The sequence below is a fragment of the Tursiops truncatus genome, chromosome 8 (assembly GCF_011762595.2).
Source record: "Tursiops truncatus isolate mTurTru1 chromosome 8, mTurTru1.mat.Y, whole genome shotgun sequence".
Lineage (NCBI taxonomy): Eukaryota > Metazoa > Chordata > Mammalia > Artiodactyla > Delphinidae > Tursiops > Tursiops truncatus.
In genome coordinates, this window is record NC_047041.1 from 37961036 (window position 1) to 38033124 (window position 72089).

Here is a 72089-nt window from a genome sequence, read left to right on the forward strand (position 1 = left end):
CTGAGGACTTCGGCAGATTGGCAACTGAAAGGAAAAAACCAACAGTAGATTAGGAGTCTCTGGGGTATTTGACTTTCCAATATCTTTCTTTATGCAATAATCCTTCCTTCTGGAAACTTTGAGCTTGTTTACTCCCATAACCAGTGAGGCAACTGGGGTGAGACTGGTGAGAAGACTGACCCAAGGTGACGCTGATGGTTGGGAGAAGCCAGGCAACCAGGATTCTAGCCTTCAAGTTGGGAGAGTCTTTCTGTACCACAGAGGTGTGGAACTCCCAGTACATGAAATGGTTATATATTCTACTCTACTTCTCATAAATAAACAAACAAAACAAAATAAAAACACACTACCAAAATGCCATGGGCAAAGACTCCCTGCACTGCTCCTTGCTGGGTGCCTGAGAAGCTGGTGGTGTCTCTAAGCTGCACTATAGCCCTCTTCTCTCTCCCTCGCAAGATCTCTTGGGAACCTGTCTTATAATTTCCCACTTCTCTTTATCCGAGCTGAACTTATTTGCCACCTACTGTAGGAGTCTGTCTTTTGTCCTAATTCCCACAGCAATGAGCTCAGTGTACCCACTCCCCCCACCCTGTACTCTCCCTCACACCTGTCAGAAATCTAAGATACTTATATTTACTGGCTGTCTGTGGCCTTTTCCCATTTTAACATTTCTGTCTCTAATAAAGAAAACCATCTTTTATCTACACACTTAAAAGTTTTCAAAATCAAAATAAGGTCACAGATGATTTCACTGGGTCTTGCATAAGTAGGACACTGCCAACCTCTCTGCCCTCTTCTCCCACAATTCTGCCCTGATATCACCATGTTCCTGCCTCACTGGTCTCTGTTCAGTTCTTTAGAAAACGCCAAGTTCTCTCTTGCCCTGTGCTCTTTGACATACCATTTCCTCTCACAGAATCTCACCCACGACCCGTTCTCCCCCTACCTGCTAGTGGCAAACTTCTACATACATGTCAAGACTCAGTTTATATGTCACTTCCTCCAGGAAACCTTTCCTGACACCTGTCATCAATTTAGGTCCCCTATTCTACTTTTCTTTTATATCTTTTATCATAAATGTGATTGTACAATTATATTTTTAATATAAATCTTTATTATTATATCTTTAATATAAATCTTTATTGGAGTATAATTGCTTTACAATGGTGTGTTAGTTTCTACTTTATAACAAAGTGAATCAGCTATACATATACATATATCCCCATATCTCTTCCCTCTTGCATCTCCCTCCCACCCTCCCTATCCCACCCCTCTAGGTGGTCACAAAACACCGACCTGATCTCCCTGTGCTACGCAACTGGTTCCCACTATCTATCTATTTTACATTTGGTAGTGTACATATGTCCATGCCGTGTACAATTATTTATTATAATTTTAACTTATTATCTGTGTCCTCCAGCAGACCATAGGTAAGTTCCGTGAGCAAATGACTAGAAAGGACTGATACTGTGCACACACACATTTTAAATATTACTCTCAGGAAACTTAGCTGACATGCCTTGTCATCTAATTACTTACATATACATGGAAGCACCTGGAAGGAGTATGAAACCTATTGTGACAGAAACCCCTACAGTGTTGGATACATAACAAATGTTTATTGAATGAATGAATAGATGGATGGATGTTGATAAATACTTGAAGGGGGGAGGTGTGCTAGTTTGATAGCAAACTTGGCAGCAGATAAAAAACATTGCCAGTGTAGAAGTATAATGCTATCTGTTGTTTTTATTTGTCACATGTGCTTTTGGTTTTCCTTCTTTCTAGGAGCCTCTGTATTAACTTCCTATCCTATGGAACCAAAATATAGTGGCTTAAATAAAACAACACATGCTTACTGCAAAGTTTCTGTGCAGTAGTCCAGTGGTCCAGGAACTGTTTAGTTGGATCCTACACTTAGGGTTTCATAAGACTACAATTAAGGTGATATTCAGGGCTGGATTCTCATCAGAGGCTCAACTGGGGAAGGACTTGCTTCCAAGACCCCTCTGGTTGAGGCAGAATTTATTTCCTTGTGACAATCGGATTCATGACAGCTTGCTTCTTCAAAGCCAGTAACAGCATAAGAAAGAAGTTCTAGCAAGACGAGTGCTGTATTTTTATTTAATTACCTTCATGTAATCACATTTCTCCCATCACCTTTGCCACATTTCATTGGTTAGAATCAAGTTACAGGTCCCTCCCACAATCAAGGATGCAAGGGGATTACACAACATTGTGAATTCTAGAAGGCAGGAACCGGGGCTTATACTACAGTCTGTCTGACAATCTGAACTCTGGACCTTAATGATTCACATCTCTCCTACACTCAAAATACATTCGCTCCCTCACAAGATTCCCAAGAGTTTCATCCCATTATAGCATTAGCTTCACAATTTCATTGTCTAAATCAGATCCAGGTGAGGATGAAGTGCTCAGGTATAGTCTGCTAAGTATAACTCCTGTGGCACAATTCCTCTCCATCTGTGGAACTATGAACCTAATGAGACAAGTTATCTATTTCAAAATACTCAACATACAACGATGGGACAGGCATTGGATAATAGTACAAATGTTCCAGCTCAAGGCTAAAATGAAAGATTAAAAATGTCCATAGCAGTTTTAAAATCCAGCTGATCAAGTGCTCAAAGATCCTTGATAATATTTCAGGATGTAGGGGATAATTCTCTGTGGCTCTTGGCTGTGATCTCTCAGCCAGCCGTTGATTCTACTTTCTGTGTCATTCTTTTTTCATAAAAGGTAACACATGTTTGCAGCTGAGTAGTTTATCAGCCTGCTTCTTGCCAGAAAAACTGGGTCAGTGGGGGGCTTGTTTCAGCAGCCTTCTTTCATTTTGCACTCTCTCTGTCCCATTCAGTTCCTGCTGGCAGTGTTTCTACTGAAATAATTTTCTCAATAACTTTGTGGGTCTCCCATGGGTTTCATTGGAGTTCACTCTATGAGACAAAAGCCACACCCACCTATCTTTTCAAGATAATCTTTTCTCTATCTTTAGCTCCTGAAGAGATTGCTGAGACACAACACCACTTATGTTTCTAGAAGCCCTATACTTCAAGATCTCGGAGGGGCATCCTTAATATCTTGAAAGGGCCGTTTGGGTGATTGAATAGTATGACCGTTGGATTTTTTGAAGTTTTAGCAAAAGATTGTATAATTGCACACTCAGCTTTTTCTCTACACTTTAGACAGCCATTTCTCACTTTTAACACTTTTTTACCATGTGGAGAGGCTGACAATTTTTGAAATCAAGTTCTAGCTCCTTTTTGTTTAACAGCTCTTTCCTCAATTTATCCCTTCTCTCACATTTTACTCTAAGAAGCAAGAAGAAACCAGGCAGCATCTTCAACACTTTGCTTGGAAACTCCTTAGCTAAATTACCACATTCATCAATTACAATCTGTGCTTTCTACATAACTGCAGTAGACAATTTTGCTACGTTTTCTGCCTACCGCAAAGCAAGGATCCCACTTCCTTCACTTTTCAATAACTTATTCTTCATTTTCTATTGAGTCTTTCTTGACATCACACTCAAAGCCCAGATTTATACTAACAGTTCAAAGAAATTTATGGCTTTCTCTACCTTGCTCCTCAAAATCCTTCTAGTTATCACCTACTATCTGGTTCCAAGGCTATTCCCATATTTGTGGCTATTTGTACAGCAACACCCCACTTTTCAGGTACCAAAATCCATGTTAGTTGTCTACTGCTATGTAATAAAATACCATAAAACGTAGGAGCCTAGAACAATATGCATTTATTATCTCACAGTTTCTGTGGGTCAGGAGTCCTGGCACAGCTTACCTAGGTCTTCTGCTTAGGGTACTGCAAGCCTTCAATCAAGGTGTCACCCAGGGCTGGGTTTTTATCAGAAGCTTGACTGGGGAAGTGTGATATTGTGATTTGTAATAAGAAATATATATTTGATCTTTGTCCCTGTTTCTGAAAGAGCTCCTAAAACCCTTGGAATTTCATAAATGAGAAGAGCAATACGGTGTCTTTTGCTATTCATAACAAGCCCCTTTCAACCACACATGAGTTTATGTTAATGAGGTGACTTTTGGAAAACCCCTAAGCATGGGGCTGGTTGCCAGGGGAACCAACAACTTTCAGTCCCACCCACAGACCTTCCAGGTGGGGAGAGGGGCTGGAGGTTGAATCAGTCACCAATGGCCAATGATTTAGTCAATTATGCCTATGTAATAAAGCTTCCATTATAACCCACAAGGACAGTATTTGAAGAGCTTCTGGACTGTCGAACACATGGAGGTGCTAGGAGAGTGGTGCACCTGGCAAGGGCATGAAAGTGCCATGCCTCTTCCCCTTTACCTTGCCCTGTACATCTCTTCATCTGTTTGTTCATCTGTATCCTTTACCATATCCTTTATTATATAATACACTGGTAAACGTGTTTTCCTGATTTCTGTGAATCATTCTAGTAAATTGTCAAACCCAAGGAGTGGGTTGTGGGAACCCCTATTTATAGACGGTCCATCAGAAGTATAGGTGACAACCTGGGACTTGTGATTGGCATCTGCAGTTGGGGGGTGGGCGTCTTGTGTGACTGAGTCCTTAACCTATGGGATCTGATGCTATTTCCAGGTGAAGAGTGTCAGAATTGAGTTCAATTGTAGGACACCCAGCTGGTGTCACAGAGAACTGCTTGATGCATAGAAAGCCCACACATCTGGTGTCAGAAGTGAAGTGAGGTGTGGTAGTAAAGGAGAAACACAGGAGATTTTTTTCTTTTACAGGAAGGATCTGCTTCCAAGCTTCTTCATGTTGTTGGCAGAATTTATTTCCTCGTAGCTATAGGTTTCATGGCAGCTTGCTTCTTTAAAGTCAGACAGGGTGAAAGAGAGAAAGAGGCTCTAGAAAGATGGACACTACACTCTTATGTAATTACCTGCACAAAATCACGTCAAAATCCATCACCTTTGCCACATTCTACTGTTTAGAAACAAGTCACAGGTCCTGCCAACATTTGAGGGGAGGGGATTACACAAAGGCATGAATACCATATCACTGGCTACACAAGTCCTCCTGCCACAGCCCTCTAAGACAGGGGGTGATATATACATATATGTATATAACCCTGGAGGGGACCATGTCTCATAACTTTTCCACAGAGGTTTGTAAGTCAGCACCACTCTCCAAAACCAAACTGTAGACTAAGAATCATTCGATAAGAAGAATTACATATACATATGTTTACATTTGTATGTGTTTTTGTTATGAGGAGGCTCAGGGTGTATGTGATGGGAGACAGGATAGTCATTTCATTTGTATGAAAGGGAAGAAGTAAAAGGAGCCAGAGATCGCTGAGAGCAGGAGAGGGCCCCCGCTGGAAGGAGGAAGGAAGAAGCAGCTTCCAATAGAGAGAAGCCAAGTCAGCACTCTTGACACAGTTAGGCCACCATGCCACAGCACACTCTGATGCTGCTCAGGGTCTCCCCCAGTCCTGAGCTCTGGCACTACCCCCATCCACAAAGACACTAAAATTAATATCTCCCTAAGCTGGCTCTAAAAACACTCATTCAGCCAGCTTTGCACTCCCTAAAACTATCCCCCATCCTCCAGATCTCCTTAGAGTCTCATCCCCACTTTGACCCCAGCCCGTGTAGCCTACTCAGACCTATGCCTCCAGTGCCACAAAGCACATCTCCTACACCACAGGAGGTCTCTCCTCCCTGACTATCTGCTCAGGGTGCCATAATAAAAACACATGGACTAGAGGGCTTCAGCAAATTTATTTTCTCACAGTTCTGGAGGCTAGAACTATCTAAGATTAGGGTGCTGGCAAATTTGGTTCTGGTGACATCTCTCTTCCTGGCTTGTAGATGGCCATCTTCTCACTGTGTCCTCACATGGCCCTTCCTCTGTGTGCATGGAGAGTGAGAGTGGAGTGAGATCTCTGGTGTTTCTTCCTGTAAAGATATTAATCCTATGGGATCAAGGTCCCACCTTTATGATCTCATTTAACCTTAGTTACTTCCTTAGAGGCCCCATCTTGAAATCCAGCCATACTGGCAGTTAGGGCAACAACATATGAATTAGGTGGGGGACACAAACATGCATTACATAACTCAGACCGAGCAGGCTGTATTGCCACCCCATCCAGAACCACCTGCTGTGGCCTTAAGAGAATGAATCACTGAGTGAAACAGCAAAACAGGGCATCCAGCAGAAGGAGGCCCAGAATTCTCCTTCAGACCTGGGAATATCTGTATTTGTTGTTCTTAAGGCAGGAGGCCTCTAGATAATTTAGGAAATTTACCTCAAGCCAGATAGATAAAACCAAAGGCCAGATATAGCCTGAACTAGAGCTTCCTCACCAGAGTCTTAATTCATTTCTGCAAGGTTTTTATGTTTCAAAACATCACTCTTTTAGTACTAAGTCAAGATTGATGACCATTGCCAAGGGCAAACTTTGAATTACTGCTATCACCCATATTATGTCTTTTATTATATTATTGTTATTAATTTTGTTATACACAGATTAGTGTACATGTCTAAACCTCTGTGCTAGATGGTACAGTTCTTGAGGACAGGCCTTCCTTTTTAATTAATCTATCTCTCTCCCAAAGTTGCCCAACACAGTGAAATGCACAGAGAGAAAATTCACTCTCTCTTTTTTGTTGTTGTTGTACAAATAATAAATGTACCATTTGATCAAATAATCTATGCCCTAATAAGACATTTAAACTTTACTTCCCTCAGTTTCCCTATTATCTTTAAAATGGAAAAATAAATAAATGAAATGAATTTATAAATTCATGCTTTGCTGTAGACCCTATACTCTAGGAAGAAGGAGGTCTTCCTAAGTAAATGATAAGTGTAAAGGAAAGGGAAGAATGTTTTTTAACCTGTCTTAAGAGAACAAAATATTTTCAAGTGCTTTAGAGGTAGTATCTATTGTTATGCACATGGGATCATTGAAATATCAGGGGAGCCAGCCGCCACCAGGGAAGTGCTTCCTTGGATGTTCTCCTTGCAAACCCTTCTTTCCCACTACATTTAGCCCCTTCTCTGGCCAAGGGAGATTCCCCATGGAGTAGGTAACTTCAAAGAGGCAGCACGTGATGCACAGGCATCTCTAATCTCTTATGTGAAAAACCAGTATATGAATCTGATGACACTCAGAAAGTCTAAAAAACAGTAGAAGCACCTCCCACTTAATTGGCCTTTATCGAATATTCTCTTTGATCTCCAAGGAACATTGCAGTTATATCTGTTGTGATGGGAAGCATCAGGATGAAGAGCCAGCAGGTCTGGGTTAAAGTGTTCCTTTCCTTTATCATTTCTTAGCTGTCTGACTTGCAGTAATTAACCTGCTCTCTCTGACCTTCAGTTTCCATCTAGATCTGTCCTTCCATCCTGACAAGCATTGCAAAAATCAAAGGAGGAAATGAGGCAATGGGTAAGTGAGGTCTTTGCGAGTTGTAAAGAGATATACAAATGTTAGTTCTATATTTTAAAGTATCCCATCAATCATATGAGTTAATTAGCATAGGCCATTTCCCACAAGCTAGTACAAGTCACAGGAATTTGGCTGAATTGTGTTAGCACATCAAATACATAACTGATTACTGGGTCCTTGTGCAGACACTCTGTGAAGCCATCTGCTGTAATAGTTAGTAGTATGCCATTAGAAGCCACTAGACCTGGATTTGAATTACACTTACATAAGCTAGGATTTGGGGAAACACATTTTACTTTCCTAGTCTCAGTTTCTAAATCTGCAGAATTAAAGCAGAATTAAATATAAAAAATAATAGTACTGTGTAGTGGTGTGAATGCTGTATCCTCCCAAATTTATATGTTGAAGTCCTAACCCCCCAGTGTGATGGTATTTGGAGATGGTGCCCTTGGGTTAAATAAGGTCATTGAGGGTGAGGCCCTCATGGGATTAGTGCCCCCATAAGAAGAGACACTGGTGGACTCCACCACTATGCCAGTCCTTGGACAGATTGCCCTCAAACCCAGTCCTCATGCCCCTGCTCTGCTGTGTACCTCAGGGTGTCATCATCAGGGGTCTGTATTTCCCAGGTTCCAGTGTCCCCTGAACTGGCTGGATTCAGCCAAGGAGAGGCACTGGAAGGAGGCTGAAGGGAAGAGAAGGGGAGAAGTAAGGGTGTTCCTCTTTGTTTCTTTGTTCTCAGAAGCAGCTGCATCTCCTCTAAGTTCCTCTTCCCCCAGACAGCCCACTACAGTTTCAGTTTCCAATGGGCAACCTGCCCCCTGGGGTCTCCTAAGGCCACCTCTTCCTTTTGCCCTTGCAATCTTGGGGGAGCAGCAACTTCTGCTGTCATTAATCTCTGAGTTGCCTTACTGTCCCCTGCAGGCTTTTCAGTTTTTCTAACACTTGTGTAGTTAATTTCTTGGTTTAAATCTCTCTGGTTTCAATACTCAAAGTGTATTCCATCTTCCATCATTCTGTTAGTTTCCATCTTTCTCTAGCAGGTTGTCTTAGTCTTCTCAGGCTGCCATAACGAATACCATAGACTAGGTGGCTTAAACAATAGAAATTTATTTTCTCACAGTTCTGGTGATTGGGTAGTCCAAGATCAGGGTGCTAACATGGTCCAGTTCTGTGGAGACCTTCTTCCTGGTTTGCAGATGCTTGCATTTTTGCTGTGTAGTCCTGTGGCAGAGAGAAGGAGAGAGGGAGAGAGAGGGAGAGAGGGAGTTAGAGAGAGAGAGCTCTCCAATGGGATTAATGTTAATTAATTGAGGATTAATTTCAGTTATATGATAGGTCCTGGTTAATTAAATACTTTATACAAAATAGTTTAAGTTAATGCTGAGTTATGGTTGTTAGTGGCAGATCTTACTCATTGTAAGACATCCTGAGTGTCATCACCTGTCTAATGTACATGTCACATATGTATTCTCATTTCATTCCAAATAACTTATACTGCTTTCCACTTTTTCCTGTCTACTTAATGACCTTTGCCCCTAACAACTGAAGGTGTCGGGATATTGGGTTCAGAACATCCTAATCTAGTTCCACCTACCTGTCCAGGGGAGTGACCTGCCATCTCGCCACTGTAAACCGTTTGCTGCAAACACAGAGAACAACTTACCAGTTCCCAAAGTACCCACTCTCTCATACTTCCCTGAGATTATTCATACTGTCCCTTGCAGGGAATGTCCTTCATTTCAGGACCAGCTCATTGTCACCTCTTCTGCGAGGCCTGGAGCCCAGCTCACTAACAGAACTAATCACTTCCTCCTCTGTGCCCCTAACATCCCCTTTGTTCCTAAGATTATTGTAGGGATTATGTGGCCACATACTTGTCCACAGGGTGTACATCCTCTTTCCCTGCTAGCCATGGTTCATGGCTCAGGAGCACAAAATCTGGAGGCTGAATCCTAGGGGAAGAGGCTCCCTGCAGTGCAGGGTGAGGGTTTAGAGCCTGAGAGACCTAAATCCCAGTCTGAGCTCTGCCACTTCCCAGCTTTGAATTTAGACAAGCAAACTCATCTTTGAGTCTCATTTTTCCCTCTGGCTAAAATGGGGACAGTAAGCACAAGCCATGTCTTACAGTCGCTTTCAGTTAAATTAGATCATCCATGTCACATGCTGGTGGCAATAGGAGATTTTTACCAAAGGTTGGTCTCCCTTCTCTTTCCTTCTCTTCTATGGCTGACCTCAGGCTAGTGAGTCCCAGGAGTCATATCAGGCCCAGCACAGGGGTAAAGGGCCAGAGAGTAAATATTTTAGGCTTTATGGGCGTATTTGGTTTTTTCCACATGTTCTTATTTATTTATTTAACAACTCTTTGATGATGTTAAAAATCATCGGGCAATTCAAAAACATGTCTTTGGGCCAGGTTTGACCTACTGGCCACAGTTTTCTGGTGCCATTCTAGCAAACTGCTATACTCAGCCTTAGCCTGAAGCTGCCCCTTACTGCTTCTTTTCCTGTTTACTTTCCTTCTTTTTTCTTTTCTTTTATTTTATCCACATGCCTAGGAGTTAAGGACCAAAAGTGTGCAATCATACAGGCCTGGATCCAAATCCTGGCCCCACTGCCAACTAGTGACTAGGAGCAAGTTACTTAATGCATCTGAGCCTCAGTTCCTGCACCTTTCACACAGCCCTGTGAAAACCTCCTGCCTGAGCTGGTGGGAGAGTGACCATGGCCGTGCAGGGGATTGCTGGAGCTGCTCAAAATCAACCACAGTGAGCAAACACTACAGATCCACCTCCCCACTCTTCCACAGTGGTTATTAAGCGTCTGCCAGCACACCACTGCACTAAGTGCTTCTGTTCCCTCATTCTCATCGCTTCCTTAGCTCTCCCTGTTTCTAGTTTCACACTGTAAGGAATTCATGATGTACCAGGAGGAATCCTGAGAAAGGAAACATGCTCTCCCAGGAAAATCTCAACAGTAAGATCTGCATAATTCACACACCAACTTAGCCACTGTTATGTTTTCAGACTCCACTCCAGTTATGTTGAAAAGCATTTGCTTTTCACAAGGAGAAATTGAGGCTTTCCTATGAGAGCTAACAGAGGAAAGGTAGATTGCTCTGGGATTACCAAAATGCTAAGAGCACCAGGAGGCCTCCAGCCAGATGAGAGCAGATAGAGTTTCTGAAGATCCCGGGTAAAACTGACAGGTTCTGTTAATCAACCCAAAAGGAAGAAAGATTTGGTGAGGGGGAAATAGCTAAGCTGGATGGACATTGCAGAATGGAAATTTCCTGGAAAAACTGTTTCTTCCAAATAGTGGGACATTAAAGTTTTAATTATGTATTTGGGGGTGGGGGGAGAGGGAAGTAGAAAAAAATATTCTTTTTTTCTTGATTTATAATCTTTTGGGTTCACTATTTGATCCAGAAGATTAAGATGCAAGACTTAAATGATTTTTGGAAAATCATTCGCTTTGTTTTATTTTATTTGTTTTCATTTAATTTAACAAACTATTGGGGGAGAGACCTTCAAGATGGCAGAAGAGTAAGACATGGAGATCACCTTCCTCCCCACAAATACATCAGAAATACATCTACATATGGAACAACTCATAAAGAACACCTACTGAACGCTAGCAGAAGACCTCAGACTTCCCAAAAGGCAAGAAACTCCCCATGTACCTGGGTAGGGCAAAAGAAAAAACAGAGACAAAAGTATAGGGACAGGACCTTCACCACTGGGAGGGATCTATGAAGGAGGAAAAGTTTCCACACGCTAGGAAGCCCCTTCACTGGTGGAGACGGGGATTGGCGGGGGAAAGCTTCTGCACCGCGGAGGAGAGCACAGCAACAGGGGTGCGGAGGGCAAAGCGAAGATTCCCACACAGAGGATCAGTGCCGACCAGCACTCACCAGCCCTAGAGGCTTGTGTGCTCACCCGCCGGGGCGGGCGGGGGCTGGGAGGTGAGGGTCGGATTTCGGAGGTCAGATCCCAGGGAGAGGACTGGGGTTGGCGGCGTGAACACAGCTTGAAGGGGGGTACTGCACCACAGCTAGCCGGGAGGGAGTCGGGGAAAAAGTCTGGAGCTGCCAAAGAGGCAAGAGACTTTTTTTGACTCTTTGTTTCCTAGCGCGCAAGGAGAGGGGATTCAGAACGCCACTTAAACAAGCTCCAGAGATGGGCGCGAGCCGCGGCTATCAGCTCGGACCCCAGAGACGGGCATGAGACGCTAAGGTTGCTGCTGCCGCCACCAAGAAGCCTGTGTGCAAGCACAGGTCACTCTCCACACGGTCCCTCCCGGGAGCCTGTGCAGCCCACCACTGCCAGGGTCCCGTGATCGAGGGACAACTTCCCCGGGAGAACGCACGGCGCGCCTCAGGTTGGTGCAACGTCACATCGGCCTCTGCCACCGCAGGCTCACCCCACATCCGTACCCCTCCCTCCCCCTGGCCTGAGTGAGCCAGAGCCCCCGAATCAGCTGCTCCTTTAACCCCGTCCTGTCTGAGTGAAGAACAGACGCCCTCAGACGACCTACACACAGAGGCAGGTCCAAATCCAAAGCTGAACCCCGGGAGCTCTGAGAACAAAGAAGAGAAAGGGAAATTTCTCTCAGCAACGTCAAGAGCAGGAGATTAAATCTCCACAATTAACTTGATGTACTCTGCATCTGTGTAATACCTGAATACACAACGAATCATCCCAAAATTGAAGTGGTGGACTTTGGGAACAACAATATATACATTTTTTCCCTTTTTTTCTTTTTGTGAGTGTGTATGTGTATGCTTCTTTGTGTGATTTTGTAGGTATAGATTTGCTTTTATCATTTGTCCCAGGGTTCTGTCTGTCCATTTTGTTTTTTGGTCTTATCTTTCATATAGTTTTTAGCACTTGTTCTCATTGGTGGATTTGTTTTTTGGTTTGGTTGCTCTCTTCTTTCTTTCTTTTCTTTTTTTTAAATTACTTATTAATTTTTTGTGTTTAATAATTATTTTTTATTTTAATAACTTTATTTTATTTCTTTGTTCTTTCTTTCTTTTTTCTCCCTTTTCTTCTGAGCTATGTGGCTGACAGGGTCTTGGTGCTCTGGCCGGGTGTCAGGCCTGTGTCTCTGAGGTGGGAAAGACGAGTTCAGGACTTTGGTCCAACAGAGACATCCCAGCTCCATGTAATATCAAATGGCAAAAGCTCTCCCAGAGATCTCCATCTCAACACTAAGACCCAGCTCCACTTAACAATCAGCAAGCTACAGTGCTGGATACCCTATGCCAAATGACTAGCAAGACAGGAACACAAAACCACCCATTAGTAAAGACGTTACCTAAAATCATAATAAGGTCACAGATACCCTAAAACACACCACCAGACATGGTCCTGTGTACCAGAAAGACAAGATCCAGCCTCATCCACCAGAACACAGGCACTAGTACCCTCCACCAGGAAGCCTACACAACCCACTGAACCAACCTTAGCCACTGGGGGCAGACACCAAAAACAACGGGAACTACGAACCTGCAGTCTGCAAAAAGGAGACTCCAAACACAGTAAGTTAAGCAAAATGAGAAGACAGAGAAACACAGAGCAGATGAAGGAGGAAGGTAAAAACCCACCAGACCAAACAAATGAAGAGGAAATAGGCAGTCTACCTGAAAAAGAATTCAGAGTAATGATAGTAAAGATGATCCAAAATCTTGGAAATAGAATGGAGAGAACACAAAAAATGTTTAACAAGGACATAGAAGAACTAAAGAGAAGACAAACAATGATGAACAGCATAATAAATGAAATTTAAAATTCTCTAGAAGGAATCAATAGCAGAATAGCTGAGGCAGAAGAACGGATAAGTGACCTGGAAGATAAAATAGTGGAAATAACTACTGCAGAGCAGAATAAAGAAAGAGAATGAAAAGAATTGAGGACAATCTCAGAGACCTCTGGGACAACATTAAATGCACCAACATTTGAATTATAGAGGTCCCAGAAGGAGAAGAGAAAACGAAAGGGACTGAGAAAATATTTGAAGAGATTATAGTTGAAAACTTCCCTAATATGGGGAAAGAAATAGTTAATCAAGTCCAGGAAGTGCAGAAAGTCCCATGCAGGATAAATCCAAGGAGAAACATGCCAAGACACATATTAATCAAATGATCAAAAATTAAACACAAAGAAAAAACATTAAAAGCAGCAAGGGAAAAATAACAAATAACATACGAGGGAATCCCCATAAGGTTAACAGCTGATCTTGCAGCAAAAACTCCACAAGCCAGAAGGGAGTGGCAGGACATATTTAAAGTGATGAAAGGGAAAAAGCTACAGCCAAGATTACTCTACCGAGCAAGGATCTCATTCAGATTCGACAGAGAAATTAAAACCTTTACAGACAAGCAAAAGCTAAGAGAATCCAGCACCACCAAACCAGCTTTACAGCAAATGCTAAAGGAACTTCTCTATGCAGGAAACACAAGAGAAGGAAAAGACCTACAATAACAAACCCAAAACAATTAAGAAAATGGTAATAGGAACATACATATCAATAATTATGATAAATGTAAATGGATTAAATGGTCCAACCAAAAGACATAGACTGGCTGAATGGACACAAAAACAAGACCTGTATACATGCTGTCTACAAGAGACCCACTTCAGACCTAGGGACACATACAGACTGAAAGTGAGGGGATGGAGAAAGATATTCCATGCAAATGGAAATCAAAAGAAAGCTGGAATATCAATTTTCATATCAGACAAAATAGACTTTAAAATAAAGACTATTACAAGAGACAAAGAAGGACACTACATAATGATCAAGGGATCAATCCAGAAGAAGACATAACAATTGAAAATATTTGTGCACCCAACATAGGAGCACCTCAATACATAAGGCAAATGCTAGCAGCCATAAAAGGGGAAATCGACAGTAACACATTCATAGTAGGGGACTTTAACACCCCACTTTCACCAATGGACAGATCATCCAAAATGAAAATAAACAAGGAAAGACAAACTTTAAATGACACATTAAACAAGATGGACTTAACTGATATTTATAAGACATTCCACCCAAAAACAACAGAATACACTTTCTTCTCAAGTGCTCATGGAACATTCTCCAGGATAGATCATATCTTGGCTCAAAATCAAGCCTTGGTGCATACAGCCTGAGAAAACCATAATTCAAAAAGAGTCATGTACCAAAATGTTTATTGCAGCTCTATTTACAATAGCCCAGAGATGGAAACAACCTAGGTGTCCATCATCGGATGAATGGACACAGAAGATGTGGCACATATGTACAATGGAATATTACTCAGTCATAAAAAGAAACAAAATTGAGCTATTTGTAATGAGGTGGATGGACCTAGAGTCTGTCCTACAGAGTGAAGCAAGTCAGAAAGAGAAAGACAAATACCGTATGCTAACACATATATATGGAATTTAAGAAAAAAAAATGTCATGAAGAACCTAAGGGTAAGACAGGAATAAAGACACAGACCTACTAGAGAACGGACTTGAGGATATGGAGAGGGGGAAGGGTAAGCTGTGACAAAGCAAGAGAGTGGCATGGACATATATACACTACCAAACGTAAAATAGATAACTAGTGGGAAGTAGCCGCATAGCACAGGGAGATCAGCTCGGTGCTTTGTGACCACCTAGAGGGGTGGGATAGGGAGGGTGGGAGGGAGGAAGACACAAGAGGGAAGAAATATGGAAACATATGTATATGTATAACTGATTCACTTTGTTATAAAGCAGAAATTAACACACCATTGTAAAGCAATTATACTCCAATAAAGATGTAAAAAAAAAAAAAATCAAGCCTTGGTAAATTTAAGAAAATTGAAATCAGATCAAGTATCTTTTCCAACCACAAAGTTATGGGACTAGATATCAATTACAGGAAAAAAAATCTGTAAAAAATGGAGACTAAACAATACACTACATAATAAGCAAGAGATAACTGAAGATATCAAAGAGTATCTCAAAAAATACCTAGAAACAAATGACAATGAAAACACAATGACTTAACACCTATGGATGCAGCAAAAGCAGTTCTATGAGGGAAGTTTATAGAAATACAATCCTACCTCAAGAAACAAGAAGAAAAGTTCAAATAAACAACTTAAACTTACACCTAAAGAAATTAGACAAAGAAGAACAAAAAACCCAAAGTTAGCAGAAGGAAATAAATCATAAAGATCAGATCAGAAATAAATGAAAAAGAAATGAAGGAAACAATAGCAAGATCAATAAAACTAAAGCTGGTTCTTTCAGAAGATAAAATAAATTGATAAACCATTAGCCAGACTCATCAAAAACAAAAAGGGAGAAGACTCAAATCAACTGAATTAGAAATGAAAAAGGAGAAGTAACAACTGACACTGCAGAAATACAAAGGATCATGAGAGATTACTACAAGCAACTCTATGCCAGTAAAATAGACAACCTTGAAGAAATGGACACATTCTTAGAAAAGCGCAACCTTCCAAGACTGAACCAGGAAGAAATAGAAGATATAAACAGACCAATCACAAGCACTGATATTGAAACTGTGATTAAAATTCTTCCAACAAGCAAAAGCACAGGACCAGATGGCTTCACAGGCGAATTTTATCAAACATTTAGAGAAGAGCTAACACCTATCCTTCTCAAACTCTTCCAAGATATAGCAGACGGAGGAACACTCCCAAATTCATTCTACAAGGCCACCATCACCTTGATACCAAAACCAGACAAGGATGTCACAAAGAAAGAAAACTACAGGCCAATACCACTGATGAACATAGATGCAAAAATCTTCAATAAAGCACTGGCAAACAGAATCCAAGAGGACATTAAAAGGATCATACACCATGATCAAGTGGGGTTTATCCCAGGAATGCAAGGGTTCTTCAATATATGCAAATCAATCAATGTGATATACCATATTAACAAACTGAAGGAGAAAAACCATATGATCATCTCAATAGATGCAGAAAAAGCTTTTTTTTTAAACATCTTTTTTGGAGTATAATTGCTTTACAATGGTGTGTTAATTTCTGCTTTATAACAAAGTGAATCAGTTATACATATACATATGTTCCCATATCTCTTCCCTCTTGCATCTCCCTCCCTCCTACCCTCCCTATCCCACCCCTCCAGGCAGTCACAAAGCACCGAGCCAATATCCCTGTGCCATGCGGCTGCTTCCCACTAGCTATCTACCCTACGTTTGGTAGTGTATATACGTCCATGTCACTCTCTCGCTTTGTCACAGCTTACCCTTCCCCCTCTCCATATCCTCAAGTCCATTCTCTAGTAGGTCTGTGTCTTTATTCCTGTCTTACCCCTAGGTTCTTCATGACATTTATTTTTTTCTTAAATTCCATATATATGTGTTAGCATACGGTATTTGTCTTTCTCTTTCTGACTTACTTCACTCTGTAGGACAGACTCTAGGTCCATCCACCTCATTACAAATAGCTCAATTTTGTTTCTTTTTATGACTGAGTAATATTCCATTGTACATATGTGCCACATCTTCTGTATCCATTCATCCGATGATGGACACCTAGGTTGTTTCCATCTCTGGGCTATTGTAAATAGAGCTGCAATGAACATTTTGGTACATGACTCTTTTGGAATTATGGTTTTCTCAGGGTATATGCCCAGTAGTGGGATTGCTGGGTCATATGGTAGTTCTATTTGTAGTTTTTTAAGGAACCTCCATACTGTTCTCCATAGTGGCTGTACCAATTCACATTCCCACCAGCAGTGCAAGAGTGTTCCCTTTTCTCCACACCCTTTCCAGCATTTATTGTTTCTTGATTTTTTGATGATGGCCATTCTGACTGGTGTGAGATGATATCTCATTGTAGTTTTGATTTGCATTTCTCTAATGATTAATGATGTTGAGCATTCTTTCATGTGTTTGTTGGCAGTCTGTATATCTTCTTTGGAGAAATGTCTATTTAGGTCTCCTGCCCATTTTTGGATTGGGTTGTTTGTTTTTTTGATATTGAGCTGCATGAGCTGTTTATAAATTTTGGAGATTAATCCTTTGTCAGTTGCTTCATTTGCAAATATTTTCTCCCATTCTGAGGGTTGTTTTTGGTCTTGTTTATGGTTTCCTTTGCTGTGCAAAAGAAAAAAGCTTTTGACGAAATTCAACACCCATTTTTGACAAAAACCCTCAGAAAGTACGCATAGAGGGAACTTACCTCAACATAATAAAGGCCATATGTGACAAACCCACAGCCAACGTCGTTCTCAACGGTGAAAAACTGAAACCATTTCCACTAAGATTAGGAACAAGACAAGGTTACCCACTCTCACCACTATTATTGAACATAGTTTTGGAAGTTTAACCACAGCAATGAAAGAAGGAAAATAAATAAAAGGTATCCAAATCAGAAAAGAAGAAGAAAAGCTGTCACTGTTTGCAGATGACATGATACTGTACATAGAGAATCCTACAGACGCTACCAGAAAACTACTAGAGCTAATCAATGAATGTAGTAAAGTAGCAGGATACAAAATTAATGCACAGAAATCTCTTGCATTCCTATACACTAATGATGAAAATATGAAAGAGAAATTAAGGAAACACTCCCAAAAAGAATAATATACCTAGGAATAAACCTTCCTAAGGAGACAAAAGACCTGTATGCAGAAAACTATAAGACACTGATGAAAGAAATTAAAGATGATACAAAGAGATGGAGAGATATACCATGTTCTTGGACTGGAACAATCAACATGAAAATGACTATACTACCCAAAGTAATCTACAGATTCAATGCAATTGCTATCAAACTACCAATGGGCATTTTCAAAGAATTAGAATAAAAAATTTCAAAATTTCTATGGAAACACAAAGGACCCCGAATAGCCAAAGCAATCTTGAGAAAGAAAAACTGAGCTGGAGGAGTCAGACTCCCTGACTTCAGTCTATACTACCAAGTTACAGTAATCAAGACAGTATGGTACTGGCACAAAAACAGAAATATAGGTTAGTGGAACAGGATAGAAAGCCCAGAGATAAACCCACGTACATACAGTCACCTTATTTTTGATAAATGACACAAGAATATGCAATGGAGAGAAGACAGCCTCTTCAATAGGTGGTGCTGGGAATTCTGGACAGCTACATGCAAATAATGATATTAGAACACTTCCTAATGCCATACACAAAAATAAACTCAAAATGGATTAAAGACCTAAATGTAAGGCCAGACACTATAAAACTCTTAGAGGAAAACATAGGCAGAACACTCTATGACATAAATCACAGCAAGATTCTTTTTGACACCCTCCTAGAGAAATGGAAATAAAAACAAAAATAAACAAACGGGACCTAAAGAAACTTATCAGCTTTTGCACAGCAAAAGAAATCATAAAGAAGATGAAAAGACAGCTCTCAGAATTGGAGAAAATATTTGCAAACCAAGCAACTGACAAAGGATTAATCTCCAAAATAAACATGCAGCTCAATATCAAAATAACAACAACCCAATCCAAAAATGGGCATAAGACCTAAATAGATATTTCTCCAAAGAAGATACAAAGATGGCCAACAAAGACACGAAAGGATGCTCAACATCACTAATCATTAGAGAAATGCAAATCAAAACTACAGTGAGGTATCACCTCACACTGGTGAGAATGGCCATCATCAAAAAATCTACATACAATATATGCTGGAGATGATGTGGAGAAAAGGGAACCCTCTTGCACTGTTGTTGGGAATGTACATTGATACAGTCACTATGGACAACAGTATGGATGTTCCTTAAAAAACTGCAAATAGAGCTACCATACTACCCAGCAATCTCACTAGTGGGCATATACCCTGAGAAAACCATACTTCAGAAAGAGTCATGTACTACAATGTTCATTGCAGCTCTATTCACAATAGCCAGGACACAGAAGCAGCCAAAGTGTCCATCGACAGAGGAATGGATAAAGAAGATGTAGCACATATATACAATGGAATATTATTCAGACATAAAAAGAAATGAAATTGAGTTATTTGTAGTGAGGTGGTTAGACCTAGATTCTGTCATACAGAGTGACGTTAAGTCAGAAAGAGAAAACAAATACTGTGTGCTAACACATATATATATATGGAATCTGAAAAAAAAAGTTTATGAAGAACCTAGGGGCAGGACAGGAATAAAGACGTAGACATAGAGAATGGACTTGAGGACACTGGGAGGGTGAAGGGTAAGCTGGAATGAAGTGAGAGAATGGCATGGACTTATGTACACTACCAAATGGAAAATAGCTACTGGGAAGCAGCCACATAGCACAGGGAGATCAGCTTGGTGCTTTGTGACCACCTAGAGGGGTGGGATAGGGAGGGTGGGAGGGAGATGCAAGAGGGAGGAGATATGGGGCTATATGTATATGTATAGCTGATTCACTTTGTTGTACAGCAGAAACTAGCACACCATTGTAAAGCAATTATACTCCAATAAACATGTTAACATTTTTTTAAAGGAGAGAAAAAAAAAAAGTCAATCATTGGGAGTTTGCTCCATCCCTGTCATGGGATTAAATAACTCTAAACTCTGTCTCATTTAGTCATCCCAATAGCTGTATGAAATAGGTAATACTATTATCACCATTTTGCAAGCAACAAAAATGAGACTCAGAAAGTGTGAGTCATCTGCCCAAGTTCATAGTAGTGAAATACTAGGGTGAAGATTTGAACCCAGGATAGGATTTCTTTCACTGACTGCAGCCTGAATGTCACTACTAACAGGTCTTCTTTGAGTGGACAGAATGTGCATGGGGAACTTGCTAGCTGTGATCTTTTTTTTCCTTTTTAAAACTTTATTTCAACATAACTATGCTTACAGAAATACACGCATTTGGGTTAATAGAATGCAATTTAAGTTTAATTTATCCTATACAACTTAGACCAAAAACCTTGTAGATGGTTTGTTTCAAAAAAAAAAAAAAAACAGATTTGCAATCTGGTTTATTTTTTCATCTATTACAAATGTATATAAAAAATCCTCCATCGAATGCTGTTAAAGCAAAAGCAAGAACCTTGAGAAATTAACCTTTGGTCTGCCTCTGAAAAATAACACGTATTGCACTGTAAAAGTTTATAAAAGCGGTGCAACAAAACATTGTTGTAATGCTTTAATGCCAGTTTACAAAGTTCAAAAGCTAATGGAAGATGAGGAGGGTGGGGAGAGCCTGTGTATACATGTGAACATATAAAAGCTATCTGACCTAGTTAATATTGCACGTAGATCCCAAATCTAGTCAAACCAAGATTCAGATAATTTCTTAAATCTGAATTGACACTAGCAGTCCAGTTCATCTGCTGAAGTCAACAAGGAAAGTCTGCACAGTAGCTGTTTTTCTGATTTGTGCAAAAAAAGAAAATTAAGTTTCTTCCCCAGCTTTATAGTCCAGAACTGCAGCAAAATATTTCTTCCATTGTCAACATTCATGGGGTGAGAGGTGATGAGGTTACTTAGGCTTAAATCTGAATTAGCACTCAGATGCAAGAGTTCCCAAAGTTAAAGACCACATGATTTTAGAAGTGATTCTAAAAAAGAAAATCGACCTTCTTGGAAGACTAGAGCAAAACATCTAGCAGCGAGGTGTGATCTTAATTCTCAGACAAAGGCAGTGGAGAGTGGTTCAGCGCCCAGGGAACCCTTGAGTGAGGCCGACCTGGATGGCAGCTAGGAGGCAAGAGAGAGTGGGAGAAGCCTCGGAGTGGGCAACAGCGTAGGCAGGGGGAGTGCAGACATTCACTTATTGCTGTAATTGACAAGTGTTATCCACAAAAGTCTCACGTGTTGGGGATAGTAATGAGTGGGTGGGGAAGGCATGGTCTCTGCCATCAGGAAGCTTACAGTCCAGTGTTCAGAGACCCGTATCATTTACAGAAACTTACAAATAATTGTGGAATTACAACTGTGAAAAGTAAGTGCTTCCAAGGGGGAGGCACATGGGACCATGAGATCCAGATAATGAAGAACTTTGGATACTGGGCTTTATATCTTATCAATCAACAACACCTACCTCATTTGCAAGGGTTTCCAAAGCAGGCAAATGTCATTTATCAGGACTCTAATGATTCAAAAAAACTCCAGGCAAACAAAACCAGTCACTGCCTCTGGAAAGAAAGGAAAGGCACTACTCTACTTACTGGGGTCACAGACTGTGTGAGTTCTTCTCATGGACACAGGCTCAGAATGGGCTCACATGGAAAGACCCAGGGACTGGTAACAGGAGAAATAGTCAAGAAAACAATGTTGGGGACAACTGTGCCCATCACGGGCAGCTGGGCATTTATCCAAGTTATCTGATCTTCTCTTACACACTTCTAGAGGCAGGTGGAAGAGCAGCAATGGCCAGAAATCACACAAATTTGCCTGACGTGGCTGTTGTGGAGAGATTGCCTGCCTCCAAAACACCTGTGCTCCAATTATTTCAGGCTGTTTCTGACTGAAGATAGAGTTCTGGAGATAAAGTGTCTCCAATCCCATGGTTTTAAATTCTATCAACAAAGAGGCCTGGGAAAATTACACTGAACAGCACAAGTGGTTTAAGAATCTAGGTCAATCTGTGAATGAAGTATTTACGAAGCAGGGGGAGCTCAAGCCTCCCAGTCCATCCATAACCCACTGAGCCCTCTCTTCCTCCTGGCATATTTGTATATCCATGGATCTGACCCCCTCACTCCTTCCACTGGGCCCTCTGACACTCATACTGTGTCATTGGACAATGACCCTGTACCCTCAACTTCTCTAAATTTTCCCTTTGAACCATGGCTGTGTCACACAACTCAGAAAAGTACCATTCACATCATCTCCTGGGTCAATGGTGCCTCTGAAGTTGGACGATGCGGGCAGCCCTGTCTCCACCTATTGTCTTACTGAATCCTGGCTCTCATTAGTGAAGGCTGTGTTTTTTTTTCCCTCTCACTCACATCTAATCCTTGCTTCCCATTGTTACTTCAAGATCATTTTCTCCCCACCTTCAAAAATCCCCAGGTCCTTTAAGCATCCCCTTACTCCTCTTTTTTATTATTAACTAGCAACTCCTGGGTGTGCCCTTCTTCAGTGATGACTTTAGCACTGTCTTCCGTTCCACTACCACTCTTGCCCTCATATTTTGCAACTTCAATAGCCATGTGGATAATCCATCCATCACTCTTGCCTTTTCATTCCTCACTTCCAATGATCTATTCCTTTATCCTACCTCATTTATCCACCCCATAATCATGCCCTTGAGCTTGTGGTTTTCTCTGACCTCGCAATTTCAAGTGCCCTGTTTTCTGATTACCAGGGCTTGTATGTGTAGCTCACTTCCCCTAAATACTCTTACTCAAAAAATTCTATAACCTCATCAAGATGATCAATCCACTGGAGCTACAATTTGTCAACGTATTCATGCTCTTCTTCCCTCCTTACCTAGTGAAGAGCTCGTGATCTATGATTATAATCATTCCTTTGTAAACACTCTTAAATCACCAGCCCTTCCTTCCTTCCTTCTATAGCACCAACCAGGCTAAGTCCCAACCTCAATAAACCCTGCTCTCGCTTTTTCTGGGCTTGCACTTCTCACAGCTGAATGTTTCTAGACTAAAGAAACATATACCATATGACCACAGATCTCAAATAGGCACTCAAATAGACGCTCTATACAATTTTCCACTCTTCAAAACTGTTTCTTATTTTTGCTCTCTCCTCCAATTTCATGCACCTGTGCCCTTCCACCCTTGACCTTATCTTATATTTCACTAAGAAAATAGAAGCAGACACTAAACAAAGAACTCCCTTTTCTTCCCATATCTAAACTCCCAACCTGCCTGCACTTCAGATATTGTTTCCTGTCAGGTTAGTTTGGCTAAAGGGTCCCCGTTTATAGCAAAGGTGATAACTCTGCTTTTGCCCTGCATCTCAACTTTCTCATGCTCTAGAATCTACTCCTGTAAGTTTCCCTTCCCTTTTCTGCATTATGGGTCTTTCTCTATTGATTCAACCCAATCATCACCCAAGCATGCTTTAATATCTCTGTCTTAAAACAAAGAATGGAAAAGCTCAATCTCATATTCCTTCCAACTCCTGCCAAATGTCCACACTCCCCTGTGGAGCAAACTTCTTGGAAGAGTTGATTATAGTCACTGCCCCTATGCTTCTCCTTACACTGTCTCCTCCGTTCACTGCACTAGGGCTTTTATCCCTGCCAGGCTACCAAACCTGCTCTTGTTGAGGTTAACAATGACTCCATCTCCCCAAACCCAGACATGACTTGTCTATTCTTATCTTACTTCTCCATGTCAGAAATATTTGACATAGTGGCCACTGTTTTCTCCTTGAAACACTTTCTTCTTTTGGCTTCTGTGATTCCACCCTCACAAAATAGCACTACTGGTAGCTCAAGTTAATAATCTAGGCACTATCCTTGATTCTTTCCTCTCTCCCTACCTCAAAGGCATCAGCAAATCCTATTGATTCTACCTTCAAAACATATCCTGAATCCATCCTTATCTCCCCCTCTCCATGACTATGATCTAATACAAGCCCTCTGCATCTCTCCCTAAGCTTGGGACTCATTTCTCTGCCTCTCCTTTTGTGCCATTCCATTTTGCACATGTTAGAGCAATATTTTGTAAACGTACATCACGTGTCTCCCTGCTTAAAGCTCTTCAGAGGCTTTCCATTCCATTCAGAGACTAGCATCAAGCTGCTCACCCCGCCTTCCAGAACCCTGGGTGATCTGAACCTACCTCCCTCTCTGACTTGATTTCATTCTTCCCTCCCCCTCACCCACACCCACTAAGTTTCTACACTTGACCTTCTTTCAGTTCCTTTAATAGGCCAAGTTTGCTCCTGCCTCAAGGCCTTTGCACTAGATGGCTCCTCACCTGCCCTGGGCCTCCCCTACTGCACCCCCCTTATTTGCATAACTGGTTCCTCTTATTCTTCCCAGCTTAAATACCAGTTCTTTAGAGAAGCTTTCCTTAACCACTCAAACTAAAATAGTTGTTGCTTTATCCCTCTACTTCTCTAAGCAGTACTTTCTACTCCCTGATATTTTCCTTGTAATTTCATTTATTTCCACATTGTCTGTCTTCTCCTACTAGAATACAAGCAACAGGAGTGCAGAAGCTTATTTTGTACTGTTCATCCCTATATGCCTAGGACCTAGAACTGTGCCTGGCACTTAATAGGCCTCATCATTAAATGTGTGTCAACTGAATGAGCCTAATGACCACGGGGCACTGGGATTAGGTATTAAGTGAAGAAGATATAAAAGAAGTCCCTTTAGAAGCTTAAACTCAGTCTCAAACCCTCCTCTGAAATTCTATCGTCTTCTCAACCACTAGTACAGTTTTCCTGAAAGGATAGACCCTGCCTTTCTTTTTTCTGTTACACATAACCTCTACCATGCTACAAAGCTTACAGCTGGTGCTCAGTATATAACATGTTGATTGTGCAGCCTGAAATAATTACCAAACAATGCAAGGCAGTGCTGGTACACTTGTCCTATTTGGAACTGTGTATCTGACAAATGTATTTAGTGGTTACATAGCCAGGAACCAGAGTAGCTATCGATAAGAGGACAAAAAGCACCTAGAAAATTTGAAATAGATGTCACAAATTCAATGTTAATTACAAAGAGCAAAGCTTTTTACTCAGAGCCCTCTGATCCTTCCTTTATGGACAGTCTAAGAAGATGAGTTGATTTCCAGGTCTGTCTAAAACTATTCAACAAGTATTTATTGATTTGGTTCTATGTACTAAGTACTTGTGTTAGGCACTGGGTGAAAATCCAATGATGAAAAAAACTATAATCTTTGCCTTCATGAAGGTTGTAATCTAGGGGGGGAAGATAGACATAAATATTTTAAAACATGTAAACTAATATGTAATTATAAAACAGTATAAATGCCATAACAGGGTAGAAATTGTATTAATCTTTGCCTCCTTTATTACATGTTTCTCATTGTAAAAATATATGCTTTTGTGAGAAGTTATAAACAAAAAAAGTTCAAGAAAAATGTTTATAATCTGCCCAACTGCCTTCCAGGGTAGATTTTACAATCTAAGACAGATATTATAACAAGTGACAGCTGACATTCTAATGGATGATTTTTTTAAAACAGATACAGAAAGTAAAACAAAACAAACAGGCAAAACAAAACACTTCGGTCTCAGGTTACTTTTAAGTAAATAGTTTCATCATACCTGTTAGGTTTCAAGGACAATATCATACTGGAGGCCAATACCATATTTAAGGTCTACAGTGAGGACGCTGAACCATCTCAAAGAGTAAAATATAATCTAGATTCTGTTTAAAAAAGAAATAGTAATATATATTAGAAAGATACTCACCTAAAAGTTTTAAAATTGTGCATTGTGTGTGCTCTTTAAAACATCTGTAATTACATAAATGTAGTAAAGATATTATAGTCTTTCTTTTAAATTTAGGTTTACAATCAATCTCAAATTACTTTTGTAAATGGAATGAGGTAGTGGTTGAGCTTCTTTTCATTCCAGTTAGATATCCAGTTGCTGCAAAAATATTTGTTTTAAAAAGGCCTTCCCTTTTCCCTCATTGAATTGTCTTGGCATCCTTACTGCTCACATTTATTGGTGAGACATTTAAAAAGTGGACATGAAGTTCCCTGTGCATTGACATGGCTTTTTGACCAGCAGGCTTAACTGGAGAGTAATTGGGTCTTAAGTCAGCATTTTAATTGGTGAATGTCATAAATGTCAAATCCATAGGTCTTAATCCTGCGGTCTTCTAGTTTCTCTAGAGAAAGATCCAACATCCTATTGACTATTAGACAAGCCTGGTTTTAGGCATCCTAGGAGCTAGTTGGGGAAAGGAATATTGAGAGTTTCACCATTTAATATGAGCTCTCTTTTTAGTCTGCAATCTTTTCTCTTCTCTGTGCCTGATGAGTTCGATTTGGTTCAATTTCACCAATGAATAATTGTCCATCCCTCTTGGGGTTGGTGGAAGGAAAGAGTGACACCCAACTATGAGGTGGCAAGTATTGTTCTATATCTTTGACAGATTTTTAGCCATTACTCCTGTTTTTAATCCACATTATTATTTCCACCTAATTCTTCAGCCTTTCTGAGGAGCCTAAGGACCACAGAGTCTGCTTATCTTTTGTGTTTCCCTTTGCAGTCATGGCTTACTCCACTCTGCAAAGTTCTTGCCATTCTACTGTGTTTTCAGATATTACGTATTTGTGTTACCCAAGTCTCCCAATTTCCTTGAAGATGAAATTTCTATTTTTATTTCTTATTGTCTTTGTTATGTTTGTGTGATGTCTGTGAGGGAAGTGGAAAATGGTCTTTAGTTCACCACTTAAAGCAAAAAAATCATAATTTCACATTTATAAAGGTTATTGGGTTTGTAGGGTGATGAATAGGAAGATCCAGTTGTAATTCAGGTGAGTGTGAAGACATTCAAAACAAACAATATGTTTTTGATCCATATAAGAAGTCCAATTCACTTTAAGTATGCCCTTTAAACTTAAAAGAATGTCACACTGCTGCCAGTTGGGTCAATCCTCATTCCCTGCATGAACTTTCTGAGCTCCTGTCCTTAACCATCCTTTAAGGAATTATCTCTTACCTTTCATTCAGTGTGTATTTTTTGAGCACATATCATATGCTGGTCATGGTACTGGAAAATAGATGCAATGATGAACATAATAGACATGTTTCCAGCACTTGAATGGCTTGGTGTAGTAATGGATAGGAATAGTAATCAGGCAATCACCATATGCTGAGGTAAGTGCTATGATAAAGGCATTACCAAATCCTACGGGAACACCTGGGAGGTACACTTAACTCCAGACTTGAGTGCTTGAGTTTCAAGGAAGTCACCCAGGGAGAGTGACATTAGTCAGATTAGAAGAGCCAAGTGTGGGTAGAGAACTGGTCAGGAGAATGATTTAGCCTGAGGCAACCACATGGGCAAAGATCCAGAGACAGCAACAGGATCAGTTCACAAGCACATCATGAGAGTAAATACATAAGCTCCAGTGCTTTGTTTTCTACAGATAATTTCTTTTTTTTTTTTAAGGATTATATCATATAGACTATATTTTCTGTTCAAAATGCAGTTAAACTAGAAATCAATAACAAATATACAATATATATTTGGAAATTATGAAACATGATTCTAAGTAACTCATAAGTCAAAGAATAAGAAATAATGGAAATTAGAAAATATTTAAATCTTAATGATAATGAAAAATACTGCCTATCCAAATTTGTGGGATTTAGTTAAAACAATGTGTAGAGGGAAATTTATAGCATTTAAATGCTTATGTCAGGGTAGAAGGGCTGGTGATTAATTAATATATTATAATAGTTTCTACTGTTGCAAGACGAATTACACCAAAAGATAATGGTGTAGAACAATAATAAGTATCTATCCTCTCCCATAGTTTTTGTGGGTCAGGATTTCAAAAGTACGGCTACGTGGTTCTGGCTTGAGGTAACACGTGAGGTTGCAGTCACATCATCTGAAGGCTTGAATGAAACAGAAGCATCCACTTCCACGGTTGTTAGCTGGCAAGCTGGTGCTGGCTGTTGGCAGGGAGGCCTCAGTTTCTCTCCACGTGGCCTTTCACAGAGGGCTGTTTGTGTGTTCTCACTAGATGGTGGCTAGGTTCTCCCAAGTGGGTGATCCAAAAGAGAAAAAGCCAGGCAGAAGCTGTTCTTTTTGTGACCTATTCTTGGAAGCCACATACCATCATTTTTGCCACATTCTATTTGTGAGAAGTGAGTCACTAAGTCTTGTTCACAAGAGGAGGAAAATCAGGTCCCATTTTTTTTTTTTAAGGAAAGTTTGTCAAAGCATTTTAAAACAATCACAATAAGCTGAGCACATGTTCATTGTAGAGGTGAGAAAAAAACTGTAGCAAAATAAGCCCAAGGAAACAGAAGAAAGGCAATTTTAAATGACATCAGAAATTAACAAAATAGAAAACAGATACACAATAATCTGCAAAGTCCGAATTTGGTTTTTTGAAAAAGTTGACAAAATTGACAAACTTGTAGTGAGACTGAACAAGAAAAAAGAGAGGAGGTACAAATAAACATGAGAAATAAGGAAGGAACAAGTACAGATGCTACAGAGAATAACAGGGGCACCGTGAGTATATTCTTTAAAAACAAGAGGAGGGGCTTCCCTAGTGGCGCAGTGGTTGAGAGTCCGCCTGCCAATGCAGGGGACACGGGTTCGTGCCCCGGTCCGGGAAGACCCCACATGCCGCGGAGCGGCTGGGCCGGTGAGCCATGGCCGCTGAGGCTGCGCATCTGGAGCCTGTGCTCTGCAACGGGGGAGGCCACAACAGTGAGAGGCCTGCGTACCGCAAAAAAAATACAAAAACAGAAACAAGAGGATATTATACATAACTTTATGCCATTAATTTTTTAAAATCATAAACAAAATGGATACATTTCTAGAAAACTGTAACCTACTAAAACAGACTTAAGAAACAGAAAAACTGAATAATCCTATAACAATTTGAAAATCCTACAGATAATTTCTCAAGACGTGGTCCATGGAATCCTGCTTTAGAATCTCCAGAGGACACTGATTAAAATGCAAATTCCTGGTTGAATCCTAATCTTGAGGAAGAAGTTCTGAATCTTAATCTTGAGGAAGAGGCCTGGGAATCTAACAAACTCTCCAGGTTCTTCTTTTATAAACTAAAAGGTGAGCATCTGTGGGAGTTGGGGCTGGAAATGATAAAAAAGGTCTAGACAGAAGAGGAGTTGGAGCATCATTATAGAAGCACAAAGTCATTAGAAATATCTCCTGATTAGTTATTAGACATGTGACCACCGCACATTTTTTCCTTGGATGTGCACCAAGTAACATAAAACCTTTAATTAATTTAGGTTGCTTCATAACACAAAAATATCAGTATGCTTAAAAAAGAAATCAAGTGTTATTCAGAAAGAGAAAAAGTGAGGTCTGTAAAAAAAAAAGGAGAGGGAGAGGGAGAAATATTAATAAAAATCCTAGTTTCTGTCCATCTTTCCTTTTGCCCTACTGGAAATCATTGCCTCACAGCAGTTTCCCAGAAACACTTCCCACTGTGATTGAGCATCTGTCGTAAAGATTTCTAATGCTCTCATCTTGTCTTCCTCTCCTCCAGGGCACACTGGACATTTACATTTCCCGGCACTCCATCCTGCCCCCACAGTTGGGCAAGGCCATGTGACTGCTCTGGCCAATGGGCGTGGAGAAGGGCACTGAATTAACAGTCTGTCTCGCTCTCTTCCCTGTTGTGTTGGTCATGAAGAAATCCTCGTGTAAAAATCATGAAACCCACAATCAAAACAGACTGGAATGCTGAGCCCACATGTGGGGGATTGCTCCCTTGAAGAGTCTCCTGAAACCTTAATGGACTATGCATGTGTGAGAAGTAAACTTTTGTTGCTTCATGAAACTGAAAGTTGAGAACAAGTGTTACTATAACATAGCCCGGCCTATCTGAATGGTATAACATCTACCCTTTGTTATGTACCTTTGTTAACAACAGTTCTCTTCTGACTGTCACCACCCACCCACACCCACGAACCCCAACTGAAATTCAGTCGTGCTAAGTGAGGGTGGGGAAATGTTCGATTTCCATTTATCCAATATTTCTTGATTATTCTCTAAGCTTTCCCATCATACCAATTCCATGTCAAGCCCAACTATTTCATTTCAGTGAAATGGCTAATTAATTGTATCAGAGTCACTTGATAAGATATATGAAATAGAAAATTGTTATCTGATGATAAATATTATTAAACATGTTTGGAAAAGAGGAAGTAGAGGCAAGCACACACAACCTGAAATCCTGGGGAAACCATGGCATACTTATTCAATCAGCTGCATTGCGTTGGACTCATCCAAAGTCCTTTTGCTCTTCCTTCAGGAGGGTGATTCCCAAATTTCAGTACCTGTAAGAATCACCTGGAGAGTTCGTTAAACACTTAGATGCCCAGGCCCCATCCCAAGAGGTTGGGATTCAGTACATTTTAATAAGTGGCCTCAGGCAGTTCTAAAGCACAGGTCTACAGAAAATGCTCTACAGAATATGAAGCACTGAAGCCTAGCTATTTACTCTGAATGTGTTCTTAAGTAGCAAACACAAATGGGCTCAATATTCTTATAGATTTTAACTCAATAATCTGTGAAGCTCAGCTAAACAAAATGACTCAACCTCTGAGGGTTCCAGAGAGTCAGTGTTTGCGTAATCACTAAATCGTGTGGTTCCAACCCTATGTCCAAGAGAAGTTCAGAGAAGGGAGATTAAAGTTGGAGGCTGGAACTAGTCAGAGAAAAATGTACCATGAAGACTCTGGGTATGAAACATCTTTAATAACATTTAAAAACTAAGGGGATTTTCATCAAGAGGGGTCAGAGAATTGAGCGGCCAGAGAATCCATTTGGATGAGCCAAGGAGTTTGGCCAGGACATGAAAAGTGATCAAAGGAGAAATACAAGATGACAACTACAAAAGAAATGTGTCTATTTGTTTCCCTAATCTCCTCTTCCTTACGCAAAAGCTATTATCCCTCTGCCATGTGGGCCTTGGATGGGAAGCAGGCTGCAAATCAGGCTAGTGACTTCACGGAAGATGCATAGTGAAAGGATCTCAGTACCGCACAAGTCATGGATCAGATCCAGCATCAGTAGAGAGAAGAAGGATGGTTCGAAGGGAGATGGGTAGGAAAAGAATACCAAGAGTCAACACCTACAGCAGATTCGCAAGCATTCTGGGAGAAAGTGTGTTCCAAGACCTCACTTGCATGCCCATTTGCTTAAAATAGAAAGAATCAGTGGTTGCAGATGAAATTAGTACCAAAGTGGTCTCTGGTGATAAAAGCCTCCTAGAAATTCTCATTGTATAAAGCACTGTTCCCACTTAATATTTGATATTGATAAACTTCTTAATATTATTTGTCATGAGAATACTTGTTTAGTGTGCCAGCTATGCCCAGGAAAGCTTAGTGCTGATTAGCTTCTTTTAAGACAGAAACATTTCCACTGGTGAAGAGTACCTTCTATAATGCTCAATTTTTTAAACTTACATACTTTAATAATATACATATATGCATATATACATATAATAAATGAAGAAACCTCTTTTCTTAAAAACGTTACAGTGATTACAAACTTAAATTCCTTTGAAGTGTTTCAACAACAGATGAAAATTTAATATGACTGATATTTTCTCTTTTTTATTGAATGAATGATTCTTTAAATTCTATAGTGCTTTACAGTTTTCAAAAGTTTCACACCCATGATTTTGTATAATCCTGTGATAACCCTCTTTTACCCCTACCTCTAAATTGCCCTCCCCCTTCCCTCTTCCCACTGGTATCCACTAGTTTGTTCTCTATATATGTGAGTCTGCTTCTTTTTTGTTTTATTCACTAGTTTGTTGTATTTTTTATATTTCACATATTAGTGATGTCATACAGTACTTGTTTTTCTCTGTCTGACTTATTTCACTTAGCATAATGTCCTCCAAGTCTAGCCATGTTGCTGCAAATGGCAAAGTTTCATTCTTTTTATGGCTGAGTAGTATTCCATTGTGTGTGTGTATGTGTACATATAGATATAGATATATAGATATAGATAGATAGATATAGTGTGTGTGTGTGTGTGTGTGTGTGTGTGTGTGTGTGTGTGTGTATCTCACATCTTCTTTATCCATCTATCTGTCGATGGACACTTAGGATGCTTTCATACCTGGGCAATTATAAATAATCCTGCTATGAACATTAGGGTACATGTCTCTTTTCAAATTAGTGCTTTGTTTTTTTCAGATATATACCCAGGAGTGGAATTGCTGGGTCGTATGGTAGTTCTATTTTTAGTTTTTTGAGAAACCTCCATACAGTTTTCCATTGTGGCTGCACCAATTTGTATTCCCATCAACAGTGTACCACCACATCCTAGCCAACATTTGTTATTTGTGTTCTTTTTGAAGACAGCCATTCTGACCTGTGTGATGTGATATATCATTATGGTTTTGATTTGCATTTCCCTGATGATTAGTGTTGTTGAGTGTAGTTTCATGTGCCTATTGGCCATCTGCATTTCTTCTTTGGAAAAACATCTATTCAGTTCTGCCCATGTTTTTTTTGTGTGTGTGTGGTACGCGGGCCTCTCACTGTTGTGGCCTCTCCCATTGCAGAGCACATGCTCCGGACGCACAGGCTCAGTGGCCGTGGCTCATGGGCCCAGCTGCTCCACAGCATGTAGAATCTTCCCAGACCGGGACATGAACCTGTGTCCCCTGCATCGGCAGGCAGACTCTCAACCACTGCGCCACCAGGGAAGCCCTGTCCATGTTTTAATCAGGTTGTTTTTTTGATGTTGAGTTGTATAAGCTGTTTATATATGTTGGATATTACCCCCTTATTTGTCATATCATTTGCAAATATCATCTCCCATTCAGTAGGTTGTCTTTTTGTTTTGTCAATGGTTTCCTTTGCTGTGCAAAAGCTTTTAAGTTTAATTAGGTACCATTTGTTTATAGTGATAAAGATTTTGATAAAATTCAATATCTATTTATAATAAAAATTATCCAGGGGCTTCCCTGGTGGCTCAGTGGTTGAGAGCCCGCCTGCCGATGCAGGGGACACGGGTTCGTGCCCCAGTCCGGGAGGATCCCACATGCCACGGAGCGGCTGGGCCCGTGAGCCATGACCGCTGAGCCTGTGCATCTGGAGCCTGTGCTCCGCAATGGGAGAGGCCACAACAGTGAGAGGCCCGTGTACCGCAAAAAAAAAAAAAAAAAAAAAAAATTATCCAGAAAGTGGGTATAGAAGGAACATACTGCAACATAATAAAGACCATATATGACAAACCCATACCTAACATCATACTCAATGGTGAAAAGCTGAAAACATTTCCTCTAAGATCAGGAACAAGCAAGCATGCCCACTCTTGCCAGTTTTATTTAACATAGTTTTGGAAGTCCTAGCCACAGCAATCAGAGAAGAAAGAAATAAAAGGAATCCAAATTGGAAAGGAAGAAGTAAAACTATCACTGTTTGCAGATGACATGATACTATACATAGAAAATCCTAAAGACGCCACCAGAAAGTTACTAGAGTTCATCAATGAATTCAGTAAAGTTGCAGGATACAAAATTAATGTACAGAAATCTGTTGCACTTCTATATATTGATACTAAGAACAAATGATCAGAAAGAGAAATTAAGGAAACAATCCCATTCACCATTGCAACAAAAAGAATAAAACACCTAAATATAAACCTACCTAAGAAGGTAAAAGACCTGTACTCAGAAAACTGTAAGACACTGATGAAAGAAATTAAAGATGAACAAACAGATGGAAAGATGTACCATGTTCTTGGATTGGAAGAATCAATATTGTTAAAATGATCATACTACCCAAGGCAATCTACAGATCCAATGTAATCCCTATCAAAAGACCAATGGCATTTTTCACAGAACTATAACAAATAATTTTAAAATTTGTATGGAAACACTAAAGCCCCTGAATAACCAAAATAATCTCAAGAAAGAACAGAGCAGGAGGAATTAGGCTCCCTGACTTCAGACTATACTACAAAGCTACAGTAATCAAAAGAGATTGTGCTGGCACAAAAACAGACACAGATCAATGGAACAGGATAGAAAGCTCAGAAATAAACCCACACACTTATGATCAATTAATCTATGACAAAGGAGGCAAGAATATACAATAGAGAAAAGAAAGTCTCTTCAATAAGTGGTGCTGGGAAAACTGGACAGCTACTTGTAAAAGAATGAAATTAGAGCATTATCTAACAACCATAAATAAAAATAAACTCAAAATAGGTAAAAGGCATAAATGTAAGACTGGATGCTATAAAACTCCTAGAGGAAAACATAGGCAGAACACTCTTTGACATAAATTGCAGCAATATATTTTTGGATCTGTCTCCTAAAGCAAAAGGAACAAAAGCAAAAATAATGTGACTGAAATTTTTAGCATTTCAAATCTCATAAGCAGTAAAATAAACTATATAAAAATACAATTATCACAGAATGTATAGCACTAATATTTAACCCCATTCTAAAAAATCAACACTGAGGATTTCACTAATTTCATTATTTTTATACTTAATTCTTCTACCTTCCTAGATTATAGCTCTGTTTATTTGGATGCTTTCCTAGCATTTCAGTAAGTCCTTTGACACCTTCCCAGGCTGGCAGGAATCATTCTGGATATAAAGAAAAAGAAAACAAGCTTATAGGATCTGGCTTATCTCCTAAGATTCAGGGTTTTTGGTTTCTCCCTTGGGAATTCAAGCCCAAGTCAGTACTCATCAGGCTGAGCTTCTTTTTTCTTTTTTCCTAGTTAAATTTAACTTGTTACATCAATGAGAATTTTTAGGTCCATACTTTGCCATAGGTTCTATTGTTTTTAACTTGCGTCTCATCATGAAATAGTACATTATCGAAGTCTTGTTTGGCTAGTGTTACAAAATCCATTGTTCTATCCTTGCAATATATAGCTCAGATTTGTTATCAATATAAAAACATTTATATCCTTAATTAATATTTTATTATAATTTAATAGGATCCATTAAGAATCTTTATCTCCTATAACGTGAGAGGTAAAGTCAGCATATTTATCTTTTCTCCTGAGGACATGTGGTTAATTTATCTTCCTGGAACACAATGTTGAATCTGCTTTCTAGTTGGTTGTGGTGTGTGGCCACAGGCTCTGTCCAACCCCTTTTCTACCTGACTGTTAGGTGTGACCACAAATGCTTATCGGTCTCACCTGTTCTTCATACAGACCCTACCTTTACTTACTGTATCCAATAGTAACTCATTCCTGTTTACTCAAATAGAAACTTTAGGAAGAGCCACATACTTAAAAGAAGACAGAATATCTATTATTCTAGTCTATGTGTCTCTACTTGCAAGTTGCCCCCTTTGTCATTTCAATAGCAACCCTGACAACTTTAAAATATTTAAACAAAAAAATATTAAAATATTTTAATTTAGTTTTGTAAATAAAAAATATTCCAGACCCTCCCTGATTTTTTCCTGCCCCAAGAAAGGGAATCAACCACCACTGTACTACACAGAGTAGGCTAGGCTGTGATAATAAATAGAAAAAATGGAATGGCTGAAACACAATAGAGGTTTATTTCTGCTCATATGTTGGTATAAGGCAATTGTTTCTGGTTGGGGTTTCTCTCTTCCATGTGGTGATGTGAACCCAGGGTCCTGCCACCTTGGGAAACTACCATCTTCAAGGCCTCAGCCTCATTGTCTTTTTTTTCCAACTGGCAGAAGGAGAGAGAATGTGGAGGAGACATGCCTGCTTCATGCTTATGAGATGTGCATCATGTCTGGCCACACCCTTTAGCATGGATGAGTTATATGGCTACCTCTAGCTCAAGGGAGGCTGGGAAATGTACAAGCATACATCATTTTATTATGCTTCACTTTATTGTACTTTGAAAATATTGCATTTTTTACAAATTGAAGGTTTGTGGCAACCCTGCATCAAAAAAGTCTACTGGCACCATTTTTCCAACAGCATTTGCCCACTTTGTGTCTCTGTGTCATATTTTGGTAATTCTTTCAATATTTCAAACTTCTTTATTACTTATATTTGTTATGGTGATCTGTGATCAATGATTTTTTTTTTTTTTTTTGCGGTACGCGGGCCTCTCACTGCTGCAGCCTCTCCCGCTGTGGAGCACAGGCTCCGGACACGCAGGCTCAGCGGCCATGGCTCATGGGCCCAGCCGCTCCACAGCATGTGAGATCCTCCCAGACTGGGGCACGAATCCGCATCCCCTGCATCGGCAGGCGGGATCTCAACCACTGCGCCACCAGGGAAGCCCTGTGATCAATGATTTTTGATGTTACTATTGTAATTGTTTTGAGGTGCCACAAACCACACTCTTTCAAGATGGTGAACTTAATTAGTAAACATGGGTGTTCTGACTGCTCCACCAACTGCCTATTACCCTGTCTTTCTCCCTCTCCTCAGGCTTCCCTGTTCCCTGAGAAATAATAATATTTAAATTAGGCCAATTAATAACCTTACAATGGTCTCTAAGTGTTCAAATGAAAGGAAGAGTCATGAATCTCTCACTTTAAATCAAAAGCTAGGAATGATTAAGCTTAGTGAAAAAGGCATGTCAAAAGCTGAGATAGGCTGGAAGATAGGCCTCTTACACCAGTCAGCCAAGTTCTGAATGCAAAGGAGTTGTTCTTGAAGGAAATCTAAAATGCTACTCCAGTGAACACATAAATGACAAGAAAGCAAAACAGACCTGTTGCTGATATGGAAGAAGCTTTCGTGGTCTAGATAGATCACATCAACCACAACATTCCCTTAAGCCAAAGCCAAATCCAGAGAAAGGCCCTAACTCTCTTCAATTCTATGAAGGCTGAGAGATGTGAGGAAACTGCAGAAGAAAAATTTGAAGTTAGAACAGGTTGCTTCTTGAGGTCCAAGAAAAGAAGTTGTCTCCATAACATAAAAAGGCAAGGTGAAGCAGCAAGCACTGATATAGAAGATGCATCAAGTTATCCAGAAGATCTAAGATAATCAATGATAGTGGCTACACTAAATAACAGATTTTCAGTGTAGACAAAACAGCCTCATATTGAAAAAAGATGCCATCTAGGACTTTCATAGCTACAGAGGAGAAGTCAATGATTGGCTTCAAAGCTCTCTTGTTAGGGGCTAATGCAGCTGGTGACTTGACGTTGAAGCCAATGCTCATTTACAATTCTGAAAGTCCTAGGGCCTCTAAGAACTATGCTAAATCTACTCTGCCTGTACTCTAGAAATGGAACAACAAAGCCTGGATAACAGCACATCAATTCACAACATGGTTTACTGAATATTTTAAGCCCACTGTTGAAGCCTACTGATCAGAAAAAAAAATGATCCCTTTCAAAATATTACTGCTCATTGACAATGTACCTTGTCACCCAAGAGCTCTGATGAAGGTATGCGAAAAGACTCATGTTGTTTTCATGCCTGATAACACAACATCCATTCTGCAGCTCATGGATCAAGAAGTAATCTTGACTTTCAAGTCTTATTACTTTAGAGATACATTTTCTAAGGCTATAGCTACCATAGATAGTGACTCCTTTGATGGATCTTGACAAAATCTATTGAGAAACCTTCTGGAAAGGATTCACCATTCTAAATACCATTAAGAATATTCGTGCTTCATGGGAGGAAATCAAAATATCAACATTAACAGAAGTTCAAAGAAGTTGATTCCAACTTTCCTGGATGACTGTGAGGGGTCCAAGATTTCAGTGGAGGAAATAACTGAAGATGTGGTGGAAATAAGAAGAGAACTAGAATTAGAAGTGGGGTCTGAAGATGTGACTGACTACTGTAATTTCATAATTAAACTTGAAATCTACTGGTGAAGATGCTGTGAAGTTTGTTGAAATGACAACAAAGGATTGAGAATATTACATAGAGTTGATAAAGCAGCAGCAGGGTTTGAGAGGATTGACTCCAATTTTGAAAGAAGTTCTACTTGGGTAAAATGTTAACAAGCAGCATTGTATGTTACAGAGAAATTGTTTGTGAAAGGAAGAGCCAATGGATGTGACAAACTTCATTGTGTCTGATTTTAAGACATTGCCACAGACACCCCAACCTTCAGCAACTACCACCCTGATCAGTCAGCAGCCGTCAACAGCAAGGCAAGACCCTCCACCAGCAAAACTATTATAACTCACTGAAGGTTCAGATGATGGTCAGCAATTTTTTAGAAAGTGTTTTTAAATTAAGGTGTATACATTTTTTAGACATGATGCTATTGCACACTTAATAGACTACAGTATGGTATAAACATAACTTTTTATGCACTAGAACACAAAAAAAATGTGTTTTACTTGCTTTATTGTGGTGGTCTGGAACTGCACCCACACTGTCTCTGAGGTATGTCTGTACTCTGGTCATGGCCCTGGCTGCAATCCTGTTAACAAGAGAGGAACCAACAGATTGCAGTAAGTAGCTAGTAGTCTTTGCCATAACTACTCTCCAAATTGTCCTGGTCCCTGTTATTAGGACCCTGTATTTGGGACTAAAATCTGAGTACTAACAACTAAACATAAGAATTAATGGTAAAATTGGGGGTGGGGGTGTTGTTGAGTTATACTTGACAATAAAAAAAAACAGGAAAATTTTTATTTTTAATACTAGGAATTCACCCTGACTTTTCCTAATAAATAACCTAACATGTCACTTTCTCTCTATTTTCTACAGTAAATTTTTCATCAACCACCAAGACAAACCACTAAGACATGCTACAATCCTGACATTGAGAAAGGGGAATAAGGTGTCCAGTAAATGACAATACACACTGCACAGATCAGGGTCCTCTATAACCTATAAGAAAAGCTCATAACTGGGGTCTAGAGACCTTATGATGTCACTTGGTAATTGAATGCCATTTTTACTATGCTTAAAGTTCCTCATCTATAAACTGAGAATATAAATGTAGACCTTCCTCTTTAGGACGTTGTAAACAAGAGGAGGAGTAAACGGTCCTAATCCTGGAAACAAAATCAAAAAATAATGTAGATGGTAATGCGCAAAATGAATCCTTTTTGTTTCACATCCCATGAACTTCTCGCACACACTCAACATTCAACCCCTTAAATTGGTTAATGTCCAACACAGAAAGCCCTCAAAGATACTGAGCCAATGACTGAAACTCACAAGGTGTTCTGAAGAGAGGGATGGCAATGTCTGCCTTTGTTCTGCACACCCAGACCGGACCACCTGAAAGGACTGTCTGGCATCTCATTTCTGTTTTCGCTGTTTACTGGATCCAGAATCTGTGACAATGCTTTCAAGTCAGCCCCAAAATAGCATTAACTGACTTTCCTCCTAGAGAATTTCTCAACCATTTACAACACCGGGCTCAGATCGTCCAATGCCTTCCCATTTCATTTAGAGTGAAAGCCAACATCGTTACAAAGTCCTTCATGGCCTATCATGCTCTGGGCCCTGGGGTCCCTCTGACCTCACTTCCTACCACCCACCTCCTTGATCACTGGACTGCAGCCACCCTGGCCTCCTTGCTGTTTCTCAAATGCTCCAGTACACTCCCAGCTTAGGGTCTTGGCACTGCTATTCCCTCTACCTGGAATGCTTTTCTCCAGATATCCATAGGCTTTGAGTCTTTGTACAGGTGTTATCTTCTTAACAAGGCCTATCCTGAGCATCCTATACAAAACTGTGACAAGCCTCCCTACCCCTCTGCACTCTCAATCCTCTTTACCTTGCTGGAGCAGACACTGTTGATATCTTGTCCATGACCCCTCAGCCCACCTTGGGCTTTGGTGGGCAGTCTCCACAAGCTGACAGATTTCCCCCTTAAGCACCTCATGTTTCTCTTCACTTTCTGCAGTTTCCTCTGCCACTGAAGCTTGGAGCACCTCTGAAGCACCCACCAGGAGCACCTCTGAAGGCTGGATGATTTAATGCCCTCAGGGGTAACCCTCAACTAAGGAGGGACCAAGTTGGAGGGTAAATAACCCAGATTTCCCAGCCCTTGGCATAACAATTCTGAGATGTTTTTCATATGACATGTATGTGGGTTTCCAGCCCAGGAGCTCCCTGCTCGATACAACCGTCAACTACTCACTAACAGACAGTTCACTGGCTTTTCTCCCTTCCCTGTCTCTATTTCTCTTCTCTCTCACTTGTGCTCTCCGAAATTAGCTAATTGCACCAAAACCCTTGTCTTGGGGTCTTCTTTTGGGTGAATCCACACTGAGACACTGCTCTCCACTTTTCTTTTTTCATAGCTAATCAACCTCTAACATATTGCATCATTTACTTCTTTACACATCCTTTGTTTATTGTCTATTTCTCCCCACTGGAATGTAAGCCTCGGGAAGACAAGGGCCTTTGTTCATTTTGCTCATTGATATATATTTCAAGTACCTAGAGCAGCACCTGGTATAAAAGAGGTGCTCAAAAAATGTTTGTTGAAAACAATTAATGCAGAAGCAAGGCTTACTTAAACCCATTCTTGAAGGAGTACCTGTATCAGTTTGGATGTTTTAGCAGCAGCATCTTCAAGTAATAGTAATAGAAATAGAAGTGATAGAAAACCCAATTCAAAATACCTAAGGAGTACAACTAGTTTTTTCACCTGACTAGAAGCCCCAGGTTAGCATGGACTCAGGAAGGAGGAAAGTGGAAGAGGATGTGGGGTGAGCAACCGGCAATGTCCACCGAGGTCTCATGGGCCACCATGAGCCCCCCACCTTTCCCACAGGAACTTAGGGAAAAGAAAATAAAGTTGTCCTCTGGGCAAGTAACTTAGTTCTGTAACTTATGATAAAAGAAACAGAGTAGCCCTCTGGCCAAGTAGAAATCTGTTATTTGCTGTAGATAAAAAATATGAGCATGCTGAAGATAAAATATGTCATCAGAATAGTTTAGTAGTGGAGGGGTTAAGGGGAGCTGGGAGTCCAGCTGGGCCTGGACAGTTTCTCTGAATCTATTCCTGCAGAAACTCAGGCTTCCCCATGGACATAAGTGCTCTCAGAACTGCCCACCTCATTATCTTCTCATTCCTTCTCACCAAATGATTTCATGATTTCCAATTCAGCCTGGGATACCTCAAGACTCCTAGGAGCCGCTGGCATTCTGATCACTGGAGAGTTAAACAAATGAGCCGTGTGACTTATTCAGCCGTCTCTTGTGAGTTCCGTAATTCTTGTCTTTCAGCAAAAGTCTAATCATCTCTGAGTATATTAATTGCTCCAATTTGGGGTCCTACAAAGAGAGATAGTATTGCATCGTAATTAAACTTACCAGCTTTGGAGTCAGAAAGAAGTATGTCTGAATCCAGCTCTGCCAGGTATTAGCCATGGATCGTGAAGCAAGTTGCTTAACCTACTCAGTCTCATGTTAAGTTGGAGATAATCATATCCATGTGGCAGGCTTGCTGTGGAGTTTAAATAAAATAGTGTATGGAAGTGCTTGGCTTGGGCACTGGCATAGGGTAGGAAGTACTGAATGAATAGTAGCTCTCCTGATCAAGGCTGAGAACCAGAACCTTGGTCCATTATAAATTCACTATCCTGCTAGACCATGGCAGTCAGCCAGCCAATCAACCTTCCCCTGGCAATTTCCCTACCCCATCATGAGGCATCTTTTTAATTAACTTCAGCCTTCTGAAGAAATAGAGTCCCTTTAAGGATGATTGGACCAACAGAGTGATTATTCCTCCAATGCCATATTTGTCTTGATGACTAAACACATATCACAGCAGCAGTTTCTGTGCCTGCTTCCTCCAATCATCACGGGCACACATGCGCACACACATACACATCTGTAAACACAGTACCCTGTTGTCCACATAGATAATCCACGCAGTCTCCCTGCAGACAAAGACCTATTTGACACCAGCATAAGGGGTGGATCCTTGACAGCAAACAAAGGGAACTGACTTCAATTTAGGTGCTGACTCTAGCACTCTTTTGCTGATACAGAATAAACGGGTAGTTGCCCAGAAACCTATGGAGGTTCTCTCTGGCATTTGAAGAAAGAGCAAATTGTAATTCCACAGCATCCTATCATATGATACTGAACAGTGACAGTTGCTCTGGGATTTTTAGACAAAGTGATAGACTGTGTGCAGTTCCCCAAAAGCAGACTCCCACTGTCCCCAGTTGTCACTGCTGACAGGTAACAGAAGGAGGGAAGGAGGCAGGAAGGAATAGCAGGGCCATAGAATATTCTCCCCTCTACCTGTTTGAGTTCAGGCTGAAGTACCTACAATGCTTATCAGCCTGGCACATCCACTATTTCTGCAATGTTATAACAAATAAATTATGTCCCAACATCACCATTGGTAGTTTTCTGACTAAAAATTAAATATAGGAATACATTTAAGAAGCAGTAATTCTGTTCTTCCCTCTTCTCTCACCTCTCAGATAATTTCCACCCTCCTCTTCTCCTTTCAGTCTTTCTTCTATTGTGTCCAATCGGTCGCTCAAGCTACTAAATTGATAGGAGGATTTATCAAAATTATACTTTCCTACCTGCATTTGAAAATAGACTTCAGAAAACCCTAGAATCTTTGGAAAAATCACCCATTCTGACTGGATTCCCTGGTCTCAGGAGCTGAAAAAGGACCTTCCAGCTCTCGGCAGGGTCCAGTGGAGCATAGCTACAAGGACAACTGAAGAGAAACAAGAGACCAGGGCCCAGGGAAGCAGAAGACAAAAGTCTGAGCCAAAAGACTGAGGGTGAGACCAGAAATTTTGTTGAGAGAAGGCAAGGTTAAAGCCAAAAATAGAGTCAGGTGCCAAATTTGAAGACTGAGGTGAGGCTGAATATGAGAGAATAAGAAAGAACATGGGGAATTCCCTGCCAGTCCAGTGGTTAGGATTCTGGGCTTTCACTGCTGGGGGCCCAGGTTTGATCCCTTTTTCGGGAAATAAGATCCTGCAAGCTGTGCAGTATGGCCAAAAAGAACAAAAGAAAGAACTTGGTGAGCTGGCTCTTGTAGACAGCATAGCGTCAGGGGTGGGAAATGGACAGATGCAGACCTTTTATGGGGTGCATTTGTCAGAGGAGGCCAGGCCAGTTTCAAGGAGCCTGGTAAGACAGGACCAAATCCTCTCTGCCCATCTGCATGTTCAATCCAGGTAGATTCATCTTTGTATTTTAACAACACTTGTCTATATGCTCCTCTCCTGGGCAGTCCAAGTCTAACAGTTGGCCCAGTATGAAGTTTCCCACAGGCTGGGATTAATGAAAGGTGTGTGTTCCCTGAAGCTGGAGAGAGATGGGGTGAAGGCCACTTGGAAATCCCAGAGACAAACAGGATCTTGAGCCCAATACTCCTGAGAATGAAGTCTGGGCAGGTCTCCAAGCCAAGGGGCCAGAAGCAAACATTAGAAACCTGTGAGCAGAGGCCTGCAGGAGGAGCAAATAGCAGAGTGTGGTCCTGGGAACTTATTTGAATTACCTAGGCAGGTAGGGGGTGGTGTCTCCAGGGGCTGTAACACATCTGGGGGCTCAAAGTGCAGAAAGGTCTGCTTCAACAAAAGGGCCAAAGCATAAGTCATTTTCCACCCTCTCCACAGCCTGTTTGAGAGAGAAGGAACCAGATTTAGAGAGCTTATGTAATCTACAGGTCACTGGGGTTTAAGGAGAAGACACATGACTCTTATCCAGAACCTACAGTGTGAGTACTACTACTGATGGGGCAACATCTGTCCCTGAAACTAATAAAACCTTTTTGTTTCTGTTTGATTCTATTTGAAAAAATAATAACCACGAAAATATCAAAATTAAGCCTGAAGTTTTAGGAGGAAATGTCATTCAGGTAGGAAAACTCACTGTGGATTGTCTCCTCAGAGGAACATGGAGACTGGAATTTGCCTGTTTCTCTTTCGGCAGCTCCAAGGGTGCTGTTTGTTCTTTGCGATCGCTGGGAGGGGCCCGTCGGGCTGATTGTCATTAACAGAGAGCAGCAATATTGAGTACTGGGGACACTGGGCCTGTACACAGCCCATAAATGAGGTCTGTAAACAGACCATTCTTTCATCAACAAGTGTTTACTAAGAAGTGATCACGCCCTGCAAGGGGGCTGAATACTGAAGCATAATTCTCTGTCTTCAAGATAATAACACAGTCAGGTAAAACAATAAGTAGCCTTTAGTGCTACTGTAAAGTAGTGACTATAAATTCAAGAGTTCAAAGAAGGCAAAGATAGTATGGATTAGTACAGTTTCTTTCTCTCTTCCTTCCATTCTTCCTTCCACAATATCCATGGAGAGCCCGTGCCAGGCACTGGGATATTCAGCAAACAAGGCAGATAGGGTTCTGCCCTTTGGGATCTTACAATCTAGTTGAGAAAGCTTCATTGCCGTGAAGAACAGGTAGAGTTTTAAATGCCTAAAGGGAGGGAGGAGGGCATTATGGCAGGGTCAGCTATAGGAAAACAGGTATGACTGGGTATTGGCTGCGGGGAGAAAGGTAAGGAAATAACTGTACAGTCAAAGGGATACTTGGCAACATTCTGAGACATAGGAGCTCTTTTATAAGGCAGGTGAGCCAAAGGAGCAATTTAAGTTTGTCCATCCACTTACTTTCTTTTAGTTTTCATTTCTACCTTCCTCAAGAGAATGGCGTATTTCTCGCTGATTTGAATTTCCAGCTTGGTTTTGACCTTCCTTACGCTATCTGATTTGTTACTTGCTTACAGAAAACGGCTGTAGTTCAGGATGCAGCCGGTCATAGTGGAAACAGCCCAGTCTGGGAACTGGTTGACCTGGATAGATGTCAGTGAATGTGGCAATACGGAAATGCAGGGAGGTAGAGTCGCCACTTAGACTCAAGTACTGCAGGAGAGCTGTAGCTCCAGTCCAAGCCCCAGTACTATAAGTCAAACCTGGAGGTCAGTGACAGTTCAGCCCCAGCAAAATACATTAATTAATCCGCTCTATGTGTTACCAGGTGCATTCCTAGGTGGGTAAGAGGGAATCACTGTAGCATGGTCCCAGTCTCCATCTTTGCATACCATAAAGACCTGCAAAGAGACAACTGGAATAATATTAATAATATTCTAGAATCGGTCCTGTGTGGAAGTAGAGCAAGAGAAAGGTGACCACTTTAATCAACTTAGAGAAGGCTTGGAAGGAGGAAGAGGATTAAGTAGGCTGGGCCAGGATTGGTATCTGGGTTGGACTGGAATTCCAGCCATTCTTTGGGCACACCATGCACTTAAGCAGCACTGAAGCTGGGCCACCTACTAGGCATAGCTATTATGCTGGGTGGCTTACATGTGTCACCCAAATGTCAGCTGGGTTCACTTAGCCACTTCAGACCTAGATGAAATCAGTTAGAATGATGATTCCACATCTTATGGAAGTTCAAAGCCTTTTAAAAAAATATTTCCACCAATTCCTGATGAATTTGTTAATGTGCTCTCTCTTACACACGAGGGCAACCCAGAAAAAAATTTTCATCTCCTTCCTTTATTTGGAAGACAAAAGCAAAACAAAATAAACAAACCCCTTCAACACTGAAAACATTTGTGAATATAATAATTATGATTCTAATATCCCATCTAAAGAGCTAACAAAAACAATTCTAAGTTAATTGTTAGTCATCTCCCTTTTAAATCTGTTCTTCAGCCTTCCCAACTTGGGAATTTTCACTGGCCATCTGTCCTTGTGCTTATGGTAGTTTCCCATGATCAACTACCTCCTCTCAATAATCTCTCCCTCTGTCTCTCTCTCTTTTCCCCATCTATCTTTTCCCCCCAAGAAAACTTCAGTGTTGAAAACCTTGGCCACTTATAAAGACAGATTAAAAGAAAAAGAGGGTCGTAGGGTCAGGGTGAGGGTAGCTGACGACATTTCATTGCATTCTAGCCTTTGGCATGTTTACCAGTGTTAGGAGAAGGGTTTCAATAAAGAGGCTGTTGTTGGACAGTAATCTAAGATATAGCCATACTTTCACTACTTCCTTCCTCCAAATCAAAATTTTATTGTCCTGGACCCCATTCCCCATTCTCTTTTTCCTGATAATGGATGAATAGGCCAACAGGTCAATCAGACACTGAATCATGGAGTGTAAATCTGGGGGGAAGAACGGGGAGCAAAGACCAACCTACCCTCATCAAATACACCTGCTATTTGCCAGGTTCTTTATTAAGTTACCCTTAAGGGAACTTACATGCTGTCATCTGAGCCCTTGGTTTTATAGTTGAGAGAACTGAGATTCTCCAAAGTGAGAGGGTTGTTCAACATTTTGTTGCACAGTTTGTTGGTGGCAAAGGCAATACCAGACACATTTCAAACTTGACTTAGCCTAGTGTTCTAGGCTAATGAACTTCATCCTCAAGAAAGGTCCTAAGAAGGACACTCAGGGTATGACTTTCAGACAATAGAGTAGGGTAGCATGGACAATTTATGGAAGGGAGGGGAATAATTTGGTGTGGTGGTGGTGGTGGAGAGCTGAAAGGCAGATCAGATCTAGCCCAAACTTTTAAGAAAACTCCAGAAGCTTACTGTGGCCAAGACTCACTGGCCTGTGCAGGAGTATGGGGGTGTTGGCTTTTGACAACATTTCTCCCCTGTCTAGTGTTAAGGCTGGTACATTTTGCTTTTGGCTCAAGGGAACATAGCTCATCTTCCCAGAGTTAACAGTGAAATTATGTCTCTCCAAAATCCTGTGTAATAGATTTGGATGGGCTACTCACGTCTTCAGCGTTTACTGTAGTAGCCTTCCTACAACAAAATATCCTTAAGGCCAGTGGCCTCACTTAAACCTGGAGCATCAGTGAGGCTTTGTGGGGTCTCAAGAAGCCAGGTCTTTCTCCAAGAGTTTCAACTCTCTAAGAGAGCACATGGTCCACCAGGTAGAGTTGACTCAGTAAGATAACTATTGTTTTTGGCCATCCAGCAATAGCCAAAGACCCACCATCCCTTTGGCTAAAGACATTGGCTCAATGACAGGCACATGACCCATGCTGGAATAAACCCAAAGCTCTTTCTTCAAGCACAGGTAATACTCTACTATATGCAATATTTGGCTTAAGCTAAGTTGAGTTGATTCCTGTCACTTTCACTAAGAGTCCTAAAAAATATAGTAATTTCCTAGATTAAAACACAGAAAGTGGGACTTCCCTGGTGTGGCAGTGGTTAAGAATCCACCTGCAAATGCAGGGGACATGGGTTCGAGCCCTGGTCTGGGAAGGTCTCACATGCCGCAGAGCAACTATGCCCGTGTGCCACAACTACTGAGCCTGCACTCTAGAGCCCGTGAACCACAACTACTGAGGCTGCATGCCACAACTACTGAAGCCTGTGCACCTAGAGCCTGTGCTCTGCAACAAGAGAAGACACAGCAGTGAGAAGCCTGCACGCCGCAACGAAGAGTAGCCCCCACTCGCCGCAACTGGAGAAAACCCGCACACAGCAACAAAGACCAAACGCAGCCAAAATTAATAAATAATTTGTTTTAAATAAATAAAACACAGAACGTGAAGGTTCACAGAAAGGTCAGCTGAACTTTATTTCCATTTGACCTGAGTCATAAATTCTTCTGCTGTCTCCATCTATGCTAGGTTTAGCAGTGGTAAAGACAAAACTGTTGAAAGTTGCAGTTCACCCCTTGGTAATTGGGGAGAACTTGGTAATAGCCTTGCCTCTTACAAAACAGAAGTACAGAATTTACTGGCCTTCAAAGCAAATGAAGAACCAGATCCAAATTAAAAAAAAAATTTTAACATCTTTATTGGAGTATAATTGCTTTACAATGGTGTGTTAGTTTCTGCTTTCTAACAAAGTGAATCAGTTATACATATACATATATCCCCATATCTCTTCTCTCTTGCATCTCCCTCCCTCCCACCCTCCCTATCCCACCCCTCTGGGTGGTCACAAAGCACCGAGCTGATCCCCCTGTGCTATGTGGCTGCTTCCCACTGGCTATCGGTTTTACATATATATAGAATCTAATAAATAAATAATAAAGGTCACCTTTACTCAGCTCTGATATTTTTGCTTATAATTTTTAGTAGGATTTAATATCAAAAAATATATATTATAAACTCTTTAAGGGCAAGGATTATGTCTTGCTGTTTTCCATAATCCTCATGATGCTTTGTATAATAACATTCATCATTCATTGAACACCTACTAAGAACTGTACTAAATGACTTTCATGCATTAAAATATAACTTTAACCAAATCTTAGAAGATGAACATTATTATCCCCATTTCTCAAATAAGAACATGGATTCTAGAAGGTTCTCAAAGTCATGCAACTAGTAAATATCAGGATCAGAATCCGAAATCAGTTCTTTCAAATTCTAAGGTTGTAAATTATATATACTGTACAGTACTTAACACAAAATAAGTATGCCACAAATTCTTGTTAAATTGAAAATCAGAGCAGTTTTGTGAATAGGTAGAAAATTGCAATCATAAAGCCAGTAGCTTCCAAAACAACATAACTTGAGTTCTAATTATTTCAGATGTGTTAACCTTGTTTCTCCAATCGAAGGGAAAATTCTAGGGCACCGAATCCCTGATTTATATAATCTGGTATTTCCAAAAGTGTATTGCATACACAATAGGTATGCAGGAAATTTTTATTCAATTGAAAGGCTTTGAATGCAGTTGGAGCCCCCAATGTTTAATGATACGATCACTTAATAAAAGCTATCCAGAGGGTCACATGCTGGAGCACCACTGTTAAACTCAGCAAAGAAGAATACAAAGTTCTGCTTAGACCACTTTACCACTAATGAGGAAGGTGCTGATCTTTAGCAAGTCTCACAATTAATGGCGATTTCAACAGATCCTTGGGCATATAACAAACCTTCTCTGTCACATGCCTGCCAAGGCCTGTTTTCTAACCTGGAAGCTATTGTTTCACTCCCTATTTGCCATTAGACATTGCTGACTTCACCAGCTATTGAGAACTTGGGCTCAGGTCTCAACAGGTAGGAAGCCTTTGAACTTGCCATCTGTGTAGCACTGTAGACTCCAGAATTTTCAGGCACTTTGGCTTTCTGGCTGCAGGAGTTTAATTACTGATTCAAGTGGTAGAGGAGGGGGATGCCTGCAAAAGCAGGAGGTGGGAAGAGGAAGGTGAGCTGCTGTTGGAATGTTGAGAAGGTCCAACTCCTTGGAAGGAGTCAAACTTACCATCTTGCCATTAACCAATACAATAAATCTCTAACTTCCCAGTGCCCTCTTAATGTCAATCTGTGTATTGATTGGATAGCTGGGTGGCAAGAGGTAGGCACAGTGGGGTAAAGGAAGGGGGAAAGTAATTTTAAGATGAATTGATAAGTCTTGAAAAAGACCTTCAGGCAAGTCAAAGGAGAAACAGAAGGAGGAGAAGGAGAAAGTGGAGGTGGAGGAGAAGGAGAGAAAAGGGAGAAGAAAATAAAGCAGGAATTCCTCTTTGAATCTGAATTCTGTGATAATGATCTCATGGTGTATTGTCAGTGCCAAAAATATAATCCCAGAGGTAGTGGTTATGTGATCAAGCTTCAGAGGAGATTACGGCAACCTGGAGACCTAGATCCTGCTTAACCACTAAGTAGCCAACTTGGGTGGTCACTTCACCTCTTTGGGCCTTGGTCTTTGTCTACCACGTGAAAGAACAGGACCAAGCCAGCTCCCTGCAAACCTTGTTTTTAAGGTTGTAGAATTGTATTTTGTGCAGAAGCACAAACAAATTAAGCAAATAAAAACGGAATGGCTTTTACAAAACTAGGGATGGAAGGCTGACATGACATTGCCCCGAGTTTACCATCCTCATAAAACCCTCTTGAAGGATACCAAAGAGGAGTTTGAAAACTTATACTTTAATGATTTATTATGACCCTTTCAGCATTAACATTCTATGACCAGTGATCCACATCTAGGTTCTCACAAGTCTTTGAGGAGATATTGTCTGAGGGTGGTGTTTGGAAAAACCTGTACTCGCAGCCCTGGGCCAGTATAAAAACTACACTGGCAGAGAAGTAGGTGGGAAATGGGCCAGAAGAACAGATTTGTCTCCGATACTGGAATAAGCATTTCCAGTCCTGCCCTGCAGACCCATTACACACTGAGCATAGTTGGTTTCTCACTGAGGCTGCCTAATGGCGTCATTCAGGGTCTGGCCTATGAGTATCTTAAAAAAGAATGAATACATTGCAGTGAATTGATCTCAAGGACATAAGCATTTGCTAAATGGGCTCACTCTTTGTGAACAGTTAGAAGCATCACATGTGAAGTGACTTGGCTGAGTATGTAAATGGGTACATGTGTGTAAGACAGAATTTGTATTTCATCTCATAAACACTCTCTTCAGTCACCTCTCCTTCACCTTGCAATTCTCTTCAAGTATCTGGTAAATTCTAGCAAATTCTCCAAATATCTAACAAATTCTCCAAAATGCATCCTTGCAGAGCACCTGAGATCTCATGTCTCCCGTGAAGCCTTTTCTAGCTGTTCTGTGCTCTCTCCTGTAAACCTAGCAGTTTTCAGTCATCATATGCCTAATCTCTCCATCAGCGTAATCTTGTACTATTGTTTAATCTTCCATCAGAGTCAGCCTCATCTCCCCAACAAAATTAAACCTTCGTGGAATCAGGGAAGGTTAGTGTTTCTCTGTATCCCACAGTGCTGTGCACAGAGTAAATACTGCAGTCTGATGGATAGAGCACAGTCTCTGAATCCGGCAGACCTGGTCTTGCTATATTCTAGCTGCATGATTTGACTTAGTTTAAAGTATCCTTACCGGCCTCATCTAATACCTACTTTAAAGGAGTTATGTGGAAGTCAAAGATAATGCACAAAAAGTGACTGAGACAGTGCCTGGCAGGTAGCTCCTTTTATTGTCACCCTGGAGTCAATGCATTTATAGTGACAAGTAAGTAATGATGTGAGGACTTGTAGGGAAAAAGTTGAGCAGGGTGTGAGTTTTGTGATTGGCTTCCCTGAAATGAATCTTTATTTCTCCCTTGTTAAAAGCAGGTTTCCAGGTATGTCACCAAAGGTAGGAAGGATATAATGTGATGAGTCAGAAGAACCTGAAAAGGTATAGCTTAGACAGGGCTGGAAAAGGGAGCCAGTCTGAAGGCTCATCTAGAATAAACAGGGCATAGTCGAGATATATCCCGAGGAGGAAGGATAGACTTGAACTTGTGCATACAAGTTGGTAGAAGTTCTTGAATTTCAGGAGTTTGTTGCAGATTGGAAGGGGACAGGGGAACCATGATGGCTATGAGAGCTAATGACATAGCTAGTTTATCTAATGGTAAGTCAGAAAGTGTGTGAAGAGTCATCTAAGGGAATTCTCTAGCAGTCCAGTGGTTAGGACTCTGAGCTTTCACTTCCGAGGGCCTGGATTCAATCCCTGGTCAGGGAACTAAGAATTGCAAGCTGCATGGTGTCGCCAAAAAAAAAAAAAAAAAAAAAAAAAAGTCATCTAATCTAACCTCCCTTCCTTGTTTCCTAGAATTTCCTGGGCCCTAGTACCTCTTTCCATACTAATGAGTGTAGTTATAGCATTTGAAGCTAAGCAGATGCTGCTTCTAGAAGTTTCATACAGGCTGAAGTCATACTGTCATGAATCCAGGATTGACAGAATTCAGGGTCCTGCCAATCTCTTTGGCCACTGGTCTAGAAAACTACCAAAGTTCTAAATGATTTGACATAACAGGTCTTAGCCCTAAATTGAATTTTCAGTAATGATGGCAGTAGTTGTGCTTGTCACTATCATGAGCCCTAATGACTCAGAAGGCTGGAGATCAGCTGTACTGCTGATTTCTAGACATTCAAGAGGTCTATCTCTTGAGGCAACCATAGAGAAACTTTGCTTCCCTGTAGCCACCTGAAGTTGGTAGTTGCAATAATTTGGACCATGACGGTAATCCACAGATTAATTTAGAAGGGTAGAATCACTGGTTCCCAAAGAAGTCAAGATCTACGGATCCCTAGAAATTAGGAAATCCACTATAAGTGTGTGGCTGAGGGGAATGAGCCATCAGTTAGAGCATAAACTGCAAGTTGTAATAAAAGAGGTCTGGGCCTGTGAGTCAACTGTCCACAGCGTTATCTGGATGAAAATGGGAAAACCAGCCTACAAACATGTAAAGAGATGCTAAGCTTCATTCATGACTAAAGAAATGCAAATTAAAACAATGAGTTATCATTTTTTTCACCTGATTGGAAAAACTCTTAAGTTTGATAATACACTTTGATGGCAAGGATGTGGGCCAAAAGTCATTTTCATACACTTTCCATGAAGTGTAATTGACACAACCTTCTGGAAGATAATTTAGTATTATCTATCATAAGTAAACAGGCATTCATCATTTAGGTAGTAACTTTCCTGCTAGGAAAGACCCCATCGTATGGTTGTATTTACAAGAATCTGTCTATATATGTACGAGGACAGTCTTGGTTGTAGTTTACAAGAGAATAACAATAGAATCAACCCAAGCATCTAACAATAGGACACTGGTTAAATAAATTATAGTGCATCCATAATACTGGATAGCTGAGTCAGAGAGATAGAGCTAAAAATCTTGGGAGACCAAAGCAGCTAGAGTACACAGCACAGAGTGCAGGAGAGAAGAGAGTTCTGCAGTGGGAGAACTCTGGAAACCAGCAGAAGTTTCCCCTCAAATATTCAGCAGAGTACTGATCAGCACAAGTGGGTGAAGAAACTACCCAAGGCCAGGGATAGAACCATTCAAAAGGGTTAAAGGAAACAGTACACTGTACTCACACAGGGCTAGGAATAGTGCCCATTCCTACTAACTAGACTGGAAAGTCTTATAACTCACAGGACATTGGGTAGAGTATTCAAGAAGGGTCTTGCAGTAGTGGGGAGTATTTAGCCCTAGACTAAACACAGCTCTGGTCCCATCTAACAATCTTAAAAACAAGGTCCAAATGGATCAAAGGTCTCCAAGTATTTCAAGTGTGTCCGGAACGAAGTTCAAAAATATTTATAGAAATACAAAATATGCAGCACCCATCAAGGTAAAATTTACAATGTCTGGCATTAATCAAGGATTACCAGGCATGCAAAGAAGAAGGAAAACACAATCCATAATAAGGAGAAAAATCAATCAATTGCAACAGACCCAGAACTGAAACAGATGTGAGAATTAGCAGACAAGAGCTTTAAAATGGCTATTATAATTGCCTTCCATATGTTCAAAATGTTAAAGATATTGAAAATATTTTAAAAATAAGTCTAATTTCTAGAGGCATCAACAAGATGTAGAGCAACTGGCTCTCTCATACACTGCTAGTGGAAATGTAGAACGAAACCCTATTTTGGAAAGTGGTTTGGCAATTTCCTAAAAAGTTAAACATATACTTACCATATATTCCAGCTATTCGACTCCTAGATACTTACCCAAGACATATCTCCACATAGAGTTTTGTACACAAATATTCATAGCAACTTTATTTGTAATAGTCAAAACCTAGAAACAACCCAAACGTCCATCCACGAGTGAATGGGTAAACAAACTGTGTCATACCCATACAATGGTATACCATTAGCAGCAGAAGGAATGAACTATTGATATTTGTTGATGAATTTCAAAAGATTGATTCCAGGTGAAAGAATCCAAAGAAGAAAGAGTACAGAATGTATGATTCCATTTATATAGAAATCTTGACAGAAAATATCTATCAAATGGTTGTCTGTAAATGAAGAAAAGAGGCAAAGAGGGAAGAGAGGGAAAGATTGCAAAGGGGCATGAAGAACTTTTGAGGAGGGATGAATATGTTCATTAATTTGATCTCAGTGATAGTTTCATGAGTGTATACATATTTTTAAACTTATCAAATTGTACACTTTAAATATGTACAGTTTATTCTATGTCCAGTATACCTCAGTAAAGCTGTTAAAAATAAAAGAAAGAGGTGAGACTATATGTGCTCATATAGAAAGACCTCCAAAATACATTATTAATTGAAAAAATGCAAAGCAATGTGTATGATGGCTTCTCTTTGGATCACTAGACCCATATCTAAAACATATAATGATATATGCATAAAATTGTTCTGGACAGATCAACAATTGTTGACAGTGGTTATGTTAAGGAGATGGCCTAGGGATAAAAGGAAATCTTTTTTTTAATCATTTTTGAATTATATAAATTGTCTTACAATATGTACACATTTTATTTAAACTAAATGTTAGCTGGGGGTTTATGAGTAGTAGAATTGAGAAACATTTTTGCTTTCTTATTTTTCTATATTTAAATATTTAAATGTCTATTCTGGAAAAAACATAAAGGAACAGATTCTTTGGAAAACAGTTTAGCAATTTCTTAAAAAGTTAAATAAAGTTGACCCTTGAACAATGTGGGGATTAGGGGCACCAACCACTGTGCAGTAGAAAATCCATGTACAACTTTGTAATGGGCCCTTCCTATCTCGGTTCCACATCCGCAGATTCAACCCACTGCAGATCTTATAGTATAATAGCACACATTTATTGAAAAACATCCACATATAAGTGAACCTGGGCAGTACAAACCCATGTTGTTCAAGGGTTAACTGTATATACTTCAAATAAAATCCATCGATTCCACTCCTATGAAGGTACCCAAGAGACAAACCCAAAACACATGTCCACACAAAAGTATGAATGTGAATGTTCATAGCAGCTTTATTCATTACAGTGAAAAACATCCATCAACTGGTGACTGGATAAACAAAATACGGCATATCCATATGGAATGGAATACTATGCCACAGTGAAAAGAACAAACTACTAATACGTGGTACAACAGGGATTAACCTCAAAAACATGATGTTAAGCTAAAGCAACCTGAAGCAAAAGACTACATATTGTGTGATTCCATGTACGTAAAATCTAGAAGAAGTAAATTTATAGAGACAGAATGCAAATCAGTGGTTGCCTAAGACAGCAGATGAGAACAGAGAACGACTATAAATAGGCACAATAGGAACTTTGGAGGATGATGGATGTGTTCTCAGACTGGTGATGATTGCACGACTCTATAAATTTACAAGAGTAGTTGAATTATAAAAGTACCATGGATGGATTTTATGGTGTGTAAATTATATCTTGTTAAAGAGTTAAAACAAAAACCAACAACTGTAAAATCAGGAATAAAATCAGTTGCTGCAGAAGATGCTTGCTTTTCCCATCCAAGCAAATGAAACTGTCTAAATGCTAAAACGCAGTAAGACCTCTATGCTCTTAGGGTCAAAGTCAGTGGTTCCAAGAGAACTACTGTAGAACATGTAGATAGGGCTGCTCCAGTTGCAAGGTGAGTATAATAGTTAGATATTGTCTTCTTTGGGTTGATTTTCATTTCAAATGTACAGAAGGGTCTGGCATATGACCAGTATGAACACAGATAACCCAGAGTGGTAGCATGTAGTAGTGAAGAAGGTAGGCTCTGAAATCAGACAGATCTGGCTGCAATCCCAGCTTTGTCACTCCCTACTTAATAAGGTTCTTGTGAGGCTGAAGTGAGATGATGTATGTGATATGCATGACACATAGTAAGATCACAAAGTAAGATCTTCAATCTGTATGTCCTCAAAGCAGTGGGGATTTTGCTGACTCATCAACACTCTTTTGCTGGGTCCTCTCTTACCAGACCATTGGCAAGCTGATCGAAGCTAAGGAGCCAAAGTAGCAAACAAAGACGTCCCCTCTGCTTTAAAGCAGGCCATTTTCTCCAAGGTCATCTCTCTGCTTTATGTGCTGTACATTAGGGATTCTAAGTCTTCTGGATTCTGAGACTTTGTGGATCAACAAAGAGTTAAAGATAATTTGGAAAACTAAAAATATTGTCAACTTTTAAGTTTTTAATTAAAATCTTAGGGACTTCCCTGGTGGTGCAGTGGTTAAGAATCTGCCTGCCAATGCAGGAGACATGGGTTTGAGCCCTGGTCTGGGAAGATCCCACATGCCATGGAGCAACAAAACCTGTGTGCCACAACTATTAAGCCTGCACTCTAGAGCCCACAAGCCACAACTACTGAAGCCCGCGCACCTAGAGCCCATGCTCCGCACCAAGAGAAGCCACTGCAATAAGCCCGTGCCCCACAACGAAGAGTAACCCCTGCTCGCCGCAACTAGAGAAAAGCCCGGGCGCAGCAACGAAGACTCAATGCAGCCAAACACTAAAAAAAAAAAAAAAACTTAAATTAAAAAATAAAATTTTAATTTGAGATAATTGTAGATTCGCATACAGGTGTAAGAAATAATACAGAGAGATGCCATGTACCCTCTATCCAGTTTCCTCCGATGATAACATTTTGAAAACTGTAGTACTTTTTACATTAACTCTGTGATCCATATTAAGTTAATTTTTTATAAGGTGTGAGGTTTAGATAAAGGTTCATTTTTTTTCCCCTATGGATATTCAATTGCTCTAGCACCATTTGTGAAAAGTTTATTCTTCCATTGAATTGCTTTTGCAGTTTTGTCAAAAACCCATTAATATTTGTGTGAGTATTATTCTGAGTTCCCTATTCTGTTCCATTGATCTATGTGTCTATCCCTCCATCAATAACATACTGTTTTAATTATTGTAGATATGTATTAAGCCTTAATTATCAAGTAGAGTGATTCCTCCCACTATATCCTTTTTTAAGATTATTTTAGCTATTCCAGGGTATGTGCCTTTCCATACAAATTTTAGAATAAATTTGTCTACTTTACAAAATTTTGCTGTGATTTTTATAAGAATTATGTTAAGCCTATAGATCAACTTGGGGAGAATTGACATCTTTACCATACTGAGTCTTCCAATCCATGAATACTCTATGTTTTTCAATTTATTTAGAAATTTTTTGATTTCTTTAATTTTGTCATTTTCAGCTTTGTTAAGTTTTCACCTAAAATATTTCATTTTCTTTGAAGTCATTATAAATTGTATTGTGCTTTTAATATCAGTCTCCCCATGTTCATTGTTAGTATATAGAAATGTAATGAATTTTTGCTTGTTGATCTTGTATCCTACGACCTTACTGAACTCACTTATCATTTCCAGAGTCCCTTGGGTTTTTTCTTTTTCTTACATAGTGATTTGTCATTTTCTCATGTCATTTGTCAATAAGGATAGTTTTATTTCTTCTTTTCCAATCTGAGTTCCTTTATTTCTTTTCCTCGCTTTATTGCTCTGGCTAGAACTACCAGTATTCTGTTGAATAAGAGGAATGAGAAGTATCCTTGCTTTTTTCCTGGTCTTAGTTAGAAAGAATTCAGTTTTTCACCATTATGTATGATGCTAGCTCTAGGGTTTGTTCGTTTGTTTGTTGTTTTGGTAGATGCTTTTTATCAAGTTGAGGTAGTTCTCTCCATTCCTAAATTGTTGAGAGTTTTTATCATGAATGTGTATTGAATTTGTCAAATGATTTTTCTGTACCAATTGATATGACCATATGATTCTTCTTTTTCTTTAGCTTATTGATATGGTGGATTATATTGATTGATTTTTGAATGCTAAATCAGTCTTGTATACCTAGAACAAATTCCACTTAGTCAATGTGTATAATTCTTTTTATGCATTGTTGGATTCAGTTTGCTAATAATTTTTTGAGGAATTCTGCATCTAAGTTCAGTAGAGACATTGGTGTGCAGTTTACTTTTATGGGCTGTTTTTGTCTGATACTAGTATCAAGGTAATACTGTTCTTGTACAATGAGGTGAAATATTCCTTTTTCTTATTTTCTGGAAGAGATTGTTAAAATTTATGTTAATTCTTTTTTAAACATTTGGTAAAATTCTCCAGTGATGCTATCTGGGCCTGAGAATTTCTTCTTCAGGACATTTTTAATTAAAAATTCAATTTCAGGGCTTCTCTGGTGGTACAGTAGTTGAGAGTCCGCCTGCCGAGGCAGGGGACACGGGTTCGTGCTCCAGTCCGGGAGGATCCCACATGTCACGGAGCGGCTGGGCCCGTGAGCCATGGCTGCTGAACCTGTGCGTCCGGAACCTGCATGTCCGGAGTCTGTGCTCCACAACGGGAGAGGCCACAACAGTGAGAGGCCCACGTACCACAAAAAAAAAAAAAAAAAAAAAAAAAAAATTCAATTTCAAAAGATACATGCACCCCAATGTTCATTGCAGCTGTATTTACAATAGCCAGGACATGGAAACAACAGAAATGTCCATCAACAGAGGAATGGATAAAGAAGATGTGGTACATATATACAATGGAATATTACTCAGCCATAAAAAAGAACAAATCAATGCCATTTGCAGTAACATGGATGGACCTAGAGATTGTCATACTGAGTGAAGTAAGTCAGATATAGAAAGGCAAATATCATATGATATGGCTTATATGTGGAATCTTAAAAAAAGAGTACAAATGAACTTATTTACAACAGAAGTAGAGTCACGGATGTAAAAAACAAACTTATGGTTACCAGGGGATAAGGTGGGGGAGGGATAAATTGTGAGATTGGGATTGACATATACACACTACTATATATAAAATAGATAACTAATAAGAACCTGCTGTATAACACAGGGAACTCTACTCAATACTCTGTAATGGTCTATATGCGAAAAGAATCTAAAAAAAGAAAACAAAGTGGATCTATGTATATGTATAACTGATTCACTTTGCTGTACACCTAAAACTAAAACAACATTGTAAATCAATTATACTCCAAAATAATTAAAAATAAATAATTAAAAATAAAAATTCAATTTCTTTAATGGTTATAAAATTAATCAAGTTATCTATTTCATCTTGGTTGAGTTTTAATAGTTTGTGGTCATTGGGGAATTGTATCATTTCTTCTAAATTGTTAAACTTATGAGTCCAATTTTGTTCATAGTATTCCATTCTTATTCTTTCAGTGGCTACAGGACCTATAATGATAGCCCCTTTTTTGTTTTTGGTAATAGTGATTTGTATTATCTCTCTTTTTAGAAGATTACGTATTTGTTAATTTTATTAATGCTTTTGAAAAACAAAGTTTTGGTTTCATTGTTTTACTACTGTTTTCTTGTTTACAATTTTGTTAATTGCTTTTTTAAAAAAAATATTTCTTTCCTTCTGTTTGCTTTGGATTTTTTTTTTTATACAGCAGGTTCTTATTAATTAACCATTTTATATACATTGGTGTATATATGTCAATTCCAATCTCCCAGTTCATCACACTACCACCCCCCACCACATTTCTCCCCTTGGTGTCCATATGTTTGTTCTCTGCATCTGTGTCTCAATTTCTGCCCTGCAAAGTGGTTCATCTATACCATTTTTCTAGGTTCCACATATATGCATTAATATTTGATATTTGTTTTTCTCCTTCTGACTTACTTCACTCTGTATGACAGTCTCTAGAACCATCCACATCTCTACAAATGACCCAATTTCATTCATTTTTATAGCTGTGTAATATTCCATTGTATATATGTACCACATCTTCTTTATCCATTCATCTGTCAATGGGCATTTAGGTTGCTTCCATGTCCTGGCTATTGTAAATAGCGCTGCAATGAACACTGGGGTGCATGTGTCTTTTTGAATTATGGTTTTATCTTGGTATATGCCACGAAGTGGGATTGCTGGGTCATATGGTAATTCTATTTTTAGTTTTTTAAGGAACCTCCTTACTGTTCTCTATAGTGGCTGTATCAATTTACATTCCCACCAACAGTGCAAGAGGGTTCCCTTTTCTCCACACCCTCTCCAGCATTTGTTGTTTGTAGATTTTCTGATGATGCCCATTTTAAATGGTGAGAGGTGATACCTTATTGTAGTTTTGATTTGCATTTCTCTAATAATTAGTGATGCTGAGCAGCTTTTCATGTGCTTCTTGGCCATCTGTATGTCTTCTTTGGGGAAAGGTCTATTTAGGTCTTCTGCCCATTTTTGGAATGGGTTGTTTGTTTTTTTAATATTGAGCTGCATGAGCTGTTTATATATTTTGGAGATTAACCCTTTGTCGGTTGATTCATTTGCAAATATTTTCTCCCATTCTGAGGGTTGTCTTTTCTTCTTGTTTGTAGTTTCCTTTGCTGTGCAAACACTTTTAAGTTTCACTAGGTCCCATTTGTTTATTTTTGTTTTTATTTCCATTACTCTAGGAGGTGGATTAAAAAATATCTTGCTGTGATTAACGTCAATGAGTGTTCTTCCTATGTTTTCCTCTAAGAGTTTTATAGTGTCTGGTCTTACATTTAGGTCTCTAGTCCATTTTGAGTTTATTTTTGTGTATGGTGTTAGGAAGTGTTCTAATTTCATCCTTTTACATGAAGATGTCCAGTTTTCCCAGCACCACTTATTGAAGAGACTGTATTTTCTCCATTGTATATCCTTGCCTCCTTTGTCATAAATTAGTTGACCATAGGTGCATGGGTTTATCTCTGGGCTTTCTATGCTGTTCCATTGATCTATATTTCTGTTTTTGTGCCAGTACCATATTGTCTTGATTACTGTAGCTGTGTAGTATAGTCTGAAGTCCGGGAGCCTGATTCCTCCAGCTCCATTGTTTTCCCTTGAGACTGCTTTGGCTATTCGGGGTCTTTTGTGTCTCCATACAAATTTTAAGAATTTTTGTTCTAATTCTGTAAAGAATGCCATCAGTAATTTGATAGGGATTGCATTGAATCTGTAGATTGCTTTGAGTAGTATAGTCATTTTCACAATATTGATTCTTTCAATCCAAGAACATAGTGTAACTCTTCATCTGTTTGAATCATCTTTAATTTCTTTCCTCAGTGTCTTATAGTTTTCTGCATACAGGTCTTTTGTCTCCCTAGGAAGATTTACTCCTGGTATTTTATTCGTTTTTTTGTAATGGTAAATGGGAGTGTTTCCTTAACTTCTCTTTCAGATCTTTCATTGTTAGTGTATAGGAATGCAAGAGATTTCTGTGCATTAATTTTGTATCCTGCTACTTTACCAAATTCATTCATTAGCTCTAGTAGCTTTCTGGTGGCATCTTTAGGATTATTTATGTATAGTATCATGTCATCTGCAAACAGTGACAGTTTTACTTCTTCTTTTCCAATTTGTATTCCTCTTATTTTTTTTTCTTCTCTGACTGTCATGGCTATGACTTCCAAAACTATGTTTAATAAGAGTGATGAGAGTGGACATCCTTGTCTTGTTCCTGATCTTAGAGGAAATGCTTTCAGTTTATCACCATTAAGAATGATGCTTGCTATGGGTTTGTTATATATGGCCTTTATTATGCTGAGGTAGGTTCCCTCTATGCCCACTTTCTGGAGAGTTTTTACCATAAATGGGTGTTGAATTTTGTCAAAAGCTTTTTCTGTATCTATTGAGATGATCATATGGTTTTTAGTCTTCAATTTGTTAATATGGTGTACCACATTGATTGATTTGTGTACATTGAAGAATCCTTGCATCCCTGGGATAAATCCCACTTGATCATGGTGTGTGATCCTTTTAATGTGTTGTTAGATTCCGTTTGCTAGTATTTTGGTGAGGGTTTTTGCATCTATATTCATCAGTGATATTGGTCTTCAATTTTCTTTTTTTGTAGTATCTTTGTCTGGTTTTGGCATCAGGGTGATTGTGGCCTCATAGAATGAGTTTGGGAGTGTTTGGAAGTGTTCCTTTCTCTGCAATTTTTTGGAAGAGTTTGAGAAGGATGGGTGTTACCTCTTCTCTAAATGTGTGATAAAATTCACCTGTGAAGACATCTGGTCCTGGACTTTTGTTTGTTGGAAGGTTTTTAGTCACAGTTTCAATTTCATTACTTGTGATTGGCCTGTTCATATTTTCTATTTCTTTTTGGTTCAGTCTTGGAAGGATGTCCCTTTCTAAGAGTTTGTCCATTTCTTCCAGGTTGTCCATTTTATTGGCATATAGTTTCTTATAGTAATCTCTCACAATTCTTTGTATTTCTGCAGTGTCAGTTGTTCTCCTTTTTCATTTCTAATTCTGTTGATTTGAGTCTTCGCCACTTTTTTCTTGATGAGTCTGGCTAATGGTTTATCAATTTTGTTTATCTTCTCAAAGAACCAGCTTTTAGTTTTATTGATCTTTGCTATTGTTTCCTTCATTTCCTTTTCATTTACTTCTGATCTGATCTTTATGATTTCTTTCCTTCTGCTAATTTGGGGGTTTTTTGTTCTTTCTCTAATTGCTTTAAGAGCAAGGTTAAGTTGTTCATTTGAGATGTTTCTTGTTTCTTGAGGCAGGATTGTATTGCTATAGACTTCCCTCTTAGAACTGTTTTTGCTGCATCCCATAGGTTTTGGATCATTGTCTTTTCATTGTCATTTGTCTCTAGGTATTTTTTGATTCCCTCTTTGATTTCTTCAGTGATCTCTTGGTTTTTTTGTAAAGTATTGTTTAGCCTCCATGTGTTTGTGTTTTTTAGGTTTTTTTCCCTGTAATTGATTTCTAATCTCATAGTATTGTGGTCAGAAAAGATGCCTGATATGATTTCAATTTTCTTAAATTTACTGAGGCTTGATTTGTGACCCAAGATGTGATCTATCCTGGAGAGTGTTCCGTGTGCACTTGAGAAGAAAGTAATCTGCTGTTTTTGGATGGAATATCCTATAAATATCAATTAAATCTATCTGGTCTATTGTGTCATTTAAAGCTTGTGTTTCCTTATTAATTTTCTGCCTGGATGATCTTTCTATTGGTGTAAGTGAGGTGTTAAAGTCCCCCACTATTATTGTGTTACTGTCGATTTCCTCTTTTATAGCTGTTAGCAGTTACCTTATGTATTGAGGTACTCCTGTGTTGGGTGCATATAATTTATAATTGTTCTATCTTCTTCTTGCCTTGATCCCTTGATTATTATGTAGTGTCCTTCCTTGTCTCTTGTAAAATTCTTTATTTTAAAGTGTATTTTATCTGATATGAGTATTACTACTCCAGCTTTCTTTTGATTTCCTTTTGCATGGAATATCTTTTTCCATCCCCTCACTTTCAGTCTGTAGGTGTCCCTAGGTCTGAAATGGGTCTCTTGTAGACAGCACATATATGGGTCTTGTTTTTGTATTCATTCAGCAAGTCTGTGTCTTTTGGTTGGAGCATTTAATCCTTTCACGTTTAAGGTATTTATCGATATGTATGTTCCTATTACCATTTTCTTAATTGTTATGGGTTTGTTTTTGTAGGTCCTTTTCTTCTCTTGTGTTTCCCACTTAGAGAATTTCCTTTAGCATTTGTTGTAGAGCTGGTTTGGTGGTGCTGAATTCTCTTAGCTTTGCTTGTTTGTAAAGTTTTTGATTTCTCCATTGAATGTGAATGAGATCCTTGCCAAGTAGAGTAATCTTGGCTGTAGGTCCTTCCCTTTCATCACTTTAAATATGTCATGCCACTCCCTTCTGGCTTGTAGAGTTTCTGCTGAGAAATCATGGATTTGAGTCATGGATTGTGTAAAAGTGTGTTGTTTTATTCCAAGTGTGTGAAGATTTTCCTGTTATCTTTCTGTTATTGATTTCTAGTTTTAGTCTATTATGGTGGCAGAAGAAATTCTATACGGTTTCAATTATATGAAATTGTTAGATTTATTTTATGATTCAGAACATGTTCTATCTTGCTGAATGTTCCACAGTCACTGGGAAATAATGTGTATTCTACTGTAATTGGATGTAGCATTCTATAAATGTCAACTAGATCATATTGGTTAATGGTGTTGTTCAGTTCTTCTATATCTTTGCTAATTTTCTCACTAGTAGTTCTATCACTTGCTGAGAGTAGAGCGTTGAGTTTTCCAACTATAATTGTAGATTTATCTGTTTCTCTCTTCAGCCCTATCAATTTTTTGTTTCATGTATTTTGAACCTCTGTTTTTTGGCACATACACATCTTGGATTACTATATCTTCTTGGTGAATTGAACCCTTTATCATTATGTAATGTCCCTCTTTGTTCCTAGCAAATTTCTTTGCTCTGAAGTCTACTTTATCTGATATTATTATAGCCACTGCTCATTTTTCAATTAACGTTAACATGATACATTTTTTCCCATTCTTTTACTTTCATCCCACCTATGTTACTGTATTATATTTGAAGTTAATTTCTTATAACTAGCATATAGTTAGGTGATTTTTAAATTTCCTCTGCTAATATCTGTCTTTTAATTGGTGTATTTGATTGAGTTACATTTAAAATAACTAATTATTGATGTTTTAGAGCTTAAATCTGCTCTTTTATTATTTATGTTCTCAGTTTCTCCTGCTCTCTTTCTCATTCTTTTCTTTCTCTTTCCTCGCTTTCCTTTGGGTTCCTTGAGCTTTCATTAGGATTCTGTAAGTTTTATTTATACTGATTTTGAGTATATTCCTTTGTATAGTTTTTCTTAATGGTTATTTTAGGTATTACTATGTACACATATAACTTATCACAGTTTATTTGTATCTAGGTTCTACTACTTCCAGTAAAATATTGTAACTTTACTTCCATTTAGTTCTCTGCCCTCCCCACATTTTCAACCATTTCCTCAACTTATATTGAGCACCACAACAGATGTATAGCTTTTGTTTTAACCATCAAATATGATTTAAGAAATTCATGAGGAGAAGCCTGATCTATCATATTTACCCTTATCTTCCCCATTCTGTTGGTCTTTTTTCCTTTCTGAAGTCCAGGCCTTCTTCTGTTATAATATCCTTTCTGCTAGAAGAACTTCCTTCAGTCACTCTTTAACTGTAAATCTGCTAGTGACAAATTCTCTTAGTCTTCCTTTGTCTGAGATGTCTTTATTTCCCCTTCATGCCTGAAGGACAGTTTCACTAGATAGAGCTTTCAGTTGACAGTTCTTTTTCAGTACTTGAAAAATGTGCTACTTTTTTTCTGAATGAGAAATCCACTATCATTCAGATTGTTATTCCTGTACAGATAATGTGTCATTCTTTGATTGTTTTAAGCGTTTGTTTTTAAATTTCAAGACTTTTATGATGTGTCTTGGCTTGGATTTCTTTGAGTTTATCTTAACTGGAGTGGTTTTTTTCAGTTTCTTTAATCTGTAGCTTTATGCCTTTTTCCAAATTTGAGAAGATTTAGGCATTATTTCTCTGAATACTTTTTCAGCCCCACATTCTTGCTCTCTCATTCTGGGATTCTGATGATATCACAAATTCCAAGGCTCTGTTAATTCTTTTTTTTCAGTCTATTTTATATCTATTGTTCAGATTGAGTAAATTCTATTGATTTGTCCTCAATTCACAGATTCTGTCTCTCCACACTATTGTTGAACACATTCAGTAAGTTTTTTTATTTTGGTTATTGTATTTTTCAGTTCTATATAATTTACACTTGATATTTTCCACAAGTTTTTCTATTTTCTATTTTTCCAAAAGAATTTGTTGGAGCACTTTTAGAGTGGCTGCTTTAAAATCTTTGTGGGATAGTTTCAGCATCTGATCAATCTCAGTTTTGACATTGATTGTCTTTTCTCTTTCAGGTTGTGATTTTCCTGGTTTTTGGTATGACAAATTATTGTTATTTATATTCTGGACATTTTAGATATTATACTAAGGGATTCTTGATCCTATTTAAATATTTCACTTTAGTAGGCAGTCACCCTGTTTGGACTTAGCATATAGGTTGTGTCCTACTTTTGTGGGCTATAGTTCCAATGGCAATTTAGTTTTCTGAGTTCTTGCAATGCTATCCTGGACTGCTTTGTTCTTTTGGTCCAGTTTGAGCTTCCACTGGATCCCTGCTGATGCTACCTGTGGGGCCAGAAAGTGTTTCCCTAGACTGTCTGATGGCATTAGGTGGGAGCTAGGAGATACCAGACCCATGGGATAAGAGTGATTTCTGTGGCTTGTTCTTCAGCCACACAGGTGCTCTGCTGGTGGCACCAGGAGAGGAAGAGCTTACCTGGATCTTCTGGCACTGGTGGGTCAGGAGCCATTGGGAGCCACCAGATCTGAATAGCTCTCTACTCCTAGTGTGGGCAAAGAGAGTCCAGGCCTGATGGTACATGCAGAGCTGTACCTGTTGTGGGTTGCAGGAAAGAACCCCTGCCCCCAACTCTGCCATCACTGGATGTGCATCTCCCTGCTAAGTCCCTGCTGGGCTTCACCTTTCCTGGTTGTTTGGCTAGAGAGAGCAGGTATTGACTATTCCAGGTTTAGGCTTCTCAGGTGCCCCATTCAAGCTATATGAAAGAGAAAAGGAAATCCAGAGAACTCACTGCAATGTCCTTCTTCAAGTCCCGAGGTCCCCAGCCAGTCTGCCTTCTTTCCACTTTCATGGTTATATGTTGAACTCTTTCCACTGTATTTAGTTGTATTTCCAGGAGAGGAGAAGAGAAAATTGAACCCAACATTTTACTTTTGAAAACTGAGTGAAGTTTTTAAAGAGAAAAGCAAACTCCTCTTACTTTACATTGTTAGTATTTCACAAAAGAAGGTACAATTTAATACCTAAAAAAGTTGAAAGGGCATAATCTCAGAATAAAGTATATCTTTTAAGTTGAATAAATTTAACTTTATGAAGAGCTCACCATATTGTTTTTATTTTCTCATTTCTCCTTGGACCTGTGAAAATTGCATTCCCTACTCACACCCATCAGCAGCAAGGTGTTTGGGGATCAATGTCACTGTTGTCCCTCTTGAGTTGGAAGCAGCAGTGCAGTGGGGAAGAATGAGCATAGGTTTGGAATACAAAGTTGTGGGTTCAAATCCTGCATCTCCTACCTGCCAGGTGGGTGACCTCAGGTAAGTCATCAGTGGGATAGTGGGAAAGGCTAAGCTTTGATGTCCACAGATCTAGAAATTCCATCTCTGTTACTTAGTAGCTGAGTAACCTTAAACAAATTATCAAACTTCTCAATGGCTGTTATCTCATCAGTAACATGGGAATAGTGTGAGAGCCAAGGAGGAGTAATGGGAGAATGCTTGTAAGACACTCAGCATGGTGTTTCATATTGGATAAAGTAAACACTCAACAGTTGGTAGCTCTCTCTCCAGGGGTAAATATACTCATATGGATACCAATCCTTATGTCTTAGAAGGGTTTGAGGATTTAATGAGATGATATATAAAAGCAACTTGTAGTGCCTGGTGCATAATAAGCACTTAAATAACTTTGAGTTCTCTTTCCCCACACTTTACCTCCGTTTCCAAATCTGTAAACTGGGTCCAGTAAGTCCTACTGCACAGAGTTGATGCACGAATTGGATGTAACAATTACACTCAAGTGCTTTGTAATCTGGGGTACTCTGTACACATGTCAGTTACAACTACAGTAATGGGCCCTGCCCATGTTTGTATATTTGCACAGGCTTCTCAGAGGACCTGATGGACTATTATCATGATAAATAGTCACCTCATAGAACAAAGTAACCCAGGCCTAGGGCTAAGGCTGAAGGCACAAAGAAATAGGTCTGGGAACCAGAAAACAAAATTTAAAAATATTGAAACGCAACCCATAGTATTTGGCCTGCATCCTCTCTGCCCTAGATCCCCATGCATTGTCTCATTGTGAGAAATGTTTGTGGGAAGCCACAGATCTTTACAGATGGATAGAATCAAAAAGGAAAACAGCATGCACAAAATCAAAACTCATCAGCCCCCTGCTGTCACTCCTCTGTATCTTCTCTGAAGCAGACACTCCTAGCCCAGCAATGTTGGGGTTTGGCCCAGGCTCTCTGGGAACTACACTAATTCTTTGGGATATGTCAGGACACATGTCCTTGTTAAAAGGACCTGGAATGTGACCTCTCCAAGGCCTGAGCATGCTGGCTCTTGTCCTCCTCCCCAAAATAGCTTTTAGAAGACATGATTGCAAGAAAAGGAGTAAAAGAAGAAGAGTCAGCAGGGATGATGAGCAGAGAAACAGAAGCAAAGAGCAACAGAGTCAAAGCTGCATATCCAGAAGATGCTCAGTCGTGTTAGGATAGCTTGGTGGGCAGAGGCTGGAAGGAAGAAAGACCACTTAAATATTACCACAGCAATTCAGGGAGACACTTCCGGTTTTAAGGTACAGAACAGAGCTGTCATTTACTACTCACCCTGGCCTCCAGCCTTAGCTGGTTAGATGTATGGTCACCATGTCTTTGAAAGTATTACTTGTTGATTCTCATAAGTAACTAATTCAGTTTGACCATGTACCTGGTTTTTATGACAGACACAGTTGAAGGAAAGGAGTTGTGGAGAAATACAAGTCCTCATCTTTGCACATTTCCATGCCCTACAGGAAGTGGCCTGAGCTGCAAAAAGGCAGCCAACCTTATCATAATCTTTTCTCAGTGCAGACACATAAGTATAGAGGGGCTTCCGGACAGGGTGAGAATACTTCCTACTGGTGGCTGAGGGTGGTGCGTCGCTTCTGGTAGGAGAGGACTGAGGAGGGTGTCTTAGGAGAGAGGATGGCACAGTCCAAGGCCATGAAACAGGAATGCTCCCGGTGTGCTCTGGAGGTGGTGGGTAAACCACTTTGTGTGGAGTGGAGGCTTTGTGTTGAAGATAATCATGAGAGACAGGAAGGAAAGGGTGGGAGAGGATCTTAAATGTCAAGCAAAGGAGGTGGGATTGTACGTCATTGGCAGAAAAGAGCACTGAGGGTTTGGGGTAAGGGGCGGGGGTGGGGTAATACATTCAGAGCACAGTTTTAGGAAGATTCCTCTACAGTGTGGATTAAAAGGATAGAGGCTGAAGAAAGGGGGCTTCAGAAGCAATTATTCAGTTATTTCAAGACAAGAGTCCAAACCATCGTGGTGCCAGAAAGTGTAGGTTGGGATACAAGAAATATAGTAAAAAGAAATGCTAGGACTTTGCAAGTGGACTTGAAGATATGAACAGAGGAGGAGATAAGAGGTCTTGGAGCTGGACGACCAAAAGTAGAACAGAGGCGACTGGACAGAAGTGGTCAATTCAACTGGGTGGGCTAGGAGAAAGAGTGGCTTCGGAGCTAAAATACCAGATCTACCTCTTTCTACCTGTAGGATAGTGGGCAGGTATTTATTCTTCCTGAATCTCTATTTGCTCCTACATCAAACAGATGTCAAAGCATCACACACATCAAAGGGATGTTATGAGGAGTAAGTGAGAGAATAAATATAAGCTATCTGGCAGAGTGGTTGGTCCATTGTACTTGCTCATAACTAAGAGTCCCCTTGGTCCTATTTCCCCTCCTCCAGCCCCAGGAATATGTGCACCGTATTCTCACCCGTAACTTCTCCCAGGCCCTCTGAGTGTTCTAAGCAGTGGAAGAGGGCTCAGCGGTCCCGGCAACTTGAACTCTGCAGAGTGAATCAGAGAACAGGAGTAAATAGCAGTCATTCACATTTCAGGTCAGAGTTTAAGTGAAGTGATGTTTTGTTCATTGGCCTCTTGTTCTAAAAAGGCCATTGGTTGAAATATTCAGCCACGTATTTGAACAGTGGAGCTTAGACTTACTGGGGGCCAGAAACTTCAGATTAATGATCCCTGGACTCTCCAATATCAGAAACTAACAGAAAGAAAATCGGTTACTAGAAAGTTTAAAAAAAAGAAAAGAATGTTGTAAATCTTCCAGACCTCACAGATCTCGAAGGAAGATGGGCAAATCTGGACTTGAAATCTGAGGCATACATAGGAGCTGTCAGGCAGGTGTAGACAAGATAAATTTCAAACAGCAAAAGAAGAAAAAGCTAAGACTGAGAGGACCTGTAGGCCTGCAGGCCTGGGAGTGGGGGGTGGGAGGGACGTGTGCAGGTGAGGGTCACCTGACCCTCTTTCCTGGGAGGAGGGGCTGACCTAGGTTGGTGGGAGACTGGCTGAGTATAAGTCTACAGCAGCCTTGTCATCATCACTTTCAGGTTCTAACAGAGGAGTGAGCACTATGATTGCCTGGGTTCTCCTTACGTGGAAGACCCTGGGTGGAGGAGGAGGCAGGACCAGCCTGGTTGCAGAGGACAGCATTCCGCTTCCTCCTGGTCCCAGCACTGATGGGGAATCACTGCCACGAACACCCTCTCCCACCCTGAGCTCATGGAGAGAAACGTTGCTGACGGAGAAGGGAGGGCACTGCTAATACCCTGATAGGACAGGGGATCTCAGCCTGAGGACTAGAACAGCTTTTCTACCTACATTCCCCACTGAGAGTAGATAGGAGGCGTCAGCCCTGTAGTAAGTACTGTAAAGCCACTGGACAGCAAGTTCCCCATGGGCATGTGTTGTGGCTCTCTGATGCCTGAAAAATGAGCAGAGATGAGCTGGGCACACCGGGCCCCCCCCGATCAACTGGCCAGCCCACATCTCCAGCCTCAGAGCCATAACAAGTAATGCACTTGGGCACCATGTGCCCGGCACTTTTCTAAGTGGTCTACAGGAATATTAGGGAATTTCATTGCCACAAAACCCCTGTGAGGTAGGTACCACCTCCCACTTTACAGATGAAAAAGCTGAGACACGGAAAGGTGACAAGCCTGCCCAAGGACACAGACTAGAAAGTAGAGAGGTTTGACCTCAAATCCATGCAGAGTCTGGGTTCTTTATTGCCCCAGTAGGTGGCCTCCCAGAGGAGGAAGCCCTCCCTGAGCCCCAGCCTCTGGTTGGGAGCCCCTGCCTCTGTACTTCATAGTGCTTGTCATGCTGAGCTGTGATTGCTTGACTGTCCCCCACTAGACTATATGCTCCATGAGGCAGAGACCGTGTCTCTCTTGTTCAATCCTCTGTCCCCAGTGCTTAGAACAGAGTTGTGGCCACAAAAATGCACCATGTACATTTCAGCTCTCCTACTGCAGGAGTATATTTGGCAGATATCTCGCCATCCCCCACTGGACATGTCCACCACTGTGCATCTGTGCTTCCCATGGGCTGCCCCCGACCAACGACAGTGTACAGCAGGGCTATTAAGGCAGCCCATTCCTGAGAGATGCAGGACTTCCGTTGACCTTGCCAAAATTTTCTTAGAACTGCTCTGCAGCCTAAGACCTGTCTTCCTCCTAATAAAAGAGTCCTCATATTACCAAGGTTAATTGACCTTGGTCAGCTGGAGGAGAAAGGGCTGATTATACAACTGGGAAAAGGAGGAATACATGTGCAACCCATGTAATCCACTGTGACCTAAGTGATAAAAATGGACAGAGATTATGGAAAAAGAAGATTGGGATGGAAAGAGCCATGTATGTTTCTTCTTCATTGCAATGTCAGCATCATTGGCCAGATGGGATGACTCTTACACTAGGGTCAATTATTCCTTAAGGTCACAGTTAATCTATTCTTGGAAGATAGATAGTGTACCTTACATAAAGTGCCTGGCATACATGTGGTCTGTAAACACTGGTTGAATAAATGAATGAATGTTTCAAGAAGGATTATATATTTTCCTATTTTAAAGGCTACCCAACACATTCAAAACAAGTTTCAGAGAAAACTATAATGTTTATCAACATCCAGCCATCTGAGATTTGTTGTTTTGTGATACGCTAGCTTTCAGGGGCAGAGCGGACCTCTGGCTTTCTACTTTCTGGTTCCAGTTGCTTTTTGAGGTCCAGGAGCCCTCCTGTTCTTGAGTTCTCTGTGTTGTTCCTGAATCCTTCTAATTAGGACAGTAAGACGTTGGCAGGTGGGAATGGAGAACAGGGATGGTCCAAGAAAGGTAAATGAGTCAACAAGGGCCTAGAGGTACAAGGGGAAAGATCATTCTCAGAAAACTGCATAAATCCTATGGAACACAAAGCAATCGGAGTTTCATGAGAAATGAGTACGTAAATGCCCAACTCTATAGCAAGTCTTGGTTGCCAGCTTAAGTTTAAATTCTTCTTGTGTAGGCATTGGGAAGCCATAAATATTTCTGAGCAGTGAGGAACCGGAGTCAGATAGGCATTCTAGAAGGCTTTCTCTGGAGTCGAGTGGGTGATAGAGCAGAAGCCAGCAAAAATCCAGGGGAGAGAATATTTAGACTTGGACAGGGCAATGGAAATGGAAAGTAGGAGACAGTTCAAGAGATATTTATCAATACGGTTCAGTAGCCTATGGCCCGGAGGTGGTAATATCACTGACTAAGTTACGGAAAAACTGAAATAGCCTATGTTAAAGCATGTGGTTAAATCTCAGCATTGTCGGTACATACCAGGGACATTGTCCCTGTTATTCTGATGCTCATCTTCTTCCAGGACCTTTCTCTAAAGGGAAAAGTGGTTTCTACTCCTAAAGGCTTTTTTTCTCCCTCCTGTTGTATCTATTTCCTTTT